The sequence below is a fragment of the Malus sylvestris genome, chromosome 16 (genome assembly GCF_916048215.2).
Source record: "Malus sylvestris chromosome 16, drMalSylv7.2, whole genome shotgun sequence".
NCBI lineage: Eukaryota > Viridiplantae > Streptophyta > Magnoliopsida > Rosales > Rosaceae > Malus > Malus sylvestris.
The window spans coordinates 4,266,897-4,327,744 of NC_062275.1; the positions used below are offsets into that span (position 1 = coordinate 4,266,897).

Consider the following 60,848-nt stretch of genomic DNA (forward strand, 5'->3'; position numbering starts at 1 on the left):
GTCCTTAGGGGTGGACTTGCTCTTATATGACAACCCTTGTGATGACATACAATCCGTTGGTATGAAAGGTGTTCAATGGTAGAAGGGAAATCCCGAGAACCCTAGATAGGGTAATGTCAGGGATAGCAAAATTTTAAACTAAATTTACAAATTAATTTATATGTTACCAATAGGAAATAAGCACATTAGTCAACGCTTAAATAATAATTCAATTATCAACAACCACATCATTTGGTTTGTAAATATGGTTTAAAAAATTTAGCCTCCTTAACTTGCTCTAACCTTTGGCAAATTCCGGCTAGGGTTTGACATTGGGTTAGTGGGCTAGCCCACTGGTGCAAGTGGACGCGCCCAATAGAACCAAGCCGCACCAACTTTCACTTGCCCAGTGCCACCAAACGCTCGTTGTGCTAACAGTGAAGGGCCCCACACATGTGGGTCATGTCGGCCACAATAATATGCCCAACGACTCTTTAATGAATTGAACAGTGCTGGATATTGGACTGTTGGTTGATCCAACGGTCCATATTGAAATGTATTTAAATTTTAGTTTTATATTTATAAATTCATTGAATCCAACGGCTGATATCTAATATGATCAAATCTCACAGTAAAAAAAAAAAATCTAATAGCCCAAAATTAAATCCAACCGCTAAAACATTGAAAACTTAGACCAATATACTTTTATGGTGGCAGTTTATTGATTTTTCAATATTTATTGGAATCTAAATATTTTTAGGTTAAAATATTCATAAAATTAAATTAAGATAGCCTACATAAAAAAATTAGCCTAAATTCATTTTTCAACAATCTCGGACTATAAATTTAACCTAAAATGGTTGAAGTAGAAAAAAAACTATTTCTGGGTTAAAGATTTTAACCCAAAGATTGAAGATGGATTGAGGATGTCTAAACAGGACAAATTCAATGATCACAATTGGGATCTATGTCATCACAAAAAAGGCTACATATGAGTTAAAGAATGTATTAGTTAGCGTGTCCAAATGGTTTCAATTCCTTTATATTTGTTCTCAAACAAAAATAAAAGACAATAAAGGAAAAGGAGAAGAAAAACAAATTAAGAAAAATATTTTGTGGTTTCAAAATAAACTTCAAAAATATCAAATATATTTTTTTAGACTCTACTTCTCGGAATGATGTATTATCCTTATTTAATTAAAAAAAACTAATGAAAATGACTTAAAAACTTTGAGTTTTAACGATAAGGACAAAATAAATGGTAAAGTGAATAGTACCGTAATTGACTTTTTAGTGTAAAAATGTGGTTTTTCGTTAAAGTGAACAGTACCAGGGTGCTTTTCGTTAAAGTTCCCATAATATCTTCTTACCCAACTCTCATTTCTCTCTCATTTCTCGCATTTTTTTCTTCCGTTTTCGCTTCGACTACAAAAAACTAAATTAGAAAAAAATTGTTTTACCAAACATACCCCATTTCTCCACCTCACATTTCACCATTCAAATCATAGAGGGAAGCCTGCTCCTATATTAATTCTTTTTCTTTTTAATCTGAATTTCATAATCACCTCAAAAGCTTTAAACCAGAAAATCAAGAAGGAAGATCAGTTCAGTTTGAATCTCCCTTTGTAGTTTAGATTCGATTAAATCATTAGAAGATATTTCGAATCAAGAAAGAAAATCGATCTTTAATTTGTCGCGAGCGCACCAAGAGTATGTAGAAATGGTGAGCAAGGGATACTCGATGGCGGCAATTCTATGGGTGGCGCTGTTGGTGGTGTTCTTGGTTTTCCATTTTAATCTCTTATACAAGTTGAGATTTTACTCAGAAAACTCTCATTTGGTTGCAACTAGGACTACATCACCCGGTATTTGCCTTGTCACTCACGCACGATAATTTTAAATGTGTTTGTTCTTGTCTTTGTATTTTTTTTCTTCCCTTTTCTTTCTTCTTTGCCTCTTTATTTCTTCTGTTATTTTTGTCGGATTAAAGATAGTAGTAGTCAGTCACAACATAACAAGGAAGGAATCAAATGTCAATTCCCCACTGACTCTTTAGCCCTTCCATTGTAGGCCGGAAAACAGTGAGCGTGAACTCATATAAGAATCATATTTTTACAGTAGTTCGGCAAATTTGAGTATGATACAAATATATTGAACTCATAAGTGTGATATCAATATATTGAACTCACATTAGTGCAGCAATACCATTACAAGTAACAAACTCAGGTTTTCTAAATCTTATATATAGGCATCAGACTAAGGGCTGGTTTGGTATTTCTGTGCTTTGAAAAAAAACTGCTGTGAGAATAAGCGACTGTGAAATAAATCAGCAGAGTGTTTGGTAAACTTTTTTTGTAAAAGTGCTTTTGGAAGAAAAAAAAACAGTCTAATAGTGGGTATTTTCATTAAAGGAGCACTGTAGCTCTGTTTGCTTTTAAAAAAAAAGCCAGTTTTCCAAAGCTGCAAATAGCAGCTTCAACTTTTTCCTTTGATTTCATCTTATTCTCACAGCAGCTTCCAAAATAAGCCTTTTTTTCAGTTTACCAAACACCTAAAACCCTCACAGCTTTTTTTCATGGGTGCTTTTTTTTTAAGCACCTCACTCCCAAACCACCCCTAACTCAAACTATTGTGAAAGACCTTATTGTTAATACTTCAATGCATTTGAATAACTAAGGGTTCATTTGGATGTGCCTCTAAAATGATTGAAACCGTTTTTGAAACCAATCCTTAGTAAAAATGCAAGTTAATTATGAAATAACATTTAAAGTGCCTCCTGGAAGAAATATATAACTGGTGCTTCTTGTAGAAAGCACTTTAAATGCTTTTGGAACCGAAAAATATTTTCTCTAAAAGTACTTTTAGTAATTTTAAAAACATATCCAAACAAGCCTTAATAGTATAGTCTGACTCAGACTGCTCCATTACGCTATTTTCAAATATAAGTCTTCGCTTATCACAGCACGAGAAAAATTAGTCACTCGTCTCTAGCAATTTTCGTCATGAACATATGATTGTCTTAATCATGTTTGAGAGGTCTTTTTACTTCCTATATTATTTTAAATTATATATTTCATTAATGGTGTTTCTTTTATAACAAATCTGATCTAATTAGTGGAATTATTAGTATTTACGGTTTGGAAAATTTGAGTATGATACAAATATATTGAACTCATGAGTGTGATATTAATATATTGAACTCATATTAGTGCAACAATACTATTACAGGTAACAAACTCAGGTTTTCTAAGTCTTATATATAGGCATCAGATTCACTCAAACTACTATGAAAGACCTTAGTGTTAATACTTCATTGTATTTGAATAACTAAGAGCTCATTTGGATGTGCATATAAAATGATTGAAATCGTTTTTTGTAAAAATATTTTTGGAACCAATTATTAGTAAAAATACAAGTAAATTTTGAAAAAACACTTAAATGCTCCCTGAAAGAAACATATAACTGGTGCTTCTTGCATAAAGCACTTTAAGTGCTTTTGGAACCGAAAAATATTTTTTCTAAAAACGCTTTAAGTAATTTTAAAAATACATCCAAACAAACCTTAATAGTATAGTCTGACTCAAATTGCTCCATTACGCTCTTTTCAAACATAAGTCTTCGCTAATCACAACACGAGAAAAATTAGTCACTCGTCTCTAGCAATTTTCGTCATGAACATATGATTGTCTTAATCATGTTTGAAAAGTTTTGTTTTCTTCCTATATCTGAATTAATTTTAAATTATATATTTCATTAATGGTGTTTCTTTTATTACAAATTGGATCTAATTAATGGAATTATTAGTTTTTTTTGTTTTGGGTAAAAAATTAGTGGAATTATTGATAAACTAATAACTAATGCGTTTTTCCTACAATTAATTTAATTTATGATTGCAGAAATATTCCAAAAATTGGGATCCAAATCAATTAGCGAGCGGGACGCAATGATCAAGTGCACCCGTTCTCACAAGTACTACGACTACTGTTTCATCGACGGTCCAGTAGTTTTGGACCCCACCACCTCAACATTCTATGCAGCGGACCCCACCGGCCCAACCTTGGTGGAAAAAATCAAGCCCTACCCACGAAAATTTGAGAATTCAACAATGTCCCGAATCAAAGAGCTCTCTCATCTCAGGCCCACCAGGCCCAAAGTCCCAGGTCCAACACACTGGCCCGGCCCTTGTATTCAGTGCCGGCGGGTACACCGGCAACATGTTCCATGATTTCAATGATGGGTTCATCCCAATCTTCATCATCGTCCATTCGATCCTCCACTATCAGGCGCCCATCCTTGTGATATCGGAAGCACGCGATCGGTGGGTTAGTAGGTATGCAGATTTACTGAAGATTTTTAGCAAGCACACGATCATAAACCTCGATAATGATACCGCCACCCATTGTTTTACTTCTGCCAGCGTGGGGCTTATATCTCACGGACTTGTCACCATAAACCCTACGTTGTTACACTACCCTAAAACGATGGTACATTTCCATGCGATCCTGGACAAAGCCTTCGGAAAACACCGCCGCGATTGTCAGTGGCGAAGCCACGTGAGGGCGAGGAGTGGCGACCGCCACTCCCCTCACCGGAAAATAGGACTGGATTTCTGGGTCCGCCCCTCCTCTCGTCGGAAAATAAGGCTAGGAGCGTGTAGCCGCCCCTCTCGTTAGTCGGAAAACCTGTAAGAATGTTCTGCAACTTTTGTTGCTCCCATAGGCGGACACACGTTATGGAAAAAAGTGGGAAGTTGCCCATCCGGCTCTCGAAAAACCCCTTCACCGAAGCCCATTTTACCCACCCAGACTGCCTGAAACCACCCCGTGAGGAAGGGCAAAACCCGAGCAGCAATAGCGGCCAGGTCAAGAGGAGGAAGAAGAAGCAATATTATAAAACAAATCCTAGCAAACGATGTCGTTTGGCTGAGCACTTAAAGTGGATGATGACGTTTTATTCAAATAGAACAAATCCTTTGACATTTATGGCTCACACGTCATTTGAACCCAAGCATCTCTAATTAATTTTTCATTCTTTTATTTATTTATTTATGTTTTATTTGTTTTTTTTTCCTTTTATGAACAAGGTATACTTATCTATTTTTTATATAAAACATTTATCATACTTATATAAAAATAATAACTATGCACATTGTTTGACTACTATAATACCTACAATTTGTAAGTGGTGTTTTGCATTAGTTGTTTAATTGATATAGAATTAGCGTAATATGCTTTTTATCTATTTTGTTTCTATTGTACAATTACGTAATGTACGTAACAATACTATAAAAAACAGTGTTTAAATCCTCCTTCAAATATTCAGGGTACAACGGATAGTCCTTATTTGAATATTTCCGGATAGTCTTTCTTCGAATATTTCAGTTACTCCAAATCCTCCTTCGAGTATTCCAGGTAGTTATGAACGATATTAATATTGTATATTATGTACAAAGATTTGGTTGTCTATATTTTTTATGAACCTTTTACGCTTTTAAATTTCGCCCCTCCTGCCAAAAATTCCTGGCTTCGCCACTGGCGATTGCAAACCTTGGACTTCCAGGCCACGCCTCGTCTTACTCATTCGAACCCTAGGCGTTGGCCGGGCGATCTTGAACCAAGACGATGCGAGGCGAGCAGCGGAGAAGGTTGGTTTTGAACTTGTGATTTTTGAGCCGACCTCTACAATTGACATGCACTTTGCGTACGATTTAATTAGTAAGAGCCACGCGATGGTGGGCGTGCATGGCGCGGCGCTTACGCACTTGTTGTTCATGAGGCCCGGCGCGGTGTTCATGCAGATTGTGCCTCTCGGCACCAACTGGCCGGCGAAGGTGTGCTATGAGAGTCCGGCTAGGGCTATGGGGCTGCAGTACATTGACTATAGGATTGATGTAGAGGAGAGTAGCTTGGTGCACAAGTATGGGAAGGATGACATTGCGGTGAAAGATCCGGCTGCTAAAATTGGTTCTGTTGATGTACAAAACCGAAGGTCTTGGAACAACGTAAATCCGACCGTGAATCTGCATAAAATGTAAATGACACAAGAGTTATCGTGGTTCACCCCAAGGTTTGGGCTACGTCCACACTGATTATGTATTTATTTGAGGGAATAGAGAGGGAGAGGGTGAAAGCTTCTGAGAGCTTCTGAGGATGAGAGAGGGGATCTCAGGCCTAGGAATTGGCCTCCGAGAGTGAGAGTGAGGCCCTCTCCTGAATGTAATGAGAGCTTCTCTTAGCCTTCTTAGGCTTGGCTCTTTGCCCCCCCTAGAATGAGGGGAGGAGTCCCCTTTTATAGAATAAGGGGCTCCTCCTCTTTTACAAAGTATGGGCTTTAGTGTGAGGCCCAAATACAAGGCCCAAGGCCCAAATATACGAGGCCCAATATATGGTACCAACAGGAGTCCCCCAAGTCTTCAGTCAAAGGAGTCTTTTGGCTGGAGACTTCAAATCCAATCCATGTACGGGCCGAAGTGGCTAGATGTCTTGAACCAGTATCAACCCAAGGTAATGCTCAACATAAAGCAATACTCGGCTAGAGGTATCACACGTTACGAGACTGCTCGGCTGGAGGCGATACTCGTTACGAGGCTGCTCGGCTAGAGGCTATGCTCGCGGCGAGGCGTTTGCTCGACTGGAGGCGATGCTCGTTGCGAGGCGGCTCGGTTAGAGGCTATGCTCGTTGCGAGGCGGCTCGGCTCGTGGTATTCCTCATTGCAAGTATCTACTTTATGTCGACATGCACTCAGTATGAGTTGATTCTCGACATGACTCGGGTCTGCTTGTCGGGTTCGCATATTGGGTCTATGTGTCGGATCCGCGGATCGGGTTCGCAAGTCGGATCTTTGAGTCGGGGCCATACGTAGGGTCATCGAGTTTGGGCTATATGTAGGGTCATCGAGTTGGGTCCGGGCACATAGGTGTCTCAATAAGCGAATGTCCGAGCAAGTGGGTGTCCGGTCAGACAAGAGATCACCATGAGCATGTGGCTCATCAGTCTATAAGTTGGTAGACTTCGTTAATCAGCAACAACGTTAATCAGTGGACCTAGTTGCTCAATAATTCCTGACAATAAATGACAGTATAAGTACGATTGTATAAATCAATAATGTGGAATTAATCATGTGATATCATTTATAATAATTATATTATTTAATCATGAGTCGTCATGATATAGAAATAATATAATCATTATTTTATAATGATTATTTTATAATAATTATTTTAATCATAATTATAAAAATAATAAAATATTCAAAGAAAAAGAATCTTATCCCATTTCACGATAGTTGCAGACCATATCATGATGATGACATATTCCGCATAAGCATCTGTAAGAAACTCGTGAAGAAAATAACACAGTCACCAGTCCCACCGAGTGCACTCTTCGACGCACGAGCTTTGCCACACTCGATATCTTGCCACATGGCGCGTTGCTCAGGCGAGTCGGGCCCAGGTTCAGATCTCTAACCAAGACTTCAGCGTTGCTTCGCTTTCCAAAGCCAGAAGAAGCACCGCGATTGAAATCAGATAGAGATTTGCGAGATCGACGGATATTCTCCGGCGACGGGAGCTCTTCACCCTTTCGGTCACCGAGAAGGTGAAGAACGAAGGTGAAATGAAGGCGGCGCTGGCGAAGGCGTTCGATCTCGGCAGAGATTGAGTTGCAGAGGTCCAAGAGCTTGACGTTGTGGTCCAAGTACCAAGCAAGCGAATCATCTAGAGGCGGCGCGACCTTGAGATCGGAGATGAGGTTTCTCGCTTCGGAGTGAGTCAAGGTGACAAAATCAACGGCCTGGAAAGCCATGACAAGCTGATGGACAGCGAATCGAGAGATTTCAGACGGCGGAGATGAGGTGTTACTACCCGTTTCTGAGACCCATCCGAGATTGCAGAATTGGCGGCAGAGATCAGAGATCAGATATCAGAACCTTGGTGTCGCTCACTGTTTTTCCTTCTAAGTAGGACTGCGACGTCGTATCGAGTTTCAGTCTGTTCCCTGCCATTGCTGGTCTAGCTAGAGAGAGAAACTGTGATTGCTGCTGTGCCGTTTTTCTGGGTGTCTGATCTCACAGAGGCGACGGGAGCTAGGAGTTGCGAAAAGGATCTCGTCCTCTTCGTTGGGGACGTGGACAGCGATCAGACGATGGAAAGATTGGGGTGCGGCGGAAGATTGGTGGGGCTGCGGAGCAGATGATGATGATGGTTGAGACGATAGAATCTCTTTCTTTTTCTTCTGGATCTTTTTTTGTTTTTGCTGAGGGATTAGATTAGAGAGAGAGACAGACAAAGTGTGTCTGTGTATCGAGAAGTGGGGTTTTTGTTTAGCTTCAATGTGTTTTCCAGAGAGAGATGAGTGATTTTGAGATCTGGATCTTTTCTGTTTCTGGGTTTTTGCAAATTTTTGCAGATTCACGATGGAGATGAAAAAATGAAAGAGAACCGACACAACTTTTCGTATCGTTCCCACAGACGGCGCCAAATGTTGATGTACAAAACCGAAGGTCTTGGAACAACGTAAATCCGACCGTGAATCTGCATAAAATGTAAATGACACAAGAGTTATCGTGGTTCACCCCAAGGTTTGGGCTACGTCCACACTGATTATGTATTTATTTGAGGGAATAGAGAGGGAGAGGGTGAAAGCTTCTGAGAGCTTCTGAGGATGAGAGAGGGGATCTCAGGCCTAGGAATTGGCCTCCGAGAGTGAGAGTGAGGCCCTCTCCTGAATGTAATGAGAGCTTCTCTTAGCCTTCTTAGGCTTGGCTCTTTGCCCCCCCCTAGAATGAGGGGAGGAGTCCCCTTTTATAGAATAAGGGGCTCCTCCTCTTTTACAAAGTATGGGCTTTAGTGTGAGGCCCAAATACAAGGCCCAAGGCCCAAATATACGAGGCCCAATATATGGTACCAACAGGTTCCAATTGGGATATCTTGACGAAGATATATTTGAAGGAGCAAGATGTTAAGTTGGATATGAATAGGTTTACTTGGTTTTTGAAGTCAGCTTATGGGAAGGCCAAGAGATTCATGGAGAAGGAAGGGTAGTGCCATTTCGTCAACTGTGTTGTTTTTCATTGCTCTTGATTGAGTTTTAAAAATTATTTCATCCCATACATTATGTATGATCGCGTTTAATAACTTGCAAAATTCGAAAAGAAGGTGATTTACGACACATAATATTTGATTGCATCATCAATAGAATTAAAATTGGTGAGAATACCGCAGATTAAATACAATAATATAAAATAGGGCAAACATAAATTAAGATATGGAACCAACCCAAGCGGGCAAATTAGCCAAAACACAAAAAAGTGGCCAAGCAATTTTTTGGTATATTCATAACACGATCACGTGAAATTACTTCACTCAAATTATGCCATTAGATATTTTTTTATTAATATATTATACTCTAGAAGTAGGACATATCAACTTTGTCGATTGCCTAATTATAATACGTGAAATAACGCACCATGTGAATTGTGTAACCGAAACCTATAAAAATTTCTCCAAAAAAAGGATGAGAAGGAACTTAACTAGTTAAGAGCATCTCCAACAGAAGCCCAATTGCTGTCTTTGGACCGATTTTGGTGCTCCAACGGTGAAAGAAAAGAAGGCGACTGGGTGAAAGGTAGGAGCGCAATGGGCTGCCCTGCCAATTGTTGCACGGGCTTGCACCCTTTTTTTTTTTTAGCACAACGATATATTTTACACTAAGGGGATGGGGAGTTCGGCTAAGCCACACAATGAGTAACCAATTTGGTATCGAATTTGCCATACACGAGATTCGAACCTAAGACCTCTCACTCACAAATGAAGAGGAATACCACCATATCATAGTACTGAGTGACTGCACCCTTTTAATTAACAGGAGGAAGATGGAAGGTCCCACCCATGTGACAGCCCAGCCTCCATTAGCATGGAACTGGATCCTCTCCGGATCCAAAGGATCTGAGCCAACTGAGCAATGCATCTAGGCCATTGAAATTTGATCAAATGGTTACAAACAAGGGTCCCCTCTAAAGTTATAATAATTGTAGCCGTTGGATCAAATTTTAATGACCCGGATGCTTTGCTCAATGGGCTCAGATCATTTTGGATCCGGAGAGGATCCAATTCCCATTAGCACAACCCAGTGTCTTGCGAACCGTTGAATTTCCAACCGCTCTTTTAGCTGAACAGTTGGATTTTCAACATTAAAAAAAATTGTAAATAATAAAAAAAAACCAAAAAATTCTAAAAAAAATGCAAATGTTTTTTAACAACACACTTAAATTAGACACAATTAAGAAACTTCAAGAGTTCAACCCTCTTCTCCATTTGCCTTTATTTTTAATTAATTATGGTTGTTTGTAATGCTATGCTTTGTTTTGTATTTAAAATTAAATTTTTAAAGTTGTCAGTTAGTATTACGGTCTAATAGTATTCCTCTTCACTTGTAAGTAAGATGTCTTAAGTTCGGTTCTCGCCAAAGACGAATTTGAACCACAATGTTGCTACCCCATTGTGAGGCTTACCCAACTCCTTCACCTCCTTAACGGGTGAAGATACTCTAATTAGTCAAGAGTTCATGTAGAAGGAAGGGTATTGATGATATTATCTTGATTTACTGGCAAAAGATGACAGCTGACGCTATGTTGTGTAACTGACTTGCATGCAACGCACTTCCAAGAAAATAAAAGATTTTTCATTAATTAGAAAAGAATCTAATTGGATTGCAAGCTTAAGCAAAGCTCCTCTTTGATTTAATTTTTTTTTCACTTTTTTTTTCGTTTCTTAACTTTGTATCCATAAATGTATCAACGTGTTTACGAATGTGTCATCTTTTTTCTCTTTCTCTCCCACATTGGCATTGTTCTCCCCAATCTTCTTCTACAATTTCAGAACCCTAACATCTCTCCCTCCCTCTCTCTCTCTCTCTCTCACTCATATTTTATCAGCATCCAAAAGCAGATTCAAAGTTCTGGTTGTTCTCCAGTGGTTCATGCCACCTACGTCGGCATCCTGTGAATATATATATATATATACATATATAGCTGCAGAAAACTGGTCACTTCGTTTTTGAAATAGCCATTGCCGGCAGCCAAGCCCCTTCCGCACAAGGAGGATGAAGAAGACAATTTCCTGCAGGGCTGCGACGGTGGCTTTGGCGGCCTTGTGTTTGTTTTTCATCGTGTTCGAAATCAGCGTCTCTTCAACCTCCAGATTTCTTAAATATGCTGCTACTACTACTACTACTACATATTCAGCCAAGACTCAAGGTACGAGAAATATTTTCAATCCCTCTGCTATTTTTTCATTTTTTATTTATTTATCAGAGTTAAATTATTCCGGCGTCAATTTTGCATGTCCTCCACTCGTGTATTAGCTATCTTATTTATTAAGAGCTCGTTTAGAAGTTTTTTTAAAAATGATTAAGAGCTTTGTTGTGAAAATGTTTTTGAGTTCAGTCATATTCTTTAAAAATGTATTTTAATCATTTTAAAAGCACTTGTAGACGACATAATATCATTGACCTTTACCACTCAATATCCTCACTGATTTTGATTCAAACTTTGATTTCAGAGGAAGGGAATCATGAAAAAACGAAACTGATCGATCAGCCAAACTCTCACCCTTCAGAATACTTGCAACTTCCTGTGAAAAGACGAATCATCTGCGACCGTACTGATGTACGCTATGATCTTTGTTCAATCAACGGTCCAACTGTCTTGGACCCACCCACCTCCACATTCTTCACTATGGGCTCGGCCCAACCCCCACAGGTGGAAAAAGTCCAGCCCTACCCTCGAAAGTTCGAAGGCTTCATAATGCCTCACATCAGGAACCTCACCCTCACTTCCGGCCCACAAAGCCCACCATGTAAAGTCCGGCACAGTGTTCCGGCCCTAGTATTCAGTGCGGGAGGGTACACCGGAAACTTCTTCCATGATTTCAACGACGGGTTCATTCCTCTCTTCATCACCGTCAACACAATCTTCCCTGATCAAGAGATCGTGATCGTGGTGTCCGAAGCTCCCAATTGGTGGCCTAGTAAGTATGCAGATCTACTAGCAATGTTCACCAAGTACTCTATCATTATCCTAAAAAATGCTACTACCACCCATTGTTTTCCTTCAGCCACCATAGGCCTCATCTCGCATGGTTTCATGACCATAAACCAAACTTTACTACCAAAACCAAAATCGTTCATGGATTTTCGGGTCCTCCTAGAAAAGGCCTATGGCCCAAAAGCCCAGCCCAAAGTCTTGACATCCAAGCCCACAAGGTCACGCCCGAGACTCGTGTTGGCCAACCGCGAAATGGCACACGGGCGCGTGATTATGAACCAAAAACAATTGATTAGGTTAATTAAGAAAGTGGGTTTTGAATTGATTGTGTTTAATCCCAAGAGGATGACCCAGTTGCATGAATCTTATGCGTTATTGAATTCGAGCCATGCTATGATCGGGGTCCATGGAGCCGCATTGACGCACTCTTTTTTTCTTCGACCCGGTTCTGTGTTTGTTCAAGTGGTTCCGATTGGGATTGAATGGGGTGCATATGCTTTTTTTGGGAGGATGGCTAGGTCTTTGGATTTGGAATATTCGGAGTATAAGATTGGTGTGAACGAGAGTAGCTTGGCCGACAAGTATGGGAAGGAAAATTTGTTGGTAAAGGACCCATTTGCCCTTCAGAAAACAGGTTGGCCACCTGAGGTTATGAACATTTACCTCAAGGAGCAAAACGTCAAACTGGATTTGGAAAGATTTAAGAGTTGTTTGAAGAAGGCTTATACAAAGGCTACCGGATTTATGGAGAAAAATGGTTAATTAGTTTTATTTTTTAAATTTTTTTCTGTCAAGGTATTAACTGCCCAGCTTGTATTTTTGTTTTCATCTGAAATAATATTTGATTGAGTGTTTAACAGATTTTGTTTTGAGACCACCACAAAAAATTAAAAAAAATAAAAGAAAAAGAAGAAGCTAGGAAACAAAAATAATTTAAAATCAAATTCCATAAAATCAGAAGGGCTACATCAAAGTTAATTGATTACTTACAACACAAAAGTTTACAGATGTTTGTTACTTTATTATTAACATTACGGTTTAGTGATATCTCTCTTCATTAAATGATTGATTTTACTTTTGATCCCGCGATACTACATGTTTTAAATTGTGTAAAACAGGTAGAAAGTTCTAAATACATAGATGATAGTCAATACTATTTACAACCCTATTTACTATAAGAAAAAAAAAACAACAATTTCACAGATAATTTAACTACAAATTACAAGGATAATCACATTCAAAACAAAAAAAAAAAATATGACAGTTACAATGAAGGTGTCATTAAATGAGGCAAAAATATGAGCAACACTGAAAACATGCTATTCGTCACGAAAACAGGTTCAAGAGTTACGTTTTCAGTCTTAGCCTCCCTAGTCTTCCTCCTCGACTACAAATAAAATCAATAACACAAAATTAAAAAATAATCAGAGTGTTCCGATATTTCCAATAAACCAGTCACTACTATCCACTCTGAAACGTTAACACTATGTTTGGATGAAGGAAATAAACTTGGAATTTAGATTAAAGTCATAATTTATAAATTGACATGCATCAATTCCCTTGTTTGAATTCATAAATATAGAAATTTAGAATTTATGCGTAGAAAAAAACTTGGAATTTGGGACCTTCAATTCCCAGTTTAAATTTCATGTAAATAGGTGTCAATTCCCAATTTCTATGATTGAGAGTTTAAAAATAACAAATTCCGTATTCAATTCCATTGTTTTTTTTTTGTTAACCAAACAAAAAAATTCACAAATTATAGGAAATAAAATCTCGTCGTTTTAATTTCCGTCATTTTAAAATTTCTTAATAATCTTAAATTTCTTCATCCAAACATAAGGTACCGTTTGGTACGTGGGACGGAATGGGACGGAACGGGACGAGCTGTTTCGTCCCACGTTTGGTGCACCCAAAAACTGTGGAACGGGTTGTCCCATGAGACGAAATTTGGCTGATTTTTCGTTCCACCTCTTTCCCTTGGAACGACCCGTTCCACATCCGTAGAACACAAATTTCTAACATTTTATGACAAAATTTCTCCTTATCTTTTTCAATATTTACATCATATGTTCCGTCCTCTTCCGTCCTGTCTTGTTCCGTCTCGTTCCGTCCCGTCTGCGTACCAAACAGTACCTAATGTAACGGATTTTCGTTTGCTCATAAACCAAGCCTATATCGAGAAGTCCAGTCACATAATCTTTACATCCGACCCCATAGACTCTCAACCAGTACTCGTGTGAGCAACCGCAAAAAGGCCCACATACACTCGGTGCGAACTAGGACCAAGTGACGGAGCCTGATGAAGGAGGTGGGATTTGATGTGAAAGTGTTTGTGCCCAACAACAAGGAATTGGATCCTCTCCTAAGCTTGGGCTCATGAGTCTCCTGACCAACACATAAGGGCTGTTGGATTTTAATCCAATGACTACAAATATGAGGACCTCTAAAAGTTATAATAATTGTAGACGTTTAATCGAAATCTATCGATCCTTGTGTGTTAGTCAGGAGGCTCCTGAGCCCAAGCTCAGGAGAGGATCCAATTCCCAACAACAAAACCCCACTGACTCTGCGCGGGGATCTGTTTTTGTGCAGGTGATTCCGGCAGGGCTAGATTGGGCGGCGCATGCTTTCTATGGGAAGGTGGCAAAGGATTGAAATTTGGAGTAAACGGGAGTAGATTGGTGGACAGGTATAGCAAGGACGATTTGTTATTAAAGGACCCATATGCCCTTCAGAAAAAGAAAAAAAACATAAAAATAGTTGGCCAACGGACATTATGGTCAGTTACTTGTGCCAACAACATGCCAAACTTGGTTTGACCAGGTTGGAGAGTTGTTCGGAGGAGATTTATGGAGTTGAATGGTTTGTACTGTAACTCTGCGTCTGGACAAAAGAAATGAACTTGGAATTCAAACGAAAGTTGAAACATTTATAGAAGGTAGAGGTGACAAATCAACATGTTTAGTTGCTAATGAGTACTCCTTAATATCCATCTAGTTTAATTTCGTTTTATACCATAACCACTATCAATCTCACATCTATATTATGAAGATATCAAATTCACTGATCTTAATGACTATACATTAACAACCTATAATAAGTTAATTTTCCACCTCTAATCGGAAGCAAGACGTGCAATTTGCAAGGTTTGTGCTTTAATTTTTGTTATATGTATCCCAAATCAGCACCTTCAAATGATTAGATGGTAATGATTTAAAATTTGAAAATCCTCACATTTTCGATTCCTATCTGTTTCTTTAAGCCAAAACGTATCGATGATTTCATGGGATCTTAAATCATTTGGTTAAACAGTAAAATAAACAATGTTCTTTCAGCACCCATCTGATATTCCATGGACCACATCGCAAATGACATTGTATTGTGCTGCGATGTGATTTCCTAACAACTTCTGTATATTATATATAAATATAATTGTATAATAATTAGCATGTTAAACGACCTTTTCTAAACAAATATCTTAACGTACAAAAGACTTGAAAGTCAATTGTTTGATTTGGAGAGGAAAGTTTCCAAATGATGACATTTCCAACAGTAGAAAGAAACAAAACTTGCTACTCTTACAATATTTTTTTCTTATATTTTTTTAATCAATTTTTAATAAAAATAAGACTTATATTTGTTGGTAGGTCTTATCTCTATTAGAGAGATAATACAAATATTATTTACATTAAAAACCTGCTACTTCAAGAAGAGATTTGTATGAAAATCTTTTTGCTCATCACTTTCAAGTGATGATGAATGTACCAGTCACCACTCCACTTTATTTATAGTTGGATAAATTTAAATTTCAAAATTTAAAATAATCCAACAGTAATAAATAGGGCGACGAGCATTACCGTTAAGAACGGTGAGCAAAAATACAGCCAAAAAGAAATCCTAAGGAAACTTTTTAAAAAATGGAATGACATTAAACTGTAAGTGGTAAATAATTTTAAAAAATTCTTACTTTGAAAGAGTCTTTTAAACATTTATCTGCACCAAAAATATAATATGTAGTTATCAATTTTGTAACCCTAACCATAATGTATTCAAATTTGGCAATTAGTCACCAATTTTTTTGGCCCCACTTGTGAATTTGTGGTTTACAAAAGCCAAAGCAGAAAACGTCTATTAAGCACTTTTTGGTTTTTGCTTGAGAATCCCATAACGTAACCAAATCCAAATCAAATCGCACCAGTGACCGCCATGGATGCCAAGCTCTTGCAAGCTTCAATTCCCAATGCTTCAGCCCACAACGCCTCAAGGCCTTCACTACCCACTCCCCATTTGGTCAACCACACCATTTTTAGCACCCCCAACGGTGTTTTCCGATCAAATCCCGGAAGAAAACTGCACCGTCCTCTCCAAGTTTCTTCTTTTGCTGCAACTTCTCCCATCAGGTAAAGACGATCGTTTTGACTTTAATGTTCTTCAATTTTTAATTTTTTTACATGGGTTGTTTAGTGTTATGTTACTGCTGATTGGGGTCGTTAAGAATTAGGTAAATTGTCATGGAAAATATATGGTTTTCTGAAAATAGAGTAAATTTGGATTGTATATGGTTTGCTGATTGCATAATGTTCTTGCATGGAAAGGTTGTTGTATAACGTGCACTGGAAGAGCATTTCCCGTTAGGATTTTAACAATCTAATCACATTTTAGACAAGTTTTCAAAGGGTTTTGAGGTTTAATTATTCACTAATTTTCTGTTGGGCTTATTGTAGCTCTTTCGAAATTTGTGCAATCTCTAGAGAAATCTACTTGTTGCATTTCCAAAACCAGTAATATTGTTGCAGTCCAACCCCTTTTGTTTTGTTTTTTTGGGAGTCCAACCCTTTGAGTTTACCAATATAGTTAAGTAGTTTGTTGTTTTGACTGCTAGAAAAGTCCAGTCTTGGTTCATTAAAGAGTAAATTGTAACTTAATTGGAGCAATCGTTCCTCAACTAAAAATTTATTACCATTAGTCCTTTAACTCATCAAAACGTGCAGCTATGGTCCCTCAACTAAAATTCAATTATCATTGGTCCCTCAACTTTAATCCAACTTGAGAAATGATTCCTCAACTCTAACCCAATCGGAGCAATGATCTCTCAACTTTAACCCAATTGTAGCAATAATCCTTCCAACATAACTCATTTTGATAAAATTCTGACGAAGTTGACGTAAATGATCATAGCTACACATTTTGATGAGTTGAGAGACCCCAATTGTAGAAATGGTCATTCCAACGTATCTTATTTTGACAAAATTTTGACGAAGTTGACAAAAAGGACTATAGCTACACGTTTTGATGAGACGATGGACCAATGATAATGGATTTTTAGTTGAGGGAGCTTGCTCCAATTTAATTTATCTACAAACTATGAATTAAATAACATTAGCTGACTCATTTGATACTCTTTGTCTGTCAGGTGAGGTGATTTTGTTATTTGTTTGTATTTGAGACTTGATTAGTCTATTATTATGCTTGACATCGAACGAGAAAATCGAGCTATTGTTACAATAAAATAGCTTGAGACTTGCAGCCAAGTGCTGCATGTTTTGTAAAATCATGTTAAGTTTCTCTTGGCAGCCGGAAATTTATCCGTGTGAACACATTTCTGCTGCAATTAACATACTTGATAAGATCATTACTCGTTCAAATGTGCCCAACGATGCCTATGTATCAGGAGGTTTTATGTAAAAGCGAATGAACTTACTATTTCTCAGTGAATCAACAATTTTTGGCAGCCTAACTTCTGACATCCATCTTCTTTTTCGTATAGGTATTCAAGTAAGAAAAGGGTGGATGAGAGCGAAATCTTAACTCTAGACAGTATAAGGCACTCTTTGATTCGACAAGAGGATAGCATAATATTTAGCCTTTTGGAAAGGACTCAGTATTGTTATAATGCAGACACATATGACCATGACACCTTCTCGATGGAAGGATTTCGTGGGTCACTGGTTGAGTTTATGGTCAGGGAAACTGAAAAACTCCATGCCCAGGTAATCTAAATGAGATATAAAAGATTAAAAGCAGCAAGCTCTTCCTGAAGAAGGGATCCCCTGTAATGATGTTGGAGATTTTCTTAACTACCTTTCGTTTTTGCAAGCCAGGTGGGGAGATACAAGAGCCCGGATGAACATCCTTTCTTCCCAGCACACTTACCTGAGCCAATGCTTCCTCCTTTGCAGTACCCTCAGGTAAATTCTGATACACAACATGATAATTACCCTTGTGTTTGTAAGTTTTTAAGTTCACTCGCATAATTCGGCTTGTTTTACTGTATGTTTTCTTAGTGATTTCTGACCTGCGTTTTCTCTGATAACGAAACTAGGTTTTGCATCCGCATGCCGATTCAATTAATATAAACAATAAGGTTTGGAATATGTACTTTAGAGATCTCCTTCCCAGATTAGTCAAAGCAGGAGACGATGGTAATTGTGGATCAGCTGCTGTTTGTGACACACTTTGTTTGCAGGTAAACCATTAAACCACTATTAACTGAAATTATTACAAACACACATATAATAGTTTATTAAGTTGTCACATTATACTAGTTTAGGGAGTTAAGTGTCGTATTATAGTTAAGAGGCTTGTTTTATTTGTTTTTCTGTTTCGTCTCCTTTTTTGTCTGGTTGTTTAGTTTGTGGCGTCCAAACAACAACAACAAAGCTTTATCCCACTAAGTGGGTCAGCTGTATGAATTCTAGAATGCCACTTTGCACCATATCTTCCATAAGCTCCAAGTACTCCATGTCTTTTTGTAAAGTCTTCCTAGGGCTTCCTCCTTGTTGAGTTTATTGAATTCTTCTCTTGCGAACCGATCTTTGAAATTTTGAGTTTGTGACAATTGTCTAGGATGTTTTTTTCGATGTTTTTGTTCCCTACACTGTTGTTTGAGTTGAATTACTAAAGGTTGACAAAACTTAAGAAAGAATGACTACTTTGCTGCAGTCTTCCTCTCTGAATTTTCAGTTAATATGCAAGTATTTGCAAAACTACTACTACGTTAGATGGGCTTGTTCGTAAGACTTTGCGTTGTTGTGTTAGATTCTACGTTAATCCTTTTAGAGCACCCTTATTTTTTTATCTCCTTCCAATGTTGGATGTTTGTCACAGGCGCTCTCGAAGAGAATTCACTATGGTAAATTCGTGGCAGAGGCAAAATTCCGTCAATCCCCTGCAGAATACGAGGCTGCCATTAGAGCACAAGTAAGCTTCCTCTTATATATGTTCCCTGATGATCATGTTTTTGCTTGATGGTTCATTATCTCACATATTGAAGTCGTTTTTTTTTTCTTGTGCCGGTGTGTGGTTCTTGCAGGACGGAAATCAACTGATGGCGCTGCTGACGTTTGAAACAGTTGAAGCAGCGATCAAGAGGAGAGTGGAGATGAAAACGAAAACGTATGGGCAGGAGGTTAAAATCCACGAAGGGGAAGATAATGCAGCTAACCCTGCATATAAAATCAAGCCACATTTGGTTGCCAGTCTCTATGGGGATTGGATCATGCCTCTCACAAAGCAAGTTCAGGTTGAATACCTCTTGAGAAGATTGGATTAAGTGAAAACAATCACAATTGTCCAATAAACCCATGATTTCATTTTGTTTAATTTATTAATACTTATGTAAGTTTTACGGAAGACTTTGCGCAAAACCGAGCGCAACAGTGTTCTAGAATTCATACAATTGACCCTACTTAATGGGATAAGATTTTGTTGTTGTGATACAAATGTGAAGACAATATTTACGAGTTGAGTTGTTATTTCGTAGACCTTTTAATCTTTTCATACGTGTCACTCGTTTGCTTTGGATTGCTGAATTAGTTTTTGAATGTGAAACTTCATTAAGAAAAAAAAATGGTCACGTGAGGAGAGACACATACGTTACAGTATGAACTCTGTAAGTTTTAGCTCGACTACATTCCCCAAACTAGGGTTTGAAAGGATATCATACATATATCCAAAGTTGTCATCTTTCAAATGGCCTGTAAATTACGCGATTTGTGATCCCCACCATGTGCAGAAGAGCCTTTAGCATCCAAAAGGGGAAGAAAACGAAGGAAAATAAGAAACAAAGAATGTGACTTCTAAGTCAAGTGATATTTTTTGTTACCTTATGGATTAAATGAGCACTTAATTATCACGAAAACATCACTTCACCTTCTAACTTTTCCATTGTATCAATTTCTTTACAAACTTTCACTTTGTGTCACATCCTTGTCCATTACTTCTTGACTTTTGCTCCATTATATTGACATTATTCTATGTTCACGTGATATTAATAATAAAAGAGCAAATTATAGCAATAGTTTCTTAATTCTTACTCAATTGAAGCAATAGTCCATCAACTAAAAATTCATTACCATTGATCTCTTAACTCATCAAAAGGTGCAGATATGGTCACTCAACTAAAAATTCATTACCATTGGTCCCTCAACTTTAATCCAACTAGAGAAATAGTCCCTCAATTTTAATCTAATTGGATAAATGGTCCCTCAACTTTAACCCAATTGTAGCAATGATCATTCCAACATAACTCGTTTTGACAAAATTACGACGAAGTTGACGAAAATGATCATAGCTACACGTTGCGATGAGTTGAAGGACCCCAATTGTAGCAATGGTTATTTCAACATAACTCATTTTGACCAAATTTTGACGAAAATGACCATAGCTACACATTTTGATGAGTTGAGGGATCAATGATAATGAATTTTTAGTTAAGGGACCAGTGCTTCAATATGATTGAAGTTGAGGGGCCGTTGTTGTAATTTACTCATAATAAAATGTACAACTGCAAGCCAACAAGGTTTTTCTTTTTACGATGGTTGGGGGAAAACGTCTATCTTACGTAGTTTTACCTTTGTTTTGCAATTTTAACTCAAATTCATGATCTTTTGATCACAAAAGAGTAATATCCATTACTCTAAGACTCATCTCCGACATGATATTAAGAATATGAATGAAAAATTGTTAGTACATTGAGTATTTTTTAAACAACAATTAACTAGTCAATATGTGAAACAAATGTACTGGAATAACGTGAGATACAAAGAAAAAGTCCTAAAAATTTAAATAACAACGGTGAAACTATACTTATGATACTACACTTTATCTTAGCCAAAAGAAGAAAAAAAAGTACACATACTCATGATATTACACTTAGATCTTAGCCAAAAGATCGAGGAAGATATACATACTTATTCTTGCGTTCCTAAATTAACTAAGAACGTAATTGTGCAAAGTTTTATAGATAGTTTTCTTATTATAATTATATTCCTCGTTGATTAAGATTTTCTCTCCCTTATTAGTATACTTACGAAACGTTTTCACTATCTCTCTACCGCACCATCTTTATAATTCCTTAGTAAAATAGGTCTACAATACTTACGATATTGTCTAACGGGTATGTTGATGAGCAAGCCTTAAAATAGTAAATAGTAAACTCTGTCTGTGGTTGTCGGTAAAAAAGCAAAAGAAAAGGGGCAATAAGAAGGGAAAGTTTGAACTTCTGAACCCATGAAAAGCAGTAAATCGGCGGCCGATTCATGTCGAAAGTACAGAAATACCCTTAACGTTGCTTCCCAAATGATTCGTCTTTATTGATAAGTGTGAGCTGGGGATGTTTGTCTCCATCCGACGGCTTCAGATTAACCGAGAGCAAAAAGGCTTTATATACTCATCGCTGCTCACTCACCACCACCACAACCACCACTGTACTCACCAGAGAGAGAGATAGAGAGAGAGAGAGAGAGCGGAGGAGAGAGAGTGAGAGAATGGAGAAAGCTCTGACTAAAGTGAACAGCTTGAAAGTTGGGAGCTTGTGGATCTCGAAGAAGGCCAAGGAAGAATTCTCCAACATCTCCGACGACCTCTCTGTATGTAACAGTAATCTTTCTGTTTGTTCTCTTACCCTTTTGCTTTTTCCCATGATTATGTTGTTGTTTTTGTTTTTGGTCGGTATTTGTGTAATGCGGCTTGAATCAAGTTTACCCAGTTCGTGATTTTCTGCTAATCTTGCTTTAGTCGATGGTAAATTGCAATTACCGGTGGATGGGATCTGATCTGTTAGGTTTTTAACCGTAAGAGAGTGAACTGGAAGATGGGTTTTGGGTGTAATCTGAATTTTATTTGCTGATTTGATTTGATTTTTGGTAAATTGTGTTGTGGAAATAAAAGTTAAGGACTTTAAAATTTTAAAATTGGGAATTAATAATCTTAGGTTATGGGTTAATCAATACACGTTCCTCCGCGGGAAGCCTTGTTAGCTTGGCGTCGCCCTTTTTAGAATAGAATATTGTCTGGTAAAAATATATAGAAATCAAGGGAATGAAGTTAGAATATAACTTGTTGACAGCAAACATTCTGCAGAAAAAAATAAGATTTTGTCCAAGTCTTTGTTCTTTCTTAATCAGATTGTTTGTTGTTGCAGACATTCTCGAATACCGTCGAGGAGAAGGCAAAATGGGTTTTCAACAAACTAAAAGGTGTGGAACAATATTTACCATAATATCATTAGTATGACTGAATTGCAGATGGATGCAATATTTGCAGTACATTACTTGCCAGTCAACAATCTGCCTTAAAAATAGTAATGCTTATTGTTCGAACGATGAGTTTTCTCTCTTGTTTGATTCACCTACAGGAAAGCCGCCGAAAAGCTTGCCAGATCTCCTTCGAGAGTACAACTTGCCACCGGGGCTGTTTCCGCAGAACATTACCTGTTATGAGTTTGACGAAACAAAATCCAAGCTCATTGTGTATATGCCCTCAGCATGTGAAGTTAGCTTCAAGGATTCCTCTGTTATGAGGTACGCGACACGGGTAAAGGCCATTCTTCTAAGGGGAAAGCTCACGGGGATAGAGGGAATGAAGACCAAGGTTCTGGTATGGGTTAAGGTCACTTGTGTAGTGGTTGAAAGTTCCAAGTCCGATAAGGTGTGGTTTACAGCTGGTGTTAAGAAGTCAAGACCAAAGGATGTCTACATAACACCACGTGACTCCGTGAAAGTAGAAGAATTCTGAGTTTAGAGTAAAGCGGCGTTTCTATTGCCATTAGTGGGAAGAAGATCTGAATTCTTGCTAGCTTTTTACTTAATAGGCATTTCTATGACTGCTTCTTTTTTGACAATGTCAAATGCAGAACACTGTTAAGTGGTTACTGGAAATTTCACATTTTGGCTATTGGATGAATGCAATTGCTTCGTTTTGCTTCCGTTTTCTGTTCGATGTGCATTCTGTTTTTCGCATATGATACAGTAAACGTTGAGACGCGATGTATTCTGAAATTGCCATTTTATTAGAAGGGAATCACAGATATCTTTTTACAGTGAAGGAATATCAGTAAACAATAACTTTCTCTGTTGACAATTTAATTTCCTATAGCTACTATGGCTGCTGTAACTTTTCTCATCTGCTTCCGAGATGACGGAGAAGTTGCACCTGAATCATGAACAATCTTGTATTGTGATATGATGTTAAGCTGCAGATGAATCACGAACAATCTCGTACAGCGATATAATGTTTTCTATGCTCAACAGGAAGATGATGCACCATTCCAGAAGATCTGACTTTCTGTTTTGAAGGACTTCTTGCAAGAAATGAATGTTGTGCTGCGAAAAAGAACGGTTTAGTTTCAAAGAGCAATATCTACACCGGCAACATACAATTCTCCATGATTTAAGAACCGAGGTGAATTAGTAAGGGACAAACCTACCTCTACAAACTTTAACTTGAAATCCAAGTTTCCGAAGCGTTGTGTAACCTCGTACTCCTCCCGAAGGTACTCATGTATTTGAGCATACTTTGCATCCCTCCAAGCAATTTCTGATCTGATGGATAAAGAACAGAATAAATATTAAAAGCTGCAATGCCAAATTATAAACCAAACTGGTATATTCGAGGACTCGAAGCAATTCCAGATAAACGAAAATGGCAACTGATGAAAACCAAATTTAAGGTTAATCTGATCTTCCCTCAGCAAAGTCCATAGCTTATTTTCTGAATTTTACAATGGGGTGTGCTATCCACACACCCCAAATTACTTCTCACACACCCTTATTAATTTCTATCCGTTGATCTTCTTCAATTCATCCGATCCGACGGCCGAAAATTAGAAGGGTGTGTGAGAAGTAAAATGGGGTGTGTGGATATCACACCCCTTTTACAATAAGTTGGTACCAAGATTTCTAATCTAGAAGGGGAAGAAGTTGAAACCTTAGGGTTTAGGGTTTAAATGCAATATTCAAGGTCAGTGAGAAATCTAGATCATTCAGTATACAGAAGGATCAACTTTAAATGCAATAGATTACTGATCTTGAAATATCGCTACAAACAACCGAAGAAAGCACAATGGCATTACCTCTCAAAAAGACCTACTTTAAGAATTACATCAGCTAAGTTCGAGTTAGCCTTCCCAACAAGTTGAAGGAGCTTCTTTTTATGCATTGTGAAAGTTCCAGTTTTCTCCATTCCGCGATTTATATCTGCAAACTCTTCAACCATACCATCAACCTAGAAAGACAGACCCGTGCAACCCCACGGTTGGGAGGGGATAGAGAAAGATATAGATTATCATAATCTAAGACCCAGGGTTCTCCAAATGCAATAAAGTTGGGTTACAAAAGAAGCAAGATATATTGATAAACTGAATCTGAAAATGAATTACCTGCGAAACAAAATAATCTAAGGCAATACTTTGGCCAAGCACACTGCCAATAATGCGAATAGAATCAGTGTCCAAAGTTTTGAGAACTATGTAGTCTGGACCACCCTGCATGTCCTCATCCAGCTGTAGCTTTTCTTTTACGGCATAATCTAATGCAAACACACACAGAGATACAAACAGAGAATTAATTATCATAATAATTCAAAATATTTTCAACCTTTCTATTCCAGAAGAACATATTAATATCAAGAAAAATATTAGCATTGGATGATTCAATGCAGCTCAACTCAATTCAAATGAAGTGTAAGATCACTTCGAGAAATCAAATGAAATATGGTTATCTTAAAGAAATTTACCGTCTTTTCTCATCTCTGGAAGTAATCCAGAAGCATGTCTTGTAACTAGATCCAGATAAGCGTCGACTTCATGATCCTCAACATTAAACAAAACAGCAGATCCATACTGGAATACGACCATGTAACGCCAAACTCCAAATTCCTAAAAGAAAGCAGCAATATAATGAACATACTACCATATTAACTATACTCGATGCTGCTATTAGCCATTAGCCTATTACGGAAAAAGAAAAGCACACTTGTAGCTATGGAGATGATTTCCTCACTCGAAAAAGTACACTTGTTTATCTTTATAAGCCAGGTATGTCCCTGGTATAAATATGGTTATGATGTCCTCACTCGAAAGTAGTCAGTCGGACATCAATTAGCCAACACATACATAGCCTACCCCAAAAAGTAAATGAAGAAAATAGCTTAATCAACTATGTAAAGTCAAGAATCAGTCTAAAAGTCAGTCTAAATTTTCTTTCAGTATTGTTCACAGACGAAAATGGATGCATTATGCCGCAACAACGGAAATTTAATACCCACAAATGATTTCTTTATGCATATCATGAGGCAGAATAGTCTCAGAAAGGAATTTAATCACACAAGAACTTCAACCAAGCAAAGTATTAAATTGTTCAACGAATCATCATCTTACAGTATTTTCGCAAAATCTGAGGGCAATGTAATTCGATGAGCGAGAAGAAGGAGGAATGACATTGCTTAAATTCTCGGCTTGCATGCTCTTCAAATTGATACTGCGAAAACCATGAATCTGAGAAAGCCAAATCATAAAGAACACAGCCGGAAACAACTGAGAAAGTGAGAGAGACAAAGAAAAACGGAAGTGAGCCAGTACAAAAACCGCGACAGACCCCGAAACAAAAATCAACATCCCAGATCAAACATAAGAAAACGAAAATCATAGCAGCATTAGAACAGTAGGAAATGGTCAAAATGTTCAAAACAAAACCTTAAAGCAATGTTCTTTAATGAAAGTCATCAGCTTGAAGAAACAATACGAGCTTATATCAAACTAAAAACACAAATGAAGACAGACCCACATCAACATATGACAAAACAATCAAACCCAGACGAGGATTCGCAAAATTAAGAACTATGACGGCTAACCTGGTACAAAGGAAGTAGGCTTTAACGGGTATTTTTCCGGTTTCCTCGTCTTCCTTAGCTTGGCTCTGACTCTGAGCATAGCAGGGCGGCTCAGAGTCGTAATCATTGGCTTCAACGGAAACCCGAGACGGGATTGCAGAGAAGGGTCGTGAATTGAGAAAGCGGAAGTGGAAGGAGGTGGAGGCTGAAGGGCGGTGAAGATGGAAAGGAGGCTTGGCGGGAACAGAAGATTTATAAGCTCCGGCGGCGGCTACGCGGCTGAGGAGAAGAGAAGCAGCGGCTCTCCACCTCCCCATTCACTGAAGCTTCAAGGTTTTGGGAAGCCGAGTTAATTTCACTGCCGTCTTCGAAGTGAAAAGCACAAGTTTTGCTACTCGTTTGCTTCTGCTCCTCCTCCAGCTTTTTAGGAAGTACGACATGTCGTTTTGAATTTGAGTAAAACGACGTGTGGTTTACTGTTGCCTAGCAAGTAAGAACCTCCTGAACCCTTGGACGGCTGAGAAAGCCAGTCCCTTTGAGCAAACGAAAAGCGCCAAGAACATCTGAGTGAGCATAGAGACTGAGGAAAAAGAAGAAAAATGGCGATTTTTGGGGATCTGAGGGTCACGGCTACGCTGACTTCTCACTCGACGCACTCTCTCCGAACCCTTTTTCCCAATTCAAAGGTCTGAATTTCTTTTTCTGGGTTACTTCTCATGTATTTTTGTCCTATTTTGTCTCTGATTTTATCTGGGTTTCGTGCATTTCTTCCAATTTCTCTTTCTTGGCTGTTTGGTTTCCGGGAAAATGAGAGAAAGGAGCCGAGGATTTGGGTTTTGATTGAGGTCAACTGTAAGACTATTGTTTCTTTTGTCCCTTGTTGGAGAATTTTATGAATTTCTATGGTGGCTTTCTTATTCTGTTTAGAAATGAAAATTTGAAATATTATATCGAATTTGTTGAACTACCAGTTAATTTACGAGCTTAAGTTAGAAGAATATGGTGCAATTTAGTTATTTTATGCCCATTTAATCGAGGGTTTTTCCCTTTGGTCTTGTAGCTAAAAGGAAAATGATGAGGACTTTGTTGTAGACTGAGGGTACTTGAGAGTCTTACTTGTTGTATTTCATCACCAATTCCGCTTGTAAGTGTCGATCTGAAGCTAAAGAAGTATGCAAAACTAACAACACTCGGTTATTTTTCACCGGAGAATTCTTTACTGGACCACTGATTATAAGTTTATAACTTAAATTGAAAGGCGTTTTCATCGTGATTGTTGACTAGTTTTCACTTGTCAGAATCATAATGATGACCACGGTGTCATGGTGTCAAATTATATGGAAATACTTTCTTGTTTTGTTCAGTTGCTATCATGTTGAATTGGGTTTGTCATTTCGGTTACCGATTCTAGATTCTTGTGTTCTTCTTAGTAGTTAAGTGATGTCATCGTAACAGCCTAACAGGGATCGAGGGTATGATAGTTGTCTACTGAGCTATGATTTCATATAATGCATCACTGTTTGTCCATCTATATGATCTTCCATGGTGTTTGTTTGCATTGTATAAGGTATTTTTCTGAACTTTATGTTGAATCGAAATTGAAGTGTTTCTTTCTTTATGGCCGGTTGCCTGCTGTGATCTGTATGGTTGCAGTTGAACTGAGGCGTCCCTAACGTTTTTCCTTATTCACAAAGGGAACTAAGTCCTCACTTTCATTTTGTTATTGAAAACCTACATGAATGGAAGTTGAAATGTTGTTTTGCTCCTAATTGTCACTTAAGATGGTATAATAAGATGTGCAAATATCTTCCGCTAAGTCTCTGCTCGGCTTCCAATTTTTTGTGCTGTGTAATAGGTAGACTTTGCTAGCTTTCCAAATGGAGGGTCTTGCGTTTCTGAGATTATGCCAAAGTGGCCCAGTATGTCATTTGATAGACGTAATATTCGTCAACATTCCAGGCGGTTGGCTGGAGATTTTCAATTGTCATCAAACTCAAGTAGCCAAGATTCCGAGGGCTTCCTCCTCAATGCCATCAACATGAGTTTCTTTGACCGTTTAAACTTGGCTTGGAAGATACTATTCCCGTCTCCGACATCTAGAAGGAGCTCTAATGCTAACATTGCCAAGCAGCGCTTGAAGATGATCCTATTCTCTGACCGATGTGCAGTTAGTGATGAGGCTAAAAGATTGATTGTCAACAACATTGTGCATGCTCTGTCAGATTTCGTTGAGATAGAATCGCGAGACAAAGTTCAGCTGAGTGTGTCTGCCGATACTGATGTGGGAACCATTTACTCCGTCACGGTACCTGTAAGACGGGTTAAGCCAGAATACCAGATTGGAGACGAGACTGGAACAATAACCAATATCGAGTACAAAGATACCGGTGACAGTTCTGGTTCTGTTGATGTCAAATTTGATTTCTTCATCCCTGACTAAAGCAACTCGTTCGGTTTCTTTAGGTTCAAGAAATAGATTATTGTGTTTTGACTGAAGCCAAAGAAGTTTATGTTTTAGATGTTTCGGATTGGACCTGTTTCTCCTGTATATATATGAAAAATTCGTGTAAGCCGATTAGGAGGAATCTTCTTCTGCTGAATTCACGGTTTCGTTTTGGGGGAAAACTAATGAAAGGGATTTGAAAATTTTGAGTTTTAACGATAAGGACAAAATAAAAGGTAAAGTAAATAGTACCAAGATTGATTTTTTAGTGTAAAAATATGATTTTTCGTTAAAGTGAATAGTACCGGAGGTTTTTCGTTAAAGTTCCCTTGGTTTTGTTATGGCTCTAATTATACTACATATGTGAGTGTATTTGATCGTCTGCTCTAGTTATTTATTTTTATCAAGGGCAATGGACTCGAACTTTGGGGGAACAACAATTTCTGAAATTAAAAAAAAAAATGTTTTCTATGGCATCTCGTTTGAATAGCCGATTGCATTGGAATGGATGAACCACTATTCTCAATATTGAAGCAAAAATGAAAAAACTGTGGCAAACTTTGAGATCCAAGATGGAATAGCATCAAGAAAAATTTTCAGTTTCAATCCTATGTTAGAGTATTAGAGTCGTTTTGAATGTCATTTTGTTATAAATGACGAGATCGGGATCAAAGTGTTTATTATGTGACTTAGCCCAACCGTCTATCCTCAAAATCCATCAATCAAAGAGAAAAGAAGGAAGAATCCCATTTTGTCAAAAAAAATTAAAATAAAATTCAGTGGGATTAAACCAGTATGACATGATAAAGAAAAATAGAAAAAAATTAACAAGCGGGGATTGAACCCGACGTGAATCGAACACGCAACCTTCTGATCTGGAGTCAGACGCGCTACCATTGCGCCACGGATCCACCGGTTGTTGAACTCATTAGTTAAATATATTTAGACGTTTACAAATAGCCTCAATTTAAATTCAACAGATATTTATTGTACTCTGAGCGGGAACTTTTCATCTCCTCCCCTCCCAAATCCTCACTGGCAATTTCTAGGGTTTATGGAACCGAACGAGGTGTGAATCCCAAAGCTCCATTTCTTATCAATTTTGATAAAATTAGTGAAATTTCTGTCCAGCTCTGTACGTTGGATCGTTGTGCCAGTTCGGTCTACGAAGACCACAATGAGCGGAGCTCCTTTGAAGTTCGAAAACCCGATCCGAGATGCAATTTCCAGAATCCGATTCGCCCCGAAATCCGACAACCTCCTCATCTCCTCTTGGGACTCTGTGAGTGTTACTCCAATTTTGTGCTTAGCAATTTGTAGTTTGTAGCACTTTTGGCTTTTCAATCGTAAAAATTGATTCTTTATTTCTTTTTGCAGAGCTTGAGATTGTACGACGTCGGAAGCTCACAGCTCAGATTAGAAGCTCCATCGGAAGCGGCGCTCCTCGATTGCTGTTTCCAGGACGAGTCCGTCGCGTTTGCTGCCGGTTCTGATGGCGTCATCAGAAGGTTTGTCACTGGGATTTGTTTCATTTTGCTTGGGATTCTGTTGAAATTAACCTTGACCACTGTCTTAACACTTTAATTTTTAGCTTGAATTGATGGGTAATCATAACTTTATCAGTTAATGGGGTTGATTTCTAATATTTTCTTGCAATATTTATGAGGGATTTAATTTCCCTTTTTATTGTCAAAGCAATATGTGCCGACTCTTTTCTGGGTTTTCTTATACTCAAGGTACGATTTACATTCTGGAATTCATGATTCGATTGGGAATCACGATGACATGTCGACATGCGTTGGATATTCGGAAGAAACCAGTAAGCTCTTATCTACCATTCCGCTCTCATTGACATTAAATTCTGATTTACCTTCTAAATACAGATTTTGAACTTTACATGTCATAGTTTGTCTTTTCAAATTTTCAACGGATATTAGGACAAGCATAAAACCAACTGTTTAATAGGAAATATATGTAGCACGGATATGAGTATTGTTTTTTCTTTACAATTCCCATTAAATTAAAGATTTTATGCATAAGATTTCATAACGTTCGGAATTGCTAAATGCGGTATATGATCATTATGGCATAGGTAGTGGAAATGATTGAACTTATAGACTTAGTGGACTTACAATAGGTGATAATGCTATCTTCTTCTGTATCGTGATGTTCTCTGTTATGATTTTGTGACTGAACATATTGTTAACAAATTTTCTCCGAAATTGTTGTAGGCCAACTAATCACTGCTGGTTTGGACAGGAAGATATTGTCTTTGGACACGCGTACGGAGAAGGGTTTTGTGTTTGCAAGTAATCTCGATTCGGAGGTGATGTCCATGTCACTCTCAGGTCTTGATATGATGGTAGCCATTGGATCATCAATATATGTGTATGATTTGCGAAACCCAGAAAAGCCAATTCAATCAAAAGATTCACATATGGATGTTAAGATTGTATGTGTTAGCTCAATTCCATATGCTAAAGGTATTCTCACTATACTTCACGTAGTTGTGTATGTTGTAAACCATGTACCTGTTATAGTTACTAATACTTGAACTGGCTACCTTATACAGACTCAACGTCTTGTTGATTTCGTTTTGAATCACAACTTGTATCTTATAGAAAGTTTTGAACTGTCTTTGCAGGATTTGCAGTTGGCTCGATAGATGGACGTGTAGCACTGGAGATTTCCTGTCCGTCTAGTTCAGATGACATCAGGTCAATTCTTGGAGTCTGTGTTCTTATATGATTGACATATCCAAGCCTTGCATGCTACATAATCTGCCTTGGTTTAACTGTCATTTGTTATGTTCTATGTTGTTCTGTTTGGAATGAAGAAAAAAAATTATAATTTTACTTGTTGTAATACCTTTTTTGTGCTTGAGCCGCATTTGCTTCTATGAATTCTCTTAAAAGCACTCTTTAACATTTGTTTCAGATATATGTTCCGGTGTCATCCGAAGTCAACTGATAAGAGATATCACCTAGAATCGGTGAATGACATTGTATTCAATCCACTGTATGTGTAACTCTGATACTCTATCAGCTTCGACCAACCTGAATTATGAAAACTTACTTTCTATTTGATGTTTCTGATCTAGCATGTACGGCGCCTTTGTTACGGGTGACAACGATGGTTATGTTACTGCATGGGATGCTAAAAGCAAGAAGAGGCTATTTCAGGTATTTTCTTTAAATTTTCGTGGATTTTGCTTCTTCTGCTATCAAAGTGAACGTATTTAACTTTAATTGCTTGACCTAGTTGATTTAATTGTTAATGTGTGTTCGGTTATTACTAGTTTTCATTAACTTCTCTAATCTGTTCATGTTTTCAGTTGCCTAGATACCCAAATAGTGTGGCATCCCTATCGTACAACCACAGGGGACAACTTCTGGCTGTTGCATCAAGCTACACATATCAAGAAGCTAATGAAATGTGAGTATGTTTCTACTATGATTTGCTACGTATCTGTCCTCGTATACTTAGTATAATATACCTTGTCTGCTTCCATTTGTCAGAGAAGAGCTTCCTCAGGTATTCGTTCATGAAGTTGGCAATGACAACATGAAATCAGTATCTGTTGGAAGTTCGAGCAGGAACTAATTATACACATTAAGATGAAGGTACTGGGTACGACCTTTTTTAAGATGAAGGTAACGAACTTTAACCTTGGCTCGGATTCTTATATTTAAGATGAAGGTAACGAACTTTAACCTTGGCTCGGATTCTTATATTTAACTAGGATAGGCCAAGATCATTTTTTGTTGTCTCAGACTTTGGAAGCTTTGTCCTTTTTGAACCTAATGCAATGATGTACTCGCCGAAATTATTTTCGATTTGCTGATGAACAGCAGTCAGCTGCAAATTTAGAATTCCAGGAATTGTGCTTGTTGTAGAATGTCGTTATGGTTAATCCTCCAAAGTGTAGACATATACCACTTTCATTGGTTTTATTTAGTTTCTACTTATTGGATCCATGAATTTCCAAATGAAAAAGCTCGAAGCATTGACATTTGTAAAAGATATGTTTGTTGAATCATTTTCACATCAGCCTGCAAAATTATGAAACCATTTGACATCTTGGATACTCGTTCTGTGTAAGGTCTGCTCCTTAAGTTGATTGCCTTCAAAATTTACATCCATTGTGATCATGTGCCGTTGATACTGTATCAATATTAAACATACATTCATAACATGTTGGTACGTTTTGTTGGCAACAATAACTCATATTATTACTAATAGCATAATGCTAGTTAATGGACGTTTGTTTAATAGCTGACAATGTAAAGTATCAATGAGCCTAATTGTGTTCCGTCCATATTAAATCCCAAAAGAGGACGATAAAAATAAACTAAATTAAGGAAAACAAAACAGGAAAGACAATGTGTATACAAGTGCAAAACAAAATATCCGATTAAGAAAACAAAATAAGATAGACAATGTGCATATAGGTGCCAATCAGCTTCGAGCGTCATCCAACAATGTACAATGACCTTCACCCAAAAAATAAAATATAAAAAGTATTTTACTCCATAAACCTTGCATTTGCTTCCAAAATATAAGTATCCTTCCTCCCAAACTACTGTAATTGGCGTTTCTTGTCTGTCACTTTCTCTGTTCTCATTATCTTAGATACTAGAACCTCAGCGTCCATGTAGGTTAGTCTCATCCTATATGCATCACAATTTTATGACAAAAATTTAGGCACTAGTGATCTTTATAGCTAACATGTTAGTTTCGATGATCACCATATCGTGAATCAACTTATTCTTATGGCTTTTTAGTTTTCTCCTATACCTCAAAGTTAATAGAATTCATTGTTTACAATCATCTGTCAAAATATAAATAAGCCCCTATCAACTAATTATTATGCAGTTACATAATGTTTATTATCACACAAATGTGATGCTGGAAATATAAATAAATATATGTTGCGTGATATATTACTAAAATTTTCTTATGAAATTCAGGCTCTGAAAAACACCAAATATGTGTGTTATTTGTTTTGAGGGATTCATAAGAACTATACCTTTGTTTTTTTTTTTTGTCAAACATGAGAACCACGCTTTCAAATCACACATACAGTTACCAGTTTTTAATCACAAATAGAGCTAATGATCTAAACAGAGAAATAAGTCATATATGAATCAAGATTTAGTGTGTTTAGGGTATCCGTCCACTTTTAGAGTTGATTAAAAGTTTGTAACCGGAACAGGTTCTGGCACATTTGCCTTAAAAATGCACCATAAAAAGTTAAGTGTAATTCTGCTATACAACTTCATGAACTTATTGAACAACTAAAACTTAGACGAGGTGATAAATTGTCTAACCTATATTTCGTTCCTCAAGAGTCTCGACTGGTCCACTTTCGTAGGTTTTGTTTACTTTTCACAGATTGAATCCATAAGTTTCAGGTGGAAAATCATGAAGCATGGTAGTCTGTATTAATATGTAAACCTTCCCGTCACCATCGTGACATTGAAATTTAGGGGATGTAATTAAACTCGGATTTGGAAGGATTTTAATAGACTTTAAAATCTTAGTGTAGTCAATCAAAGGATTTTAAAGGATTTTTAGAATCCATGCAAAACTGTGTGTAGTCAATTAAGATTTTAATAGACATTTTTAAAGTCCATCCAAATCTAGGTGTATTGAAAGATTAAAGATTTGTAGGATTTCATTAAGTTGTGGATTTTGTGGGATTTGAGAGTAAGAAGTATAAATAACCAAGACCAAATAGAATCCTACCTCACACCTTAGGATTTCAAATCCAAGAACATCTCCCTCTTCCTCTCACACTTTATCTTCTTTCTTCATCTATGCAATTTTTCTATTTCACCTATGCAATTTTTCTACAATTCTTTTTGCAATTTTGTGCAATTTTTTCTTCATGGCCAAGAAGGGGAATTGGAATTGCGTTGTGAAGGAAGAGGAGTAAGAGAGAGTCATGGAAAACAAGATTAGAGTGGTTTTGATAAAAAAAAAAAAAAAGAATTTTAATGAAAACCTTCCGATACTATTTACTTTAACAAAAAACCACATTTTAACACTAAAAAGTCAATTTTGATACTATTTACTTTACTTTTTATGTTGTCCTTATTATCAAAACTCAAAGTTTTCAAGCTCTTTTCATTAGTTTTCCTATTAAAAAAAACAAAAAAAAATGATTGGAGAGGAGAGAGGCTAGCTGGAATGAAAAAGAGAGAAGAATAAAGTGGGGAGGAAATAGGATTGGAAAGAGGTGCAGCTGGAGACTTTTAAGTAGTTGGGTTTATGTGATAATTTTAACTTCATTTTAGTGAATTTATGACTTACATACATTTATTATCATTTGATTTATTTGACGGTCAAGATTCAATGCTGTAAAATCTATCAAAATCCACATAAATCTGTTATATGAATCTTCTCAAGTCTTCCAAAATCCATATGGATTTTGTACAAGTTTCATAATAATCCTATGAAATCCCTCACTTAACAAAATCTATTAAAATCCTTTCAAATCCTAAGTCGACTACACCCCCTTATAAAAGATGTGAAACCATTTGCCATCTTCTTGTTGTGTTCGGAAAGAGATCCTCTATGGATCTCTTCCACTAAGGCTACTGGATCAAGTGATATGGACTTTTAAAATTTTATCCAACGGTCCAAAATTATTATAACTTTTAAGAGATCAAAATAGGTAGACCGTTGAATGAAGTTTCAAAGGTCCGGATCTCTTTCCTTTGTGTTCAGCCAATATTCTTATTTTGCAAGGGTGTAAAATAAAATTTTTGAGATAAGATAACAATTCAAAAAAAAAAAAAAAGGAAAAAAAGGAAAGATAATGTGTATTCGGGTGCAATTGCAAAGTAAAATAGCAGACTACGAGGAAAGCAGCTAGCATTCGAGCGTCATCCAATGGTGTCAGCATGCCTCACCCAATAATAATAATAATAATAATAAAATGTATTTAAATTTAGAAACAATAGATTCTTCGTCTCCTTCGCATTTCCTTCCAAAATATAAATACCTTCCTTCCCAAAACTTGTGTCCTCCGCATATCGTCACTCTAGTCTTTCTCTAGCTTCTCTCCTATATCAGAGCGATCAGAACCAGCCATGTCGGACGAGGAGCACCACTTCGAATACAAGGCACAACACAAAAAGACATAAGCTTCCGCATAAAGAAAAATTTAGGCACTAATGACCTTTATGGTTAACATGTTAGTCTCGATGACCAACATATCGTGAATCAACTGATTCTTAAATATGTAGTGGATTTTTAGTTTTCTCCTATACCTCAAACTTATTAGAGTTCATTGTTTACAATCATCTGTCAAAATATAAATAAGCAATAAGCCCCAATCAACCAATTATTATGCAGTTACATAATGTTTATCATCACACAAATGTGATGCTGGAAATATAAATATATGTTGCGTGATATATCACCAAAATTTTCTTATGAAATTCAGGTTCTGATAAATGCCAAATATATGTGTTATTTGTTTTGAGGTATTAGTGGCTTCATAAAAACCATACTTTTTTTTTTGTCAAACATGAGAACCACGCTTTCAAACTACACATACAGTTACCAGTTTTTAATCACAAATATAGCTAATGTCTAATCAGAGAATAAGTCATGTATAAATCTAGATTTAGTGCATTTAGTGTATCCGTCTAGTTTTAGTGTCGATTAAAAGTTTTTAACCAGAACACGTTCTATTTGTGTACATTTGCGGTGAAAAAAAAAACACCATGTAAAGTTAATTATAATTATGCTATGTAACTTTATGAACCTGTTGAAGAACTGAAACTTATACGAGGTGATGAATTGTTAACTTGTGAGGCTCGACAGATCCACTTTCATGGGTTTTGTTTACTTTCTACTGATTGAATCCTTAAGTTTCAAATGAAAAATCATGAATATTATTATTTTTTTTTTTGAGTTGATTGCCTTTAAAATTTATTTACTTTCGTTACTGTATCAATATTATAAACATACGTTCATAACATATTGGTACATCTTGTTGAAAATAACAACATCGACATATTACTAAAAGCATAATGCCAATTAATGAACGTTTTAGCAGTATAATTCTTTCCTTTCTTATTTTCATCTTCTTTCCTTCCCTCCTCTTTGAGAGTAGAATTCTCTCCCTTCTTATTTCCATCTCATTCACTCCTCTCCTCTCACACTTTGCGTTTTGTTTTATTAACTCTATAAAAAAAATTAATATAAAATATTGACGTAATTTAATTGTAATCGTTCAAGTATAAATAAAGGAAAATGAGAGAGAATCATCTTCCTTGTCCAATAGCTGACTAGAAGATAAAGTACCAATGGGCCTAATTGTGTCCGGCCCAATTTAAAATCAAAAGAAGAAGATTAAAAAAAAAAAATCAATGTTTCAGGTGCAAAAACAAAATATCCGAGTGCACATCCAACGGTGGGCAGCGACCCTCACCCAAAAAATAAAATATAAAAAGTATTTAAATTCAGAAACCCTAGAGTACTAGTTTTCTTCTCATAATTTCCCTCTCCTAAATCTCCCGTCCTCTGCGTATCCTCTCTCTCTCTGGTCTCTAGCTTCTTCTCTCTCCTCTATCAGAGTGATCAGAACCAGCCATGTCGGACGAGGAGCACCACTTCGAATCCAAGGCCGACGCCGGAGCTTCCAAGACCTACCCTCAACAGGCCGGCACCATCCGCAAGAACGGTTACATTGTCATCAAAGCCAGGCCATGCAAGGTTCGATCTCTCTCCTTTCTCCCTAATTTTCTTCCGATCTGCATGTATTTTAGGGCTTTGATTTCAGATCTTCGCGCGATTTCATTCGATCGTTGATATTTGTTTGCATGCCGTATGGATTTGTTGATGAATTATCTCGCCTGTTTAAGATTATGATCGGTACAGTTTTATTGAGATCGGAATTGATTTTAATCAGGTTTAATTACGATTTTATTGTTTTTCCGATTTTGTTTCTTCTGACTGATTATATAGTGTTGAGGTGATCAATTATGTATGAAATTATTTGATTTTGATTGCTAATGTTACTGATTGCTGTTATCTACCTGTAACTGATAATAATTATGCACTTGGTGCTGTGGATAGTCTTGATCTGAACACTTTCAAGTTTAATTTGTATACAAAATCCTTTTATCTTAACGGGGAATGCCGTTATACACACACAGCTGTTATCGCGAAACTTGTTCGAGGCCGAGCTCTTATTGCATCGTCCATGTCTGAATAATATTTGAATTTGTTTTCTTTTTCTATTTTTGTTTTTGTTTTTGTTTTGTTTTGTAGCTTGGATTTATGCTGGTGGCTGTGATACAAACGTGAAAGAACAACTAACTAATGGAATGTTGTCACAGGTTGTGGAAGTTTCCACCTCCAAGACTGGAAAGCACGGTCATGCTAAGTGCCACTTTGTCGGTATCGACATCTTCACTGCCAAGAAGCTTGAGGATATTGTTCCATCTTCCCACAATTGTGATGTATGAACCTCACGTTTGTTTGGTTTATATTTAAGCACGTCTTTTGTTTCTTCCGTTGGGATATTAATGTTTCTACCTTTGTATTGCAGGTTCCACATGTCAACCGTACCGACTACCAGCTGATCGATATCTCTGAGGATGGATTTGTAAGATTGCATTTTCGTTTGTTGTTATAAAATTCATTGATTTTATTGTTATGTTGCTTGTTACTTGGATGTTCCCACGAGTTTACAGTGCTTTGCCTGGCTTGAACCTTAATCTGTTGCTTGCTGAAGGTGAGTCTGCTGACTGAGAATGGTAACACCAAGGATGACCTGAGGCTTCCAACCGATGACAGTCTGCTTACGCAGGTTAGTTTTGTAACATGGCCCCTGTAACATTCGTCTCTTCCACTTAGTTAGTTTAAATGGGGTAGTGTGCTTGTACATGTCTGTTAGGGCTTCAATTGTCTTGGTGTTGTCTATGCTGCTAGTTCGTCTTTATTTTTGAAAGACTCTAGAATCCATGTGTGCTGGAGGATTAACTTTTATTGTTTGACGCATTTTAAAACCTTTTCCTTTGCTTAACTACTTTTATAACGATGTTTCCCGCTGGTTATCCTTGTAGAGTCTTAAATGGTTTTTGGTATCTTATGCAGATCAAGGATGGGTTTGCAGAGGGGAAGGATCTGGTTGTTTCTGTCATGTCTGCTATGGGAGAGGAGCAGATTTGCGCCCTCAAGGACATTGGTCCTAAATAGATGCACTTTGTTCTTCGGGAACGCTAGTTTTCAGATTCAAAATGGAACGGTTAACAGTATCTTTCGGGTCACCCCTTTCAGGAGCCTACTGTTCTTGATTAGAGGTGGCCTTGGGTTATAAGTTGATGTTGCCATTAATTAGCGTGTCGTTGACAATATTTTTGTTCTGTTCCTGTTCTGAACCAATCCCCCAATTTCATGGTATTGGCTTGAGTTATATTGAAGACTGTATAGTACCTTCACCTGTTCTCGACTTCAAAATTTCCATGGTCCTGGTTTTTCGTCACTTGACGGATTCTTCGTGTTGCATTGTGCTTGCCTGGTATGCCTGTGTTAAATTCTCTCTGCCAACTTGTACTGTGATTGTGGTTTTGCGCTAAGTTACTACCCTGCGGTTGTGCAGTCTGGTTGGTTGCTTTCCTTTGGTAACTGGATGATCCGTTTGTTGTTTTGGAGCTCGTTTGGAATTGCTTCTCTGAAGTGCTTCTATTCTATTAGCTTATTAAATTTTTTGGTAAAAATGTGAGTGCTTTTATGAATGCACACTACTTTTTGAGTCAAACTGAAACTAAGCGAGGGAGATTCTTTAAAATCCATGTGTCTGGTGGTTGCCCGGTACCGTCAATTTTACCCATCCAACCTATGAGAAGCCATAACCGGTCAATATCTCGCTCATAAACGACCGGAGTTCCATAGGCTGAAGGTCAATATTGCCGACATATTGCGTTGGTCTCCAAATGTTGTTGTTTAACACCTCGATTGTTCATACAGCAAGCGCGATCGATCGTTCATTCGAAAACCGGATTGGTTTTCCAAGCCAGTCATCTGGAATGCCGCCTTTCAATTCTCCGCTCAATGCCCTCTTTGAAGCGTGTGTTGTTGCTGCCTTCACAGTTCACAATGTACACATCGATTCCGAGTTTTGCAATCGCGGCAGCTTCCGATATCTTGGTATCATTCCCTCCGTTGTATCATGGGTTGCTGGTGCTGTTTCAACAGTTGACATGACAACCATGAAAGATCAACGAAATAGACGAAAGCAAACTTAAAGCAAAGTCGATAGATGTGAGAGAGATTCAGTGAACACAAAAGATCAACCTTGACAGGGGGTTGGTAGTACCAACCCACCTTTATTAATACAAACATGTATATGTATATGTATATGAGTCGGATATTATCATAAACAAAATCACATGGCATTGTCGTGGGGTTACCAAAAATTTACTTGCTTGGCCCCTCGTCGAAAGGAGCCATTAATCTTTTTCGCAAATCAAATTTGACACGTCTACAACATAAATAACTTACGAAAATAAGAAAAAAGGTACAACAAAATGTGCATATCAAACTGTAATGTTTAAACGTAAAACGTGCATATTATTAACATTCAATTTTGTGTTGATGCCCATTTGACCAAATACAAATAGCACCAAATATCCGACAATCATTTTACAACTATTTTTTAGTCATTAAACCATGCAAGAGATGTTTGGCATGACTAAGAATGTGCTTCTCACATCTGACTAAACGAATTTCAACCGAACATGATTAGTTAATGAAAAGTAACATTTTATATAATTCATTGAAACGGGTATATTGTAAAAATAATTAGACGGGGCCCTCTATCTAGAAAATGGATCATTTCCGGATCATTTTCTCTTAACCCATTAAATCAGGGGATCCATACCGTTGAAATTTAATCTAACGGTTGAAGTTATTATAACTTTTAAAGTGAGCCCTTGTTTGTAGTCGTTGAATTAAATTTCAACGGCACGGATTCCCTGATTTGGTGTATTAGGAGGAAGAGACCCGTAGATGATCCATTTCCCTCTATCTAAATGGTCCCCTTTTTTTAAGGAAAATTAATGAAAATGACTTGAAAACTTTGAGTTTTAACCAAAAGGATAAAAATGTGTTATAAGTGAATAGTACAAATAGTGAATTTTTAGAGTAAAAATATCTTTAACGTTAAAAGTTAATAGTATCAGGAGTGTTTTGTTAAGACTCCTCGTTTTTTTTTCTTTTTTTTAATAGGAATGTGATTAGTCGTGGGGCTCACTTTACATTGAACATTAATGACCTGGACTTTTTACTTTTCAAGTTGCACATCATAGGTCATCCTTGCAAAATATTAGCTAAATCGAAAATGTTTGAGGTATCTAATTGAGTTAAAGAAAGTTGACAAACATTATGATCTAAAAAACATTGAACTTTCATCATGATAATCAAATGCGTAAATGTTTTAATATTGAATTAATTTTTGCAAAAATATATATGAAATGCAACTTAAAAAATAAACGATTCGGATCGTTAAAATTTAATATGAAATGAGCTCCACAACTAGTCCTCATTTCTTTAAAATAATGACGATCCCCTTGAATAAATGCTGTGAACTAAGTGTCACAATGTAGAAAGAACCTGGTGAGCTAGTAAGGTCTACTAAGTTTTAAACTAGTGGTTAATACCAACTCTCGTTAGGTTGTGCAAATGAACAATATCATGTTGTATTAAAAAAAAACTTATGATTTAAAGAAATAGATCAACATAATATTGTAGTCCCACTCCAAAATCAAATGTCAATACACGAAGCAATTTAACTCTAAACATTTGTACGTAAGTGATCTTTTATCACATTGGTGGAAAAGAATTGATGGCATGAGTTTAGATCCATCGATAGTTAATCTAACATTTAATTTAACAAAATCTATTATTCGACAAAAATAAAAATAAAAACTCTGTAAATATTTGTACGATTTCTTAACTTTTTGACGTACGATAATTATTTATCGCTTGTCTCATGTAACTGACACATATAATAACACGTTCAGCTACTTGTGCGGAGGTTCTTTATTTGGACAAGAACTCCTGGCACAATATGTGTGGACACCAACTCAACTCGTCTCCTTGTAGGAGTAATATTCATACATATTATCCACAAATATAGAAATAGAAATAGAAGCCACGTTGTACGCAAATTCATAAATTTATGTGTTTATCTACCATATTTTTTGGATTTGTAAATTGTACTTGTTGGAAAGGGATCCCGGATCTCTTCCATCAAATTCATCCAATTACTCAATCTGGATCCTTAAAATTTGATTCAACGGCTGAAAAATGAAGTTCCTTTAAAAGTTATAATAACTTTAATCGTTTGATCAAATTTCAAGAGTCCAAATTGGATGATTGAATGAATTTGGTGGAACGAATCCGAAAAGAATCCCTGTAGTTGTTAACTCTTTCTTTCCAATAAATGAACAAAATACTATAATAATAATTTACTAATAGCACGTTATAAAAATGTACATATAACATTGTATTATTAGTCGTGCTACGGAGGAGTTTGAAGATGGAGAGGGTGAAGACAGAAATAATTTTGCAAAGGGTCAAGTTGTAACATGTTACGTGCATTTATGTGCAGTTTGTGAGAGCGACTGTCCGTCCCGTGAGACAACATGTGGCAGCTCTCTTTTCCATGATTTAATTATATATGCCACAAGTGCCAACACGTTTCTAACGCATTTGCTTTGTTTGGTGTATATATTTGGCTCTAACCATATTTTGCATCTCAAAGAATCTACAAATAAATCTTTTCATATTGCGTATTTGTCTTTTTATAAATACACCTTATAAGTTATATCGATCATTCATGTTAGGGCATCTCGAAGATGCCATATGTTTTAGCCCGAAGATGTAAATAAAAATATAAATTTATTTTTTTATTTTGTGGTAATGAGTCCCACAAATCAAAGATAACTACATTTATATCTCCGAAAATGCAAATTGAGATTACCGTTCGAATTTGAATTTTTTATTTTTTAGACGAAATTTGTTTTCCTATAAATACCTAAGTCATTCATACACCATTTCTCAAATCCTTTTCACTATTTCATACTATCTTATCTCATTTTATTTCAATTTTTCACATTATATCCGAAAAATTATTGAGATTATATAAAGATAAGAAATTTGAAAGCTTATTTATTTAGCGACAAGTGGCACTCAAAATATGTCAAAAAATATTATTTTAATATGATAGTTTAATTCAATAAATAATAAATTATTGAGGGGCTAAAAAATAGCCCCCTTTAGTTGGAGATGAAATTTTTGTCAAATGACTATGTTTTGGCTTATGGCTCTTTGGCCCCCTGAGTTGGAGATTTTATAAAATATAGTATGTCACTGTTCATTAAAAAAATAATTTATTGCAGAGCTAAATATGGCCCTTTGACCCTCTTTTGGTTGGAGATGACTTAAGTAGTCCATAGATATCATAGCACTTCCATCGGGGGTGGGATAGGCCGACACACAGCCAAAAAAATGGTTCGGCACCTAGGGAAGTCTCTTTAGCCCACGAGATTGCCTAGCACCCAACCCAAGCTGGTCTCCAGGCCAACCCAAAATTGACAGACCTTGGGATCAGCCTAAATGATGTCAGGCTGAAGTCATGATCTGAAATCGGCGACGACGAACTCCATCTCCGACGAGGAAGACAGCTGGACGACGCTACATTCGAGGACGAGGCCGCCAACCCGGAACTTGATGTTGAGGATGAGCTAGTCTTGGAAGTTGTTGAGGACGATGACATACAAATCTGGCGATGCAGCTGAAGGTCAGGGCGTAGGTCCATAGAAGGCAAGTTTGGAGCTGGCAAGCTCAGGCGCCGATGTCGATTGGTTTAGGGGCAGAGGGCGGTGGAGAGGAAGTGGAGAGTGAAGGGGAGGTGGGGATTTGATGGAGGATGGAGATGGGGGGTGGGTTGGCGTGCTCTGGTTTGATGAGCATGTTTGGGGAGAAACTCAGAAAGTAAAAATCAAATTATTAATTTTTATTATTTTATAATAAAAATAATAATATTTTAATAAAATTGACTAGGCTATTTAGTTTTAGAGATGGATATGCATTGGTTTATTATTGTTCATTAGAGTCTATCACTGTTCACAAAGTGGATTAAATGGGCTGGGTGCTGGCGCAAAACCTTTAGGGGTGGAATTGCTCTCATAGTACAATCCATAATCCAGATATCTAGCGAAACGACTCTACTTCTTCCCCTTCACTACCCCTATATTTTCACACTAGGAAGATGGAAATTTCGTAGTTCCTAAAAGTCTCAGGGTCATCACCGTCATTTCAAGCATAGGCTTAGTAGTTAGCAACTTTAGCCCCACCGGCCCACCGACACCAAACAACCCAAAAGCTCATAAATAAAATAGAATGAACTATGATTTGATTTTCTGAACTATCGTCCTCTTGAAATTCGCTTTTAAATTATTTTTTGATAAGTTAAGAACCTAAAATATGTAAAAAATAGTCAATTTTCCTCTAGTCGTTTAGTTCATCCAGTTTTCCATTAAGTCACCAATAGTGACCAATAAAAACATGCCATTTACCAATAAAAATATGCCACTTTTATTGGTCATTAGTCGTGACTTAACGAAAAACTGAATTGCACTTAACAATAAGAAAGAATTGGCTACTTTTAAAATGTTTAGGTCTTGGTCAAGGATAATAAATAAAATTGAAACAAGATAAAATCATATATCGAAACAATTGGTTTGGAGTTGGCTGGTAATGGACCTACTTACACGTTGACTAGCTGCAGAGCTAACCCTTGTTCTATTAGTTTGGTGGTTGCTACCAATTGAATAAGCCTCGTTCAATAAGTTCAATTCTTTCAATATGTTATCTTTGTTTAGTCTTGCAGACACTTCCTCGCCCCAGCATGTTGAGACCAAAGCAAGACTAAGGAGCAGGTTTTAATTTACCAAAAAATAGTTCGACGGTTCAATTTCAATTGAGGTATTAATTCACAAGTCAAATGATAGTTGATCTAATAAATGAAATTTATCCAAAGATAATATTAAAAAATAAAAAAAATACTATGGAGACTATCTTTTAAAATCATATTTTGTATCATTCGGTTAATGATTGGATTCATTTTTTATGACTTAAAAAGTAAAAATGCAATTATCAACCATTATATGATATGGTTTACAAAATATGATCGAGGAAATAATCTCGTTAATCAGGAAAGGACTTTCGGGTATGTGCGGCGTGGACTTTTTGCAGAATTTCAGATCCCCTAATCCGAAAAATACAAAAAAAACAGAAAGACACAAACTTCCCGCAGAAAGAAAGAAAAAGAAAACGAGAGTTTAAAGAGTAAGTTGAAACATTTTCTTGCTTTTTTATCCAATGGCCGACAACCAAGAGCAACCGCCGGGCCCCCTGCCGCCAGGATCATCGCAACCGTCGAAGCCCGCAGCGACGCATGATCCTCCTCGCCCCACGATTACTCTCCCGCCGCGCACCTCTTTCGAATCAATCTTCAGCTCCGGCGCCGGCGGGAATACTGGCCCGGGTCTGGGCATGGGCTTCAGCCCCGGGCCCATGACTCTCGTCTCCAACTTCTTCTCCGACGGTGACGACTGCAAGTCCTTCTCCCAGCTGCTCGCCGGAGCCATGACGTCTCCATCCCCGAGGGAGCCGGGGTTCCCGCAGCTAGAAAAGCGAAATTCCGGCGATAACGATGGCGGCTCGGAATTCCGGTTCAAGCAGAACAGACCGCCGCCGATGTTTTCGGTCCCGACGCCGTCCGGGTTTCTTGACTCGCCTGGTATCTTCTCACCCGGCCAGGTACTCCACTCGTCAATCACTTCTTCCATCTTCTGAATTACTGTTACCGTTGGCTGTTTGCTTATTAGGGAGCTGGGATTTTTTGAAAAGTTTCCTTTTTTATCCGATTTAGATTAGTATCTCGTCTTTTGTTACTCCGAAAACAAAGGCAGAGGATTTGAGTTTCTAAATTTAGCAACTTTTTCCCTTTTTTCTTCTTGTGGCTGTGATTTATGAATCGTTGTAGGGACCCTTTGGGATGACACACCAGCAGGCGCTAGCACAGGTCACGGCTCAGGCTGCTGCACTCTCACCATCCTTTTTCAATTTCTCAACCGAGTTTTCAACGACTTTCTCGACAGCACCCGCCACATCGTTGACGCAGCCTCCATCCCTTACTTCCGATACAATGCCACCCCAAGAGATACCGTCGGGAACACCCGACTCTGCCGTTGCCACTAAAGAATCATCCGACATTGCCCTTTCGGATCAGAGATCCCAACCGTCTTCATTTGCCGTCGATAAGCCTAATGACGATGGTTACAATTGGCGGAAGTATGGGCAAAAGCAGGTCAAGGGTAGTGAGTTTCCTCGGAGTTATTACAAGTGCACGCATCCAAAGTGTCCGGTAAAGAAGAAGGTTGAACGCTCGGTTGATGGACAAATAACTGAAATTATTTACAAGGGCGAGCATAACCATGAACGTCCTCCGTCCAAGCGTGGAAAGGATCCGAATGCAAATAGTCAGGCGAATTCCGACTTGGCCTTGCAAGTTCATGGTGGGAATTCGAACAAATCAAAAGACGGGACAGGTCCTTATTCAATGTCTAAGAAGCGTCAGGAATCCAGCCAAGCAACACATGATAATTTATCCGGGACAAGTGACAGCGAGGAAGTAGGAGATGCTGAAACCAGAGTAGGTGAGAAAGATGAAGATCAACCTGACACCAAGAGAAGGTAGATCGTTTATGTTGATAAGCATATGCACATGTTTGTCGGAAGTTAATGTTCATTGTTTGTCATGTATTCTTAACAAAATTAACTTTTATTTTCCAGAAATACAGAGGTCAGGTCAGAACTGGCGCCAGCTTCTGCACATCGGACTGTGACAGAGCCTAGAATCATAGTGCAGACAACCAGTGAAGTCGATCTCTTAGACGATGGCTACAGGTGGCGAAAGTATGGGCAGAAAGTCGTCAAAGGAAATCCCTATCCACGGTAATACTGCTGAAACTACAAGCTATTGGACTCCAGATTAATAGAATCATATCAGAAAATAATTAAGAATAGAATGTGAATTTTGATTAAACCCGTCAAGATGGCAGTCATTCAGTATGCATTGGCATTGTGGAACTTATCTTTATCGTTCTTTGTTTTGTTTTGTTTCCGCAGCCAAAGGGGCAACATAATCGTATATGTTATTGAATATTTACAAATCTACCTCCTATAAATTTATGTTGCCTAACGTATTCAATCAAAGGAGTAATTCCTTGTTGTACGGTTGGTTTAAAAATTTCCTGATTAGTCTTTGCTACATTTTACAGGAGCTATTACAAATGCACATTCCCTGCATGCAATGTCCGTAAGCACATAGAGAGAGCCTCTACAGATCCTAAAGCTGTCATAACGACATATGAGGGAAAACATAATCATGATGTACCAGCTTCTAAAACAAGCGGCCACTACACAGGCAACAACAACGCATCAAATCTAAGATCAGTCAATCCAGGAACTGGGAAGATGGACAAGATCGATCTTAGAAACAAGGACCAGCAGCCTATAGCGAGTTTACGTTTAAAAGAAGAACAAATAACATAGTTTCTGTGAGTTTCAATCAGGAAAGCAAGCACGAGGAATCAGAGAATGGAAAATTTCCACGAAGCAGGCAAAAGTTGTAAGTGTTACGTTTGCCCGAATCTGTTTTTCACTTCAGGCCGTAGTTTTGATCAAGGCCCAGTTTCCGAATCGCTAATGTACAAAGGAAAGAGGTAATTATGAAAAAGAATAAAGGAGAAGGAAGAAGTCAGGTCAAATTTTTGTTGTACGTAAACTAGTTAACAAGCATACTCTGTTGAAATTTACAACTTCTGTTTATTCTTTTGTATATGGAAGCAGTGATGTTGTTTTATATGATTATTTACCCTTGTATTTGGTAATAATGTATCGATGTTTGCCTGAAACTCCAAGAAAATTACTTCCACTGTCGGGTTGCCTATTTTTATTGTGTACTTCTCCTTTTGTTCTTGCTTGGTACTCCTTTTGTTGCTGTGTCAGCGCACACCAATCGCTGCGCACATCTGACATTGTAGAACAAAACTTTGTGCTAATCATCGTTAGTCGATGGCATGTACAAGAAAAAGCGCTAATCAGGTTCTTACGGCCTTTTATGTCCTCATTCTTATAAGCTTTATCGCGGTGATTAGATACGGTTTACAGGTTTAATGGTTGAGGACGGATAGCAAATGCATGGTGTTAAGTGTTAACTATAAAGCATACGATTACAGATACTGATGACATTTTGTACAAGATCAATTGTAATGCATTTGCAGTTCATTTCTCTGTCTTCCTTTTCTTGCACCATTGGATTAGGTCGAAGCGCGGTCGAAGCCCCCGAATGTTTACAAACATTTGCTTGGTGTTTTGGCCGGAATTCTAGAAACCCTCCGGGATCCAGGTTCGGTGCCTGTCCGATTTAATCGTCCATAGTTACGAGAGTCGAAATTTGACCGTGGTTCACGAAATCAATCTTGTTCAAGCGTAAACAGCACAGGACTTGCTCTGGCAGTTCCTCTTGTTTTTGTGCCTGCCACCACCAACGCCGTTTAACAAAACTCAAAATTTACAGAAAAGCAGGATGCATATTTACTGTAACAGTGAATGGTAAGGTAGCGAGTTTACTTGGATTGTCAATCCCAAATCAAGTACCCCATTCTTCAAACGGTCTCTGAATGATTCAAGTCCTTTCCTGGATATGTAGCTAAACCTATGTATATCCAGGTCAATCTCAAAGTAATTAGGTCCCTGTCAAATAAATTACATAAAAACAGTTAGGTTAGTGTAAAAACCTAGAAGAAAAAAACTCCGGTAGAACAATCTGACCATATGACAAGTCAAGCACTCTCACAATTAGTGGGAAATGATACCCATGTGAGGTCCGTACCTTTATGAGAGTGACCTGACCAGCCACATGATCAAGCTGCTCTATTGAAGTGTTTCTCGTAAAAACATTGAACTAGAGAGAATTTTTCGTATTCATTTTACCCTGAAGAAATTATGTTGGGGGCGTGAAAGCACCGGCTTATCGTTGTAAGCATGGATGAGCTTTCTTTCAGTAGAACTCAACTGGAGATCATCTGGATTGACCAATCCAGCCATGATCTTTAGCCTTTCCCTGAAAGGAACCAGAGACTCCTTTGCAAACCCCTTCACCTTCTCGGTCTCATCCTCAATGAATTTCTGCGACAGAAAAACAAAGCTTCGTTAACAAGTCCGTCTTCTTTGCACCCGGATCAGAGATGTGGGAACGAAACTTACCATGATGCTGTCTTGAAACTGAGATGATATCTCTTTTTCGAAGTTTTCATTCACTTTGAAATATAGCACAAGACTCATGCTTTCCCCATCTGAATCGCCGAGGAACATTGTTGTAGGATAAGTAGGCAACTGCAACAACAAGAACACCAGAATCAGTATCACCAAAAACAAAACGAAAACTGATCCTTCAGGGAAGTATTTTGAGGGAGAGAGAGAGAGGGGACCTGTATGTTAACAATGAGGAGGGAAGGAACTTTGTCATGTGGTTTTACATAAGGAAGCTCAAGATGCTGAGCAATGTGATCTCTCTTTCGGGGACAGATGAACAAATCGACACCAATTGGTACGTACGAGCTGCAGTTTGCAGCAGGGTACTTCTGTTTATCCCTGCATGTCGGAAAATTTTTCATTTTTTAGACAGCCGAAATGAATGACGAAAACAAAACAAAAGTAGCAACAGGAAAACAAGTAATGTACTTGAAATAATTCTCGCCGCGGAGCTTGAATACTGAAGGTGGAACTGGAGACCAGGATCCCGGAGCTGACTTCTCTTCAGTTGAGCAAGGGATTCTAAGTCCTGCTCTTGGACGGAATAAGTACTTCTGATCGGACGCACCTGTTCATCCATTGTTACACGTTTAGTATTGTAGCAGAGAGCATGTAGGCATACATAAAATGTTGCTTAGATTCTAACTTCACATTTTGATCACATTTAGATTTAGCACTCACCGTTCCTTTCGCTGTCGTCAACAGACTTCCTCTTATAAAGCATGATCACCGCCGGGTTCTTCTGACTCTTGTCGTTGAAACTCACTTGGGTTTTCTCGACAGAATGGCGTGCATTTCCATCTATTTTTAGATAACTTTCGTAGAACCCTTCGTACTTACATCCATTATCTACGATGCATGATGCACTTTCATACTGCAGCAATTGAGCATTTGGGATGTTCCCTGCTAAAGGAAACCCATCTGGCACCCGAAAACAAAGAACTAGTTACAGCCACCGAAAATTCGCAATTGCCACCAAAAAAAAACAAGAAGAAAATATTGAAATCAATACGCGATATGAGTGCATTACCTCCATGCACGCTGCAGAAATCATCTTCTGAATCAGATTCCAGAATGCTTAGTGAGTCAAACCATGCTTCCCCTGGGCCTTTCCCTACGCAAAGTTTTAATCTTTATGGTTAGAAATCACTTAACACAGAACAAATCGGGAAATACATAGATAGAACTTTTCGCAAATCTTCGATCAAACACGTTAATTTTACTGTCCATTTAACGTCCGTGTAGTGAAAAAGTTTGTATACGATATGACAGAAGATTTGTAGAAAGATTTTATGTATGTTTCCCATAAGTATTTGAGGTAAGATGGGTTCTGTTTGTCTTAACTTTTCATGATGCAAACTAAAAACCAAAGCACGAAATGGTTATCAAACGCGTCTTAAACATTTGAAACATACCGCCATTTGCATCAATTTGACTGTGGTTCCACTGAAGCTGAGTGAGATGATATGTTCCATTAGAAACCTCAGATCTCTTGCAGGTGGTTGCAGCACCTTTCTCAAAGTCAAGATGCACAAACTCACTCACAGACCGTCTTTTGGGCGCATCAGGGATGGCGACGGAAGCAACCTTCTTCGTCTTCTTCCCCTTACTCCGGCGCTTGCCGAGTCTGTGGACCTTTTTCTGATGAGGGTTGATAGTTTCATTTGGTTTTGAGACACAGACGCCCATGGCAGCAAGTTTTTTCAAGTAATGTAGAGGACTCTCCAGATGTACTTAACCTGCAAGGCAAAAATAAAAGTCCGGTTTAGAAAACCGCATGACTCTCGTTCGGTGCCTAGGATTGGATTGAATAGGATTATAATAAATAACTCAATATAATACAGAAAATAGAAACAAAACATCATTAAAGAATACATAACACTATTCTGCGTGACGGAAATTCTTCATGCATGACGTTCATTCTCATTATACAAATATTTTCGAATATGTGTAGATAATGTGAATTATCTAAAAACGGACGTTCTTTCCATAGCCGGACTATTACACATGATTGTAAATTACGAGGAAATGAAAATAATTACATTTACATGCAGAGAGAGAGAGAGAGAGAGAGAGAGAGAGAGAGAGAGAGGAAACCTGGGAAGGGGTTAGCAATTAATATTCCGACATGAAACAAAAGAGAAGAGGAAAACCGTCGTTCCCTGGTGAGGAACTCGGCCTCCTTCCCTTTTGGAACTTGCTCTGTTTTCGACCACCTTAAAGTTTTTTGCTTTAATTTCCAAATGCAAAAACAGGGATTACAAGACAGAAAACACCTTGTCCAGACACAAGAGAGAGAAACAGAGGATTGAAAGGAAGACAGGTTCCGTTGTACTCGGATCCTATTTTCCTTTTAAATCTCCTTATTTTTCTGTCCCTCTCTGTTTCCTCTGCTTTCGTCCTCTCCTTTATCTTTTGTTTTTTTTTTTTTTTGGGTTGCCTTTTGTTTTTTTTTTCTTGTTTTATCTTAGTTAGCTTTCTAGTTGGTTTTAGGTTTTTTTCTTTCTTGGATTAAGTTTTCAATTTCAACAAGAGTGGTGCTATCCATGCATTATTTTTTACTTTTTGCACTCTTTTTAATTTTCGACCATTGGATCAAATGAATTAAACAAGATCAAATAATAGAAATTAACAAGAGTGTGTGGATGGATACCACCCTTTCAACAAAAGAAATGAATTTTACTCACCGTTTGTTTTTGGTTGTTTTGATTTTATTTTCTCAATTCAATCTAGCGGTCAAATATAAGTATCAAGTGTGTGTATGAAGGAAGAAAGTGTTGAAATCAGTTCTCTTTAAAAAGGGGGACAACCAATGATGAACACAATTATCTACTATTTTCGGGTTCGGATGAGGCGAGTTGGGAATTGCATCCTATCCATAGCCACGATCAAACAGATTCACAATTTGCAAAGTATCGAACCCATAACCTCTCTTTTTTTCCTGTAAAAAAACTGTTGTTTGCACTTTTCTACTGAACCACTTGTCGTGATCTTGAAATCAGTTCTCTTTCAATAACCACAGACTTGGTTCAAGTTAAAAGAAAAAAGAAAAAAAGAGAATTACCCAATTTATGACCTAAATGTGTATTTCTAACTAATCATAGATTGAAGCATTTTGAAATCAAAGTAAGTGATTGCAGGCAAGGACGCTTATGTGAGCAACAAATATTGCAATTGAAATCTTGATTCGACCGTACCTCGAAGTTTTGTTATACCAATTACGAAAGGAAAATAGAGCCTGATCAGGGAGGCGGCGATTGGTAAGGGCAGACGCCGAGTTTTAATTTTTGTGCACGTCCGGATGCGAATCAGTTGGTTGAGACAAGTGACTAATGACCATTACTGTTGCTATATAAAAACAACTCTCCACCAACCTCTTATTCTTTTTTCAAATTAGAGTAAATTGTAGTAATGGTCTCTCAACTTTAATCAAATTGGAGCAATGATCTCTCAACTAAAAGTCTATTACCATTGGTCCCTCAACTTATCAAAATGTGTAGCTATAGTTATTTTCATTAATTTCGTAAAAAAATTTGTCAAAATAAGTTATTTTGGAATAACCATTTATATAATTAGGGTTCCTTAACTCATCAAAGTGTGTAATTATGGTCCTTTTCGTCAATTACGTCAAATTTTTTGTCAAAACGAGTTATGTTGGAATGACCATTGCTACAATTGGGTTAAAGTTAAGGGACCATTTCTCCAGTTGAATTAAAGTTGAGGGACCAATAGTAATGGATTTTTAGTTGAGGGATCATAGTTACACGTTTTGATGAGTTGAGGGACCAATGGTAATGGATTTTTAGTTGAGAGACCATTGCTCCAATTGAGTTAAAGTTAAGGGACCTTAGCTACAATTTACTCTTCAAATTATTGATAACTCAACCCCCCACTTCTTAAAAAATATGATAAATGTGATTGATTGGTAGCTAGCTACTACTTAGGACGGCTACAAGTGTTGTGTTGTTAGTCCGAGGCGGAGCCATGAAGCGATTAAGATGGTCTTAGGTCCATTTTGATATATATATATATATATATTTTTTTTTTTTCTTGGAAAAGTTAGTATTATGTTTATGGTTTTTAATGTTTTTCTTTAGGCTCTGGATCCCAATCTGATGCTTTTCCTTTGATTTCTTTCACTGGTTTTGATTTTTTTTTTTTTTGTCAAAAGGTAGACTTCATTTATAATCTAATCGAAATGTTTACATCCATAGCAATAATGTTAAATAAAAACTCAGAGCATATCTCGTCATAGCAAGAATGTTAAATAAAAACTCAGAGCCTATCTCGTACCAAACAAATGGACCACTAAACGAGGCAACCGTGTGAGCAGCCAGGTTACTACCCCGCAGCATAAACCCAATTTTGACATCTCCAATATGCTTCACCAAAGAATCAATATCAAACGTAAGACATTCCAAATCAGCATCCACTTCAATCTCCTTGTTAATCATTCGCAGTAGCACCTGGGCATCCGATTCAATCTCCACCTTTGATTTGAGGTTGATGGTTCCTATATGAGGAGTTTAGACAATTCGTTGTTTGTGAGCTTAAGGAAGAGGATGATGAGGACGATCTCATACCAGATCCAAATGACGGTGATTGGTGGTTCAAGACATGACATTACTGATTTTTCTTAAATCAGTTGAGTGTTTCGGACTAAGATTTTTGCGACCCTCCTAGACTTCGCCAATGTTGTTACTAATCAACGTGTAATATTGATGAAAACAACGAGTCAATTTTACGTAACGTCAAAATACTTTTGTATTGGAAGACATGTGAGAAGTTTGTAACCACCCAAACTTAATTCAAAGTTAACTTTTAGATTCATGAACCTTGCTTAAGTGCCATAGTTTTTTCCAGCGTATTCCGGATTCAATGACAAGGGTGAGAATCTAAGACCGAATGTCCGCCTAGTAGCTCGGCAAAGCTCAGTTGCCTCTTTTCTACTCGAAAGTTCGGAGCCAACCATCCTTTACTTTTTGGGGCGTTCTCATACAGGTGCCTTGTTTTACCCAAATTCACCCACTTTACTCAAAATTGTCCATCCTATGTTTTCAGTTTCCTTCTTCAATCTCTCTAGCGTCACCATTGATATGACCTGACCACCGACAAGGAAACTTAGGCTCAAACACCACACGAACCTTTTATACTTCGCCCACCCAAAAAAAAAAAAAGTTTTGAATCTGTCATTGCGTGAAATTATTTGAATTTATATAAGTTCATCTTACATTGCCAGTTTCAAGCCCAGATAAATTAAAAAAAAAGAAAAAGAGCACGTCGAATCTTCACTAAATGAAATATGGCTTTACTATTATTGTTGGAAGACACTAAAATTTGTCGAACCCCTACCCAATATTTGAATGCACGAATAGCGTGTTTCACTGTATCTATGGAAACATCAATGATTGCTAAACTTTTGTTAGAAAACAGGAGTATAGAACAAGTATAGTTTAACTATATAATAACTTAATAAGTGGGGCTTAATGGGATGCTTAAACAAGAAACCCATATTTTAAAATAATACATAATTAGTTGGCTTTGATTTGACTAGCTCAGACAAACCGTGTGCCGTGTGTAGAAATTCTGTGTGTAAGTTTGTTGTTCATTTGGTGGGTGTGATGGATGATGAAAACAAATCCTAATCTAAATTAATTATGTTTAGAGAAATGCAAAGGAAACATTTTATGGATTTTCTTTTAACTCATGTTTTTTTTATACAATATTTTATAATATTAGCATGAAAATTAACGTTAAACTATAAGACGACAGAGAGTTCATGAAGAATTGCATTTTGAAAGAATCTCTTTAGCATTAATCTTTTTCTTTAGCTCAACCACTCACATACATCTTACTCTGGCTCCCGCATCGAAAAATCCCCATGTATTAGTGGTTGAGCCATAAAAATAATTAATTTAGATTAAGGTCTGTTTTCATGATCTATCACACCCACCAGATGAACAACAAACAAATTATAAACTAGATTGTTTTTTTCTTTTCAAAATTATTATTATTATTAGGGGAAGGAAGAATGATTCAAAATTATTATAATAATTTATAAGATGAGGAGTTTCAGACCTAAAACTCATGTGTAAAAACCCAACACTCTAACCACTACAATATTGGACCACATGCAAATTATAAACCAGACTTTTTCCGTGTCCAATAAAGAACTCGACTTAATGTTTGATAAGCCCCAATTGAACAAAAATTATGAAACATTTAGAAAATGGGAATGATTGATGCTAGATCGGTCCCTTTCAAACTTATTTCAAGTTCAATGTTCGGCTCACTTGCACGAAGTAGTTCTTGTAGTTTATTCGGGTTTCACTTTCATTGTTGTAATTTTTTTCGTAGCACGTTCATTCTTGTAATCTCGTTACATTAGCATTATTGGTCCAACTTTAATTGTTTTTCAAACAAGAAGACTCGCATAAAAGTGAAGGGAAAAATTAATTTAGTTTCAGACAGGAATAAAATAAAAGCGAAAAAACAACACTAAGAACTACATTAATGAAAGTGAAAGACAACTTTCTTTTGCCCACAGATGAAGGCTAAGCTCCTTGATGCATTTTTCTATTTCTCCTACACCTACAAGTTTATGTCACTATGTAATTATTCTATATATTTTAAGAATTATTTAAGCAAATAATATCTTAGTTAGGTGCAAATCACACTCAAAAGATTAAGGAGGAGGACATAATATATATAAATCAAACAACTACATCAAAATATAATCGGATGATTATTAATGACTTTGTGGAGTTCTAGACCAGAGAGATTCTTTAGTGTGCCGAGAATAGGATTTGATACACCAATTGCAATAATATAATTTGTTGAAGATTTGAAGGAAAAAAAATCCAACCAATTGTACTATGGCCGTGTTTCCGGCACAGTGAAAATGTACTATGACTGTGTTTCCGGCACACTGAAAATTCTCTTAAGTCACCCAATCCAAAGATTTCCTGCTGTCATTAATCCCGTTTAATTACATTAATCATAAATTACCTAGATTATTATTAAAAAGGAACCAAAAAAAGGATTTGGATCCCATTCGGATTCAAATTGTGGGGATCCTAGGAATTCTCACATTTTAATCATTCATCGTGCATCATGCGGTTAAAAATCATTTATTTTTTTATTTAAAATTAAACAAAAATAGTACCAGACAAAAATTAACGCACAATATACGATGAATGACTAAGATATAGGAATCCCTATAATCCTCACGAAATATATCCGAGAAAATCCTCTTTCCACAAAAAAACCAACAAAAGGAGAGACAAGATATATTTTTTTTTCTGCTTTCCAAAAATCACCAACCCAATTATTATGTTGTGGTGGACAGCTACAGTGCACTACAACTGAACCTGCTTGGTTTGTTCCCTGCTGCCGAAGCCCACACCCACTTTTAACAACATTTTCCTTTTTGGTATGTGCTTTTATAAATAGAGCATCTTGGACCTGCCTAATGCATTGGGGACACAGGTTTAAAGGCTGAGACTATATAAAATTAAGAGACACAACAACTTCATCGATGGCTGCAAAGGCATTAAAATGTCCATGTTCTTGAAATTTATATGATGTTGGATTATCCTCATGGGAGACACAACTACATTAATGACATATTTACTAAAGAGGAATGAAACGAGAGAAAATGGAATCGCACAATGCGGCTATGCAACGGTAATTGCTTGCCCCATTTCCATTCCGGCATATTATTGATAGGGATTTTACCGATACTGAAGGTAGCTACCAAGCCACCCACTTGAGAAGCCAGTCGTTAGAAAAGAAACGACGAGGAAGCGAAGCTGTCTACGAAGGTTTGCTTCCTCCCTCCACTGTAGTCGTAGTACTCAGCTCGTCGCCATTTTGAGTCAAAATGTAATTGACCTTGCCTTCTAACCCAAAATTAGAAATTAAACTTGTTAAGTTTACGAAATTAGATTCTTGATAAGAAATAGTATTTTAATTCTTGAAATTGGACGATGATTTTAGCTTTCAGCCCAGTCCAGACCGGCTAAATAATTACTCTTGGATTCTGATGGGCTCAGATCAGCCCAAAGTCACATTGTAAGATGGTAAGAAATCTGGGCCCAGGTACTAGGGCTGAATTTTCTTATTGGTGCGAGTTTTGGACCACATTTTTTAGCCCAAGTGGGGGATATAGGTGTAGGACAATATAGGATATAGAAAAGTGGGGACAATAGGTTAGCTAGGCCTAGGCATGATTAAATGCACCACAACGTTTGTCCAAAGTAATAATTGTAATATTTTGTCAAAAGCCAAAAGGACCAACACCCACCCGACACTTGCCATTCTTTAATTTCCCATCGAGTAAAGATGAAGAATGACACTCAGCTTTTAATTCTCCATGGTCCTACGCTCCTACTAATTCTTGGCCTTATGATTTGAGACACCACATAAATTCATGTAATATTATTTTATTAGGATAGCTCTCACGTCGAATAAAATCAGCTTTTAAGTCGTGTAAAACTAAAACGTAAAGGTCTTATGATTACTTCGAGAGATGCCCAACGAATTTTTTTTTAAGAAGTAAGTTGTTCAAAACTCAAAATTCAGAAGCATTATCTCTTTGTGAAGAAGCGATAGTCGAACTCTTCCTCTAAACATAAACTTTGTGGGTGATGATGTGAATGAACCCATACTTTATCATAAGTTTCTATCTACTTTGGAAAAAGGGCTTGCCTTTTTTCTTTTTCTTTTTTGGAAAACAAATTGAAAGCAACTTCGTATTGTTATGGTTGTTGATCAATGATCCCAAATATTGAGTGTTTACTTGGATTTGAATGAGGGCTCCTTCGTGAGAGGTAATGGTATAGCACAGATACACCCAGTGACAAATTTAGAATTCGAATATTGGGGATTATAGTGTTAAAAGTCTAAGTTTTTCTACTAGAAATAGAATGCGAAGTGTGCAAAAAAAATTTAGTTTATTTATTAAGGCATATTGTTGAAGCAATTTGATAAGTGTTATCGAGAGAATTTATCATGAAACACTTGGTGGGCACAAAATGAACTCATACCAAACATTCAAATGGTCCTCGAAATACCCTCACATGTATATTTTCGAACTTCAGGTGGTCTTGAGACCAACTTGATCTCAATGTACATCTATCACTGAGTACACCGTCATGGTGGCATCACGTATCATGCAAGTTCCTCTCCTCCTTGGTATGTCTAGTTTGGTCCCCTTTAGAATTTAGGTAAGGATAAATTACAAAGGAAAATGGAATATCAGCTAGTTTGCATCCCTAGTGAAGGCTACATTCTGCAACCCTTATCCATGATTGTGAAAAAAAGGGAGTTTATCTATTTATAAATGTGTTAATTTTTGACAGCTAACGTGGGATATCCAATAATCCAATAAATAATCTTTAACACATCCTTAAGGTCATAAACCCTTGTTGTCTGTGGAACGTGGCCATGACTTTTACTCTTATTGGGGCTTTTAAAACAAGTTTAAACCATTAAATATGTGTCGATACTAAATATCAGCCGTTATTTAAGAAAGTTGAGAAATGAATGTTGGGGAGTTTGGTGGCTTAGATTTGAGCCAAAAAATTGAGTCCCACACCAGCTAGTGAGATGAGCATCTACCGGTTTGTAAAGAATGCTACCACACACATTATTTAGGTCGGTAAAACCACGTACATGTTTCTCCCATGTGGTTAAAATGGGAGAAATATCAGCAATACTGGCTCGCGTGTGTGAGATCAGTTGTTGTCTATGAACTTGAGATGGAAACTTACTCACAATATTCAAACAATTTTAATTTTTTCACCCAACCATACGATAATTGACATGAAACATCATCGTAACGATATGACGTTGTATGAAACAAGTGGAAAGAATAGTGAGAGTAGTTTCATTTAGGTGAAAGAACAATTGAATATTCTCTTGGTTGTTTCCATGATTTCCATCCAAGTCCAACAGAGGGAGGGTAGGGAAGCTATTGTCACGAGCATTGAGAATAAACAACTCAAAAGAAAAAGATGAGTGAGGATGGTCACGGGTCAAACGCTGTGGCTTCTTGTCTGGCACGAGATTCTGATTACAAATAATTAATCATAATTTATTATTTTAATCACAAATTTTGTATCTTTCTTTTTGTTTTTACTTTCTTGTTCTCTTGTACTACCGTCATATTCTTTTCGTAATTAATTAAGAGAAGTATTATCAACATTTCAAAAAAATTATTTTATATTTTTTACAAATCTATTTTTTTTTTTAATATAAAAAGTTTAAAGTGTAGAATAAGATTTTTGAAGTGCTAATAACAATTCTCTTAATTATTTATCATCTTCTATAATATTTTATTTTTTACTGGAAATAATAATTTTTTTTTTTGTAATTCGTCTTATTATATATTTAATTATTTCTTAGAAGTAAGTAAGCAAAGCAACAATTTCTTGGCAAATAGTTAGTTAGATTTTGACTTCTTTTCCCAACTAATTTTTAAAATATTTGCTTATTTAGCTTAATTTTTTTGAAAAAAAATAAAAATAATACTGAGAAAAGCGAGTTTCGAGGCCGGATATGCAAACAGATAGAGATCCAAAAAATTTAATGCAGCCCAACTACTTTGTCAGTGACTATACGTAAACCTTCCTTTATTCAATTCACTTTTTATCTTTTACCCAAACAAACCAATGATTTTTCAATGTGATCGGTAGACGAGATAGTACATCACGTGTCATTATACAAATAGTATGATATATATGCTAAAAAGTTAATAACTTAAAAAATAAAATTTCCCACTACTCATATGAAAACACGTGATGTACCACTTATATTCCCGTTATAACAAAAAATTTCTTCACATGTGGGGATTTGACCACAAAAATACACAAACAATACTTGGCTACTGAAATGATGAGTTTGAGTTCTTACTCAAAATGATTTATTGTCGATTTATAGAACTTTGTATTTATTATCAGAATTTTTCATATTATAAATCATTCTATAAATATTACATCTATAAAAAATTAATTAAAACTAAAATTGTTTAGTCGTTCAATTGAGGATGAAAAGATTTGGTAAAAGCATTACGGATTCTCTATGTATTTGCTACAAAAGATTGACTAAACGATCTTAATTTTAATTCATTTTTTTACAAAGATGATCTTTATAAAATGACTCATAATATGAACTGTTCTGATCATAAGCACAAAATTCTGTAATTCAAACACGAATAATTTTAAGTAGAAATTTCTACTCATTCTTGAGTAGCCAAACATTATTCAAAATACACTGGGAAGAAAACTTTTAGGTCCAGAGAAAAAAAGCCACGCAGTGTATTAATTTATGTGTCATCTTGGTTTGAGATGCATATGTTGGTGTGGATTTGGGGGCTTGTTATCCATGCCTTAACTAAATTTTACCCTACTTTCTTTTGGTAGATTTTTATTTTAGGCGTTGGCTGAAGACGGATTTTGCACAAATGCGGATTAAATTAGCCTATAGTCCTTAACTGAAGATGGCTTAAGTGTATGCTACAAGGTTATATGTAGTTAGTGCGGAACAACGATAGATTCAAGAACTCATGTCAACCTGCTATGGTGGTTCTCAACTCAATTAAGTTAATCATTAGACTTCGATTGAGTTCTTTGAAAATCGCCCATTTCGTTGCTAATGACTTTACTTTACGGGAATGGAATATAACTATGAATAGTTAGTGCTTATTTTTGCTGCTTTGATGCAGCGTTGTTAGCTTTGCTGTCTGTTTTTCTTATAGCTGCAGCTCTTTATTGCGTGTTTGTATTTTTAACTACTCTTTGCTGCTTGTATTCTTTTTTTCTCATCAATATATTTTATTTATAAAAAATAAAATAAAAAATA

The 60,848-nt window shown here is 37.0% G+C and overlaps 8 protein-coding genes, 1 non-coding gene and 1 pseudogene across 9 annotated transcripts; 7 read left to right on the top strand and 3 right to left on the bottom strand.

The window, feature by feature from the left end:
- Positions 1 to 3,922: 3,922 nt before the first annotated feature.
- LOC126607803 (xylan glycosyltransferase MUCI21-like) lies at positions 3,923 to 9,020 on the top strand (annotated as a pseudogene).
- Positions 9,021 to 11,012: 1,992 nt separating this feature from the next.
- Positions 11,013 to 12,881, top strand: LOC126606609 (xylan glycosyltransferase MUCI21-like). Its single transcript, XM_050273995.1, has 2 exons — positions 11,013 to 11,233; positions 11,538 to 12,881. The coding sequence occupies exons 1-2, from the start codon at positions 11,080 to 11,082 to the stop codon at positions 12,782 to 12,784; spliced, it is 1,401 nt and encodes a 466-aa protein (XP_050129952.1). The 5' UTR covers positions 11,013 to 11,079; the 3' UTR covers positions 12,785 to 12,881.
- Positions 12,882 to 16,148: 3,267 nt separating this feature from the next.
- Positions 16,149 to 19,779, top strand: LOC126606394 (chorismate mutase 3, chloroplastic-like). Its single transcript, XM_050273773.1, has 6 exons — positions 16,149 to 16,425; positions 17,793 to 18,015; positions 18,127 to 18,213; positions 18,348 to 18,491; positions 19,133 to 19,225; positions 19,338 to 19,779. The coding sequence occupies exons 1-6, from the start codon at positions 16,232 to 16,234 to the stop codon at positions 19,575 to 19,577; spliced, it is 981 nt and encodes a 326-aa protein (XP_050129730.1). The 5' UTR covers positions 16,149 to 16,231; the 3' UTR covers positions 19,578 to 19,779.
- A 1,863-nt stretch (positions 19,780 to 21,642) lies between these two features.
- On the top strand, positions 21,643 to 23,231 carry LOC126608025 (uncharacterized protein At5g01610). Its single transcript, XM_050275769.1, has 3 exons — positions 21,643 to 21,894; positions 22,449 to 22,503; positions 22,662 to 23,231. Exons 1-3 carry the CDS (start codon positions 21,793 to 21,795, stop codon positions 23,039 to 23,041), a joined length of 537 nt encoding a protein of 178 aa, XP_050131726.1. The 5' UTR covers positions 21,643 to 21,792; the 3' UTR covers positions 23,042 to 23,231.
- Positions 23,232 to 23,294: 63 nt separating this feature from the next.
- LOC126608022 (protein RETARDED ROOT GROWTH, mitochondrial-like) lies at positions 23,295 to 26,521 on the bottom strand. Its single transcript, XM_050275767.1, has 7 exons — positions 26,156 to 26,521; positions 25,683 to 25,782; positions 25,040 to 25,181; positions 24,684 to 24,832; positions 24,378 to 24,529; positions 23,733 to 23,847; positions 23,295 to 23,628 (listed from the first exon to the last, which is right to left on the bottom strand). The coding sequence occupies exons 1-7, from the start codon at positions 26,449 to 26,451 to the stop codon at positions 23,494 to 23,496; spliced, it is 1,089 nt and encodes a 362-aa protein (XP_050131724.1). The 5' UTR covers positions 26,452 to 26,521; the 3' UTR covers positions 23,295 to 23,493.
- Positions 26,522 to 26,636: 115 nt separating this feature from the next.
- LOC126608023 (cell division topological specificity factor homolog, chloroplastic-like) lies at positions 26,637 to 28,780 on the top strand. The gene is made up of 2 exons (XM_050275768.1): positions 26,637 to 26,820; positions 27,990 to 28,780. Exons 1-2 carry the CDS (start codon positions 26,734 to 26,736, stop codon positions 28,572 to 28,574), a joined length of 672 nt encoding a protein of 223 aa, XP_050131725.1. The 5' UTR covers positions 26,637 to 26,733; the 3' UTR covers positions 28,575 to 28,780.
- A 636-nt stretch (positions 28,781 to 29,416) lies between these two features.
- Positions 29,417 to 29,488, bottom strand: TRNAW-CCA (transfer RNA tryptophan (anticodon CCA)). The gene has a single exon. It is a non-coding gene; the product is annotated as a tRNA-Trp (tRNA).
- A 178-nt stretch (positions 29,489 to 29,666) lies between these two features.
- Positions 29,667 to 39,081, top strand: LOC126607804 (mitotic checkpoint protein BUB3.3-like). The gene is made up of 14 exons (XM_050275523.1): positions 29,667 to 29,859; positions 29,955 to 30,085; positions 30,314 to 30,396; positions 30,809 to 31,060; positions 31,222 to 31,294; positions 31,515 to 31,595; positions 31,678 to 31,759; positions 31,912 to 32,012; positions 32,096 to 32,169; positions 37,171 to 37,307; positions 37,934 to 38,056; positions 38,146 to 38,202; positions 38,332 to 38,406; positions 38,694 to 39,081. The coding sequence occupies exons 1-14, from the start codon at positions 29,755 to 29,757 to the stop codon at positions 38,793 to 38,795; spliced, it is 1,476 nt and encodes a 491-aa protein (XP_050131480.1). The 5' UTR covers positions 29,667 to 29,754; the 3' UTR covers positions 38,796 to 39,081.
- A 5,784-nt stretch (positions 39,082 to 44,865) lies between these two features.
- On the top strand, positions 44,866 to 47,619 carry LOC126608494 (probable WRKY transcription factor 3). Its single transcript, XM_050276429.1, has 4 exons — positions 44,866 to 45,425; positions 45,652 to 46,361; positions 46,461 to 46,622; positions 46,949 to 47,619. The coding sequence occupies exons 1-4, from the start codon at positions 44,985 to 44,987 to the stop codon at positions 47,220 to 47,222; spliced, it is 1,587 nt and encodes a 528-aa protein (XP_050132386.1). The 5' UTR covers positions 44,866 to 44,984; the 3' UTR covers positions 47,223 to 47,619.
- Positions 47,620 to 47,867: 248 nt separating this feature from the next.
- On the bottom strand, positions 47,868 to 51,313 carry LOC126608495 (uncharacterized). Its single transcript, XM_050276430.1, has 10 exons — positions 51,084 to 51,313; positions 50,402 to 50,725; positions 50,017 to 50,100; positions 49,668 to 49,907; positions 49,416 to 49,554; positions 49,163 to 49,325; positions 48,939 to 49,067; positions 48,666 to 48,860; positions 48,303 to 48,425; positions 47,868 to 48,207 (listed from the first exon to the last, which is right to left on the bottom strand). Exons 2-10 carry the CDS (start codon positions 50,673 to 50,675, stop codon positions 48,097 to 48,099), a joined length of 1,458 nt encoding a protein of 485 aa, XP_050132387.1. The 5' UTR covers positions 50,676 to 50,725; positions 51,084 to 51,313; the 3' UTR covers positions 47,868 to 48,096.
- Positions 51,314 to 60,848: the final 9,535 nt, after the last annotated feature.

Excerpts from the sequence above, each read along its gene's own strand:
- LOC126606609 (XM_050273995.1), top strand. The coding sequence starts at position 11,080 with ATGAAGAAGACAATTTCCTGCAGGGCTGCGACGGTGGCTTTGGCGGCC. Across the intron at positions 11,234-11,537 it reads ATATTCAGCCAAGACTCAAG|AGGAAGGGAATCATGAAAAA; the intron begins GTACGAGAAATA and ends CTTTGATTTCAG.
- LOC126606394 (XM_050273773.1), top strand. The coding sequence starts at position 16,232 with ATGGATGCCAAGCTCTTGCAAGCTTCAATTCCCAATGCTTCAGCCCAC. Across the intron at positions 18,016-18,126 it reads CTGAAAAACTCCATGCCCAG|GTGGGGAGATACAAGAGCCC; the intron begins GTAATCTAAATG and ends TTTGCAAGCCAG. Across the intron at positions 18,214-18,347 it reads CTCCTTTGCAGTACCCTCAG|GTTTTGCATCCGCATGCCGA; the intron begins GTAAATTCTGAT and ends TAACGAAACTAG.
- LOC126608025 (XM_050275769.1), top strand. The coding sequence starts at position 21,793 with ATGGAGAAAGCTCTGACTAAAGTGAACAGCTTGAAAGTTGGGAGCTTG. Across the intron at positions 21,895-22,448 it reads ACATCTCCGACGACCTCTCT|ACATTCTCGAATACCGTCGA; the intron begins GTATGTAACAGT and ends TTGTTGTTGCAG. Across the intron at positions 22,504-22,661 it reads GGTTTTCAACAAACTAAAAG|GAAAGCCGCCGAAAAGCTTG; the intron begins GTGTGGAACAAT and ends ATTCACCTACAG.
- LOC126608022 (XM_050275767.1), bottom strand. The coding sequence starts at position 26,451 with ATGGGGAGGTGGAGAGCCGCTGCTTCTCTTCTCCTCAGCCGCGTAGCC. Across the intron at positions 24,530-24,683 it reads TAGATTATTTTGTTTCGCAG|GTTGATGGTATGGTTGAAGA; the intron begins GTAATTCATTTT and ends CTGTCTTTCTAG. Across the intron at positions 23,629-23,732 it reads TCAAGTTAAAGTTTGTAGAG|CACAACATTCATTTCTTGCA; the intron begins GTAGGTTTGTCC and ends TCTTTTTCGCAG.
- LOC126608023 (XM_050275768.1), top strand. The coding sequence starts at position 26,734 with ATGGCGATTTTTGGGGATCTGAGGGTCACGGCTACGCTGACTTCTCAC. Across the intron at positions 26,821-27,989 it reads CCCTTTTTCCCAATTCAAAG|GTAGACTTTGCTAGCTTTCC; the intron begins GTCTGAATTTCT and ends GCTGTGTAATAG.
- LOC126607804 (XM_050275523.1), top strand. The coding sequence starts at position 29,755 with ATGAGCGGAGCTCCTTTGAAGTTCGAAAACCCGATCCGAGATGCAATT. Across the intron at positions 29,860-29,954 it reads TCATCTCCTCTTGGGACTCT|AGCTTGAGATTGTACGACGT; the intron begins GTGAGTGTTACT and ends TTCTTTTTGCAG. Across the intron at positions 30,397-30,808 it reads TGGATATTCGGAAGAAACCA|GCCAACTAATCACTGCTGGT; the intron begins GTAAGCTCTTAT and ends AAATTGTTGTAG.
- LOC126608494 (XM_050276429.1), top strand. The coding sequence starts at position 44,985 with ATGGCCGACAACCAAGAGCAACCGCCGGGCCCCCTGCCGCCAGGATCA. Across the intron at positions 46,362-46,460 it reads CAACCTGACACCAAGAGAAG|AAATACAGAGGTCAGGTCAG; the intron begins GTAGATCGTTTA and ends TTTATTTTCCAG. Across the intron at positions 46,623-46,948 it reads AAAGGAAATCCCTATCCACG|GAGCTATTACAAATGCACAT; the intron begins GTAATACTGCTG and ends TACATTTTACAG.
- LOC126608495 (XM_050276430.1), bottom strand. The coding sequence starts at position 50,675 with ATGGGCGTCTGTGTCTCAAAACCAAATGAAACTATCAACCCTCATCAG. Across the intron at positions 49,326-49,415 it reads CGCGGCGAGAATTATTTCAA|GGATAAACAGAAGTACCCTG; the intron begins GTACATTACTTG and ends TCCGACATGCAG. Across the intron at positions 48,861-48,938 it reads AGTTTCAAGACAGCATCATG|AAATTCATTGAGGATGAGAC; the intron begins GTAAGTTTCGTT and ends TTTCTGTCGCAG.